This window comes from Trachemys scripta, chromosome 2, assembly GCF_013100865.1.
Source record: "Trachemys scripta elegans isolate TJP31775 chromosome 2, CAS_Tse_1.0, whole genome shotgun sequence".
Taxonomy (NCBI): Eukaryota; Metazoa; Chordata; order Testudines; family Emydidae; genus Trachemys; species Trachemys scripta.
In genome coordinates this window covers 125,684,256-125,749,387 of record NC_048299.1, presented here as the reverse complement: position 1 = coordinate 125,749,387, position 65,132 = coordinate 125,684,256, and the positions used below count along the sequence as shown (strand labels likewise).

The 65,132-nt window shown below is 46.3% G+C and overlaps 3 protein-coding genes and 1 pseudogene across 4 annotated transcripts in view; all 4 read left to right on the top strand.

Moving 5' to 3' along the window:
* The window catches only part of LOC117871581 (carboxymethylenebutenolidase homolog), a 15,067-nt gene extending 11,331 nt beyond the window's left edge, over positions 1–3,736 (top strand). Inside the window, exon 5 of the mRNA XM_034759395.1 lies at positions 3,458–3,736. Coding sequence (XP_034615286.1) covers positions 3,458–3,637 — 180 coding nt within the window. The 3' untranslated portion in view covers positions 3,638–3,736. The remainder of the gene's footprint in view (positions 1–3,457) is intronic.
* A 4,140-nt stretch (positions 3,737–7,876) lies between these two features.
* LOC117872767 (carboxymethylenebutenolidase homolog) lies at positions 7,877–30,378 on the top strand. Of its 2 annotated transcripts, none has more exons than XM_034761531.1 (6): positions 7,877–7,985; positions 16,126–16,348; positions 18,434–18,541; positions 22,065–22,207; positions 22,756–22,847; positions 29,229–30,378. In XM_034761531.1, the coding sequence occupies exons 2-6, from the start codon at positions 16,134–16,136 to the stop codon at positions 29,406–29,408; spliced, it is 738 nt and encodes a 245-aa protein (XP_034617422.1). In that variant the 5' UTR covers positions 7,877–7,985; positions 16,126–16,133; the 3' UTR covers positions 29,409–30,378. The 2 variants fall into 2 exon arrangements, with proteins under 2 accessions (XP_034617422.1, XP_034617421.1); XM_034761530.1 differs by having other exon boundaries at positions 7,877–8,068.
* Positions 30,379–34,131: 3,753 nt separating this feature from the next.
* On the top strand, positions 34,132–46,426 carry LOC117872765 (carboxymethylenebutenolidase homolog). Its single transcript, XM_034761529.1, has 6 exons — positions 34,132–34,306; positions 38,032–38,246; positions 40,998–41,105; positions 42,130–42,272; positions 43,399–43,490; positions 46,107–46,426. Exons 2-6 carry the CDS (start codon positions 38,032–38,034, stop codon positions 46,284–46,286), a joined length of 738 nt encoding a protein of 245 aa, XP_034617420.1. The 5' UTR covers positions 34,132–34,306; the 3' UTR covers positions 46,287–46,426.
* A 194-nt stretch (positions 46,427–46,620) lies between these two features.
* Positions 46,621–47,842, top strand: LOC117872766 (annotated as a pseudogene).
* The last annotated feature ends 17,290 nt before the right edge of the window (positions 47,843–65,132 follow it).

Here is a 65,132-nt window from a genome sequence, read left to right as displayed (position 1 = left end):
TGAAGCCGGTAGCGCTCGGGCAGCCCTTTCCGCGTAGCTGGGAGTGGGAGGGAGGAGGGGGCGGAGTTAGGGTGGGGTTGGGGCGGGGCTGGGAAATGGGCGGGGCCACGACCCCGTGGAGGGTCCTCTTTTTTTATTTGTTAAGTATGGTAACCCTACACAACACCACAGTTTATGCTGTAGGAATAATCCATAAGTGGGAGAGGACTGGCAGCAGGGCATTCTGAAGCCCCAATTCAGGAGTCCATCCCTATTCAGGAAAGCATTTAAACACACACTTCAGTGCTTTCCTGAATCAGGGCTTCAGAAAGGATTCCCTGGCTCTGAAACTTGCTTCTCACCTTGATTTGCAAGAGCCTGGATTTGGGTATCGATCCTGACACTCTGCAAGTCTCAGCTGTTTCCCCAGGTTTTTCCTGGGGAGCGGGAGTACTGGACTGGGGATGAGTTGGAGAGAGCAAGCTGGAGACCTTTGGGAACAATGTATAGGAGACCTATTCTTCTCAGATGTACTTGACATCTTTTCATAAGAATGTTCTTTAATCCATCTAATGTGCCTACAGCATGGAATAGATGCATCAGGAAAATCTAAATTCCATACAAAAACTGCATTAAGAGAATCTTGAGGTGTAAAATGAAACACTTACACGACAGGAAATGCCAAAATTAAGGTTGGATGAACAACTTTGTGCCCTTATCCGTATGCATTAAGACACAGGATGAAATCCATTCAAGTGTTGGTAATAACCTCAGTGGGGCCAGGTTTTCACCCACATTGTTTAATTACATGATCATTATATTATTGTTGTTTAGTAGAACTCTTGCCTTATTCGCTGGGTAGTATGGATAGTGCTCAGTGAAGGAAGAAGCTGATCTATATTTATTTTTATTTGTATTATTTAAACGTGTGGATCCATGCCTCAGATATGGTTGTCCCTGCACTGACTGAACAAAACCTTCATTCACTACGTACTGTCCAATTTCTAAGGTGAAGGACACAGTACTCTTCCCTAGCTTCATTCACTTCACAATGCTATCTCACCCACCCTGCAAACTGAATAAAGCTTGGGCCCTTAGGCCTGGTCTACACTGGGCGGTGAGGAAGATCGATCTAAGATACACAACTTCAGCTACGTGAATAACATAGCTGAAGCTAATGTACTTAGATTGACTTACAGTGGTGTTTTCACTACGGTGAGTCAACTGCTGCCGCTCCCCCGTCAACTCTGCCTGCGCCTCTCACTGAGCTGGAGTGCAGGAGTCGAAGGGAGAGTGCCCGTGGATTGATTTATCGCGTCTAGACTAGATGCGATAAATTAATCCCAGCTGGATCAATCGCTGCCCGCCGATCTGGCCGGTAGTGAAGACATATCCTTAGTATGTGATTGCATAAAGACTGCACTGTAGTGCATACACACAAGGGGGAACAATTAAGGTTGCACAGGACATATTACCCTTAATTTTTCTTCTAAGTGCTATTATTTTTCAAGGTTTATTTAATGTAGTTTTTTAAATAGAAATTCCTAGGTTCTTAAAAAAAGGAAAACAAAAAGTCCCCTAAAAGCTTCCATCATCTGTAATGTGCTGCACAGCAGTGGAACTTTCTGTCCTGCACTGTATGTGCTCTGGTGAGGCACCAAACCTAGGCTTCATTCCATACACTTCCCTATTTACATCTGAAAAAAATACATGAAAAGAATGTTCTGACTGCAAAGTAAAGGAAATTTTACAGTTGCTCATGCGACCTTAATTCAGACCCTTTGTGCACAGGAATTATGATACATTCTTTAATTACACAAACACATTATTTTGAGACCCTCCTTTCTCTTCCTTCCAACTAACAGGCCTTCCAAATTCTTCAACAAAGGAGACAACTGCCTCCTTTGCTACCCAACCCTGATTCAGCCCCAGAGCACAGTTCATTCTGTTTACTGAATGAAGCAGGGATCCTGTGGGAAAAATAGTATGTGATAATGTAGTTAGAGACTGTATCATAATGCATATGCACAAAGAGGCTGAATTAAGATAGCAAAGGGGACCTTAATTTTCTAATTTCTGAGTGGCTGGCTTTGCAACCTTAACGTTCTTTTAACATAGGATTGGGTTTTTTAATGTAATATATATAATACAAAAGGAAGCAGGACCTCTTTACAATCCTGCCTGCTTACATACTCACCTTCATAGATAATACTGCACAGGCATCTGCACAGGTCTACACATTAAAAATGAAATTCCCCTTCACATCTGGCCCATGCATGTGCATCCACACTTCCAGCTCAAGGAGACATACCCATGTTACCTCTGATCGAGCTAGTGCACTAAAAATAGAATGTAGCTGTGATTGCATGAGCAGCAGGAAGGTCTTAGATAGGATTGTACTCAAGGCAGCTAGCCCCTCCCTTTTGACAGGGGTTTGTCAAGCTGCACCATTTCTGGCCTACTCTGTGAGATTCCCAGCAAGCCAGACTGCCTAAACAGGACAGAGTCTGCGCTTTGTTTTCTCTTTGAATGCTAAGAACAATGGAATTGCCAGCAATTATGAGTTACCACATCTTTTTTCTAATCAAGCACATTTATTCTTATGGTGAAAGCATTATAGAGAAAACATAGTAAAAATAATAAAAGAATCTACATACTGCTAAAAAGCTTACCAGAGATCACCTCAACTCCAGCCTCTGGCTCTGGTAGGTATCAGTCCTTCAAAACTCACAACTGGGTTTTCCCCATGGTTACAAGTTCATAACTGTCTCAGATTCAGAGCCAGAACAACCATGAATAGTTCAGTCTTTCCTTTATACAACATGGGCTTGTGATACTGACCTCACATAACAGGTGATCCATAGACAAAGGCCTGCTCCTCAGGGTGTAACTTCAAAGGCTAGATTTTTGCATAACCAGAGGTGCAGAATTTGCATTCACCTTGCCTGAGATATTTCCCAGGAAATCCACTTCCCATGTATTGTCCGAGAAGCTCATTCTTATCTGGCACATTGTTCAGTACAGTCCTTTGATCAATCAGGCCTTATATCAGATCTCCCTCTATAGAGGTTACATACAATCCTGGCCCACAATAATACATAAACTTTGTATTTGGTACAATGAACCCCAAGGATACTAAGACTTAATTCACTAAGGTTTTTTAAGGATATGGGAGGAAATTGCCATATCTCTCAGATTTCAGAGGGATAGCTGTGTTAGTCTGTTTCAGCAAAAACAACGAGGAGTCTTGTGGCACCTTAAAGACTCTCAGAGTCATATTTCAAATATAAGTTTTCTTCTTTATTAGTAAAGAGCCTGTAAAAAGAGCTTGGGTAATAAAATCTGGCCTGAGTGTTAGATAAGTAAAGAAGATACTGATCACATCTTCCAGAAAGCCAAACAATGGACAAACTGAGAGTTGACAAGTTAAACAAAAATTAAAAACAACACAATAATGGAAGGATGCTCTGTGTTGCAGATCATCTTGCTGGAGAAGAAACTGAAACAGTACTGTCAAGTTGAATATAGAATTAAAGTTTATCCTGGACAAGTTCATGGCTTTGCAGAGTTAAAGCCAGAAGATATGAAACCTCGAGATAAACCTTACATTGAAGAAGCAAGAAAGGATATGATGAACTGGCTGAAAACATATGTTTAACAGAAATGTAAAGTCTAGTCTGTAAAACAATATAAAGTAATATATTTGGGGGATTTAAAAGTAGTAGTTGATTGAATTATATTTTACAGAAAATATAAAGGTCCTATTCCTATAACTTTGAAAAAGAAAATCTGTACTGTTTGTAGAGAATTTACAATAATTTAAAATAGTAACTTTTTCATTTGTAGTTCTTAATGTTTATAATCTGATTTCATACTGAATCATTGTTGAATGAAGAAATCATTAAGCATTAAAAACTTGTTCAAATTCAGCCTCTCTTAATATAGTTATAATCTGCTGGAAAAAGTTCTCCATTTTGTATGGGGCATATTCTTTTCATGATCATATTTTAATTACAATTAATATGAATGGAAATTGGTCATGCATTGAGATTGTGGACTCCTTTGACCTATACTATCATGACAAAAGTGACCATACATCCTAAATTCACCAGCACAGCCATGTTTTTTCTATATAATATCCCAGGAAGTTTTTTTGGGACACCTGCAATGTCCCGCTTTTTCTTTTAATAAGTCAAAACATATTTTACTAACAACTACAAAACATTTATACAAGACATATTGCTGTACTTAGTAGAATTTGCTGTTTGTGTAACAGGAAGGGGCAGTCTAGCTGAGGCTGGGTCTACACTACCCGCCTGAATCGGCGGGTAGAAATCGACCTCTCGGGGATCGATTTATTGCGTCCCGTTGGGACGCGACAATCGATCCCCGAATCGACGCTCTTACTCCACCAGAGGAGGTGGGAGTAAGCGCTGTCGACGGGAAGCCGCAGAGGTCGATTTTGCCGCCGTCCTCACAGCGGGGTAAGTCGGCTGCGATACGTCGAATTCAGCTATGCTATTCACGTAGCTGAATTTGCGTATCTTAAATCGACTCCCCCCCGTAGTGTATATGTAGCCTTAGTATGGTGAACAGAGAGCAACTGATGTGAAGAGACAAATCAAATGACTGCAGACATTGTCAAAAGGTGTTGTTCTGCAAACATGAATGACACCAGTCGAGTATTCATTATAAACTCATTCAGAACACTAAGCCACTGGAAAAAAATTCTTCCACTCTAAGAAATATGCTCATGTCATGGTTGAGTCAGAAGCTAGCACTAGTGCACATTTTTTTTTTTAATAATTATGTAAAAGTATTTTGCATGCTTAAAAATGACACCTCAAAAGTGCCTCAGTATTTGATTTTGACAATAAGTTCTCCTTAATCATTTAGATATATCAGATGTCATGTTAGCTTCACTGTTTGTTTCATGTACTGTCAAGCTCTTGCTGCCAAAGGAAAGCATGAAAACTTCCACCATTTCCTCCTTTAAGATGTTAAAATACTGAATTGCCTTAAAGTCTTAAAGAACCGCCTTAAAGACTGCCAATACTTCTTTGCTTTTTGTATCACTTTACGATAACATTTCTTCAGAAGCCAGTCCTGGGTTTACAATGGTGCCAGGCACGGCAGAAAGGGCCCATACAGGTGCCCGGACTGTGGCCCTACCCCCACTCCACCTCTTCCCCTGAGGCCCTGCCCCCACTCTGCCTCTTTCCCCTGAGGCCCCACCCTCACTCCACCTCTCCCCAGCCCCGCTCCGCCTCTTCCCCCAAGGGCCTGCCCACCGCTCGCTCCTCTCCACCCCCTCCCAACCCTGTTGCTTGCACTTAAGGCAGGGAAAAAGTGCCCTCCCATGGCCACCCCATTCCAGTGCCCCTGTTGCCAGGTGTCTGTTTTTTTACTGGAAAGTCCAGTCGATAGTCCAGTTACAGGAGTAACCGTAGCCTCCCCACCAGGAGGGTGGGAAGAGCAGCTGCTGTTGCCTGGAGGAGCTGCAGCTCAGTTGGAGAGAGAGAGAATTCACTCCCAAGGACCCTGCGTTAGCAGATAGAGGTAGGTACCAGCTTCATGTTGCCCTGGGGGATCCTATCTGTCCCCCGCCACCCCGCAGTACTTGCCCGACTCCTACCTCGCTCCTACCACCCCCTCGCCTGCCCCACTGTTCTTGCCCCTTGCCCCTTTCTCACTCCAGGGACCAAGCCAGGCAGCCCCCTGCCAGCCCAGCCCTGGGGTCCCACAGCTCTGCTGGTGCCCCTCACTCCCGCCCCACAGCCCCCTGATAGCCAGGCTCTGGGCTCCCACACAGCCCTACTGGTGCCCCTCACTCCTGACCCACAGCCCAGCCCTGGGCTCCCCGTGCCCCAAAATTAAGGAATAGTGATAGATGAAAGCAAAAACAAAACAAAACAAAAAAAACCCAACCCCCCCCAACTCACCTTTTACAGCACAGTGAGAAGAGCCTCAGACTTTTCTACTGTTGTTACTGGAAGTTGTGCATTTTATCCTCTGTGCAGATATTGAAATCTCAAGGTTTTTAACTCGAATCCAGCTCTGGTATATATACAATATATAGTTTTGTTTTATAATTATGTAGAGTTTGTTACCATGTCCAGAAGTCTTTGATTTTAGGATTCCAAAGAAATTAAACACTACACTTATTGATCAGATTAAAATATTATTTAGTAATAAATGTAATTAAGGTCTGGTTTAGAAAGTACTATGCACTGAGTGGTCAAAAATTGCATGGGGTTATGAAGGACCAAATTAGTTCATTTATGGGGAAAAGTTTCTGCATATTTATGCCTGCATTTCTTGGAAGTGGATAGTTGGTCCATGTGATTAAGTTTTCTTGTTCGTCAGAAAGAAAGTATATGGATATATAAAGGCAAAGCATACAATGGCTTCATTCACTTTGCTTAAACCTCTGGGGTGGGGAGGAAGATGGAGAGGATCAAGTGATGAGGAAGCGGGAGGAGGGAGAGTAGTGAGTGGCAGGGTCTGCGGGGGACGGACGACAACGATAGAGTGGGGGCAGGACCTCAGGGGGGTGGTGGGGGGAAGAGCTTCCAGCATTCCTGCTGTAGTGTCCCATGGAGTCCCACAAATATATTTGAGGCCGGGCCTCCAAAAGGTTAATCTAGCCCTGTAAGTAGCTCCCCCTTCATAATGAAGCAAAGCAGCTCTTACAAAATCAAATGCTAACTTGACTCTTTGAATTCAGAGTAGAAGTGGAGGATTTCTAGAGTGATCAGCAGCTGAACTCTTCTCTCAATGGGGGTAGATGAATGTCCTGTACATACACCACATTTATCAAAAAATCTTGGAAATAGTGTTACATTGAGACCAATAGACAAGCAGAGAAATGCCATCAAGTTGAATGGGACCTAGCTTTGCTCAGGCAATTAGTAGTTGTTTCTAGCATGGCTAAGTTTAGAACATTTCTGCTGCACAGGGTATTGGAGAAAGGGGTCAGGAAGCTTTTCGTCATCTGGAAAGGGGCACGGGTGTGATGTATTTGGGAAACCTTGATTTAGATGAACTACAGCTCCATCCTAATGCAGCAGCATTCCCTTCAGCATTCCCATTGACAGTCCTTTGTTCCCCAGGGCAGGAATTTTCAACACACACAAGGAGTGAAAGGAGCATGTCCCATTTACTTTCACTGGGCCTGGTGTGCCTAAATTCCTTAGGCACTTCAGAAAATCCTACCCCCATGCAGTCCCAGCAGTAACTCAGTCACATTTCCCTCTGCCTTGCCTCATTTACTGCCCACGCACCGCTGCTCCCTGCCGCTCTCACTTCTGTTTTCTAGGCTGGAAATACTGCTTCGTTTTACATCAGTGGGAGTCAGACTCATGCTCTTTCTCCTGGGTGTTGAAAATGGAGGACTACCAGTTATCTCCCAGTTAAATCATTTGGGGGTAGCCATAATCACTGAGGCAGCAGGTTGAGGGTGACAGGGCTCGCCCCCATTAGGAATGAGCATCTGCTCCGAAGACAGAGCCTAGCAGCGATAGTATGATACCTTTCCCTTGGCCGTGCCCGTGCAGGGCTGTAAACCCGCTGCACAAGGGTGTCCTTCACCTCTGACTGCCAGCGGCTGGGACTGGCTGCCCGGGGTGGCTCACTGGGTGATTGCCTGTTCGGTCATTCCCTCTGAAGCAGCTGAGCAGTCACGGTCAGACGGGATACCGGGCTAGCTGGACCTTGGTCTAGCCAATCTGGCCATTCTTACGTACAAAATCGTTCCATGCTGGGAAGCCGCTGGCCCCACCCTGCTTGGGTCCCCCTGCCCTCTCCCTCCTATTTTTCTCTGTGGTTTGGTGCCGCCTGTATCATAAGCACTGGCAAGCGCAGGCGCCGGGCAGTGGGGGCTGAGCCGAGGTGCCAGACGCCGCGGGCTGCGGAGCGAGGGAGGTGGACAGGAGCACGCAGAAAGCGCAGCGCCCTCGCTACGGAGCCAGCCGAGTCTCTCCTCCCGCCCGGCCGCTGCTGTGCTTGTGAGCCGCTCCCCGCTAGCTGCGCGAGGCGGAGGCCGGCCGCGCTTGGGGGTGGAAGGGGCGATCGGCGCCCTGAGCTCCAGGTGGGTGGCGGGGCGCAGCAGCGAGGCTCCCGCGGGGCCGGAGCCAGGGTAGGGGCAGCCACGCAGCGGCCGCTCCCCGGCGGGACTGGAGGAGAAGGGGAAGCTTCAGGCTAGCCAGGGCTTGGAACCGGCTCTTGGGAGCTGCCCCTCGCAGTGGGAAGCCTCACGTTCAAGTAGCTGTGGCTGTGAGCAGGGACACGGGCCCGATCCCGCCCGCCTGCCGCCACGCTGCGGTGATGCGCAGGCTGCGAGGGAAACGCGCGGGTCTGAAAGGAGCCCAGCTGTGATCACAAGGGCAGGCAGGAAACACAATCAGCTGCCAAGAGGGTGTTGTTGCTTTTTGTTCACACTAAAACCAAGCGGTTTGGGAGTAGTACAGGTCACCGTGCCACCCCAGGCAGCAAGTTGTGCCCTCCTCCCTCCAGCCAACCGGGTCTGGCCTGCAGGGGACCAGCGTGTCAGTGCCGGCTTATGTGACTGGGCCATGGGGCACTCAGTGCCTTGCCTGATCATCAGCCCTGCTATCCAGACAGGCTCTAGGACCACAGAGTTTGCCCTAGGACAGGGGTCGGCAACCTGTGGCACGCGGCTCGCCAGGGTAAGCACCCTGGTGGGCCGGGCCAGTTTGTTTACCTGCCGCATTGGCAGGTTCGGCCGATCGCGGCTCCCACTGGCCGTGGTTCGTCGCACCAGGTCAATGGGGGCGGCGGGAAGCCACAGCCAGCACATCCCTCGGCCCGTGTCGCTTCCCGCCGCTCCCATTGGCCTGGGACGGTGAACCGCGGCCAGTGGGAGCCGCAGTCAGCCGAACCTGCTGAAGTGGCAGGTAAACAAACTGGCCCGGCCCACCAGGGTGCTTACCCTGGTGAGCCGTGTGCCAGAGGTTGCCAACCCCTGCTCTAGGACAACAGTGTCTGTCTCTTAACAGCCCCCTGATTACCTTCGTTTTTTTAATAATGCCAGTAAAATGGGTTTCCTAAGAAAGTAGAAGGGGGGAAGTCACTGGCAAAATGTTTCTGTTGGTTTTCAAATAAGCACAAAATCCACAGAAGAAGGGAGACAGACAGCCCCCCCCCATACTGTTACCAATCCCAAGTTTAGACTGTCTTCCTGTTGGCAAGTTTTGTTAAATTATCACTTTAAAACACATCTTGGAAATATAAATACACCTCTACTTCGGTATAATGCTGTCCTCGGGAGCCAAAAAATCTTACCACGTTATAGGTGAAACCGTGTTATACTGAACTTGCTTTGATCCACCGGAGTGTGCAGCCCCGCCCCCGTGGAGCATTGCTTTACTGCGTTATATCTGAATTCGCGTTATATCGGGTCGCGTTATATCGAGGTAGAGGTGTATAGTATCTTTCCTACAGTCTGTATTCCCACAGCAGAATGACAGAGGTGGGAAGGGCTGTAACTGTGACAGCCTCCACGTTGGCCATCACTGGGGACCTCCACAGCTTAAAGCAGGAGTCTCTACAGCTTGCACTCAAGATCCAAGTTTTGTAATCGCGGGCTGTAACAAACTCCTATCCTCTGTGGATCAGGTACAGAGGCGGACACATAACTGGCACTGACCAGTAAGGTTACATAAACTAGTTTTGCAGAAGAGCTCACTGGCAGTTTTTCAATTAAGGTTGGTTGTTTTTCTAAAAGCTATGCTCTAGGATCAGGGGGTAGCCGTGTTAGTCTGTATCTACAGAAACAACAAAGAGTCTGGTGGCACCTTAAAGACTAACAGATTTATTTGGGCATAAGCTTTCGTGAGTAAAAACCTCACTTCTTCGGATGCATAGAGTGAAAGCTACAGATGCAGGCATTATATACAGACACATGGAGAGCAGGGAGTTACTTCACAGAATTATTTTGGGGGAAGTTCTATGGCCTGTGTTATACAGAAGGTCAGACTGGATGGTCACATTGGGCCCTTCTGGCCTTGTAATCTATGAATCAGTGAAACCTATTTGTGCTGTAAGGGCTAAATCCTCCTGCACACACCGAGCCTGATTGGCCAGGTTTAGTGCAGGGGACTCTCAGGGGTACTTGGGAGGAGGCAATTATCACCCCTTCCCCTCTCCCAGATTGTGAAGCAGCTACAGAGCTCCTGTGTAATGGCTGCTGTGGCCCTTGGGAAGTTGCTCCCATGTCCCAGCTCTGAAAGTGCTAATGGCTGATGGATCTGCATAGTGATTGAGCCACTGGTCCTTTTCCTTCCTGCCCCACCTCTAACCCCCAAAACCTTGTGCATGGGGACAGTCAGGGAGCTTGCAGGCAGTGTGCAAACTCCATGTACATGTTTCCCAAATTGCGTTCCTTTCCCCATACTCCATTTTTGATTCAGACAGGAGCAGGACTTGCCCGAAGGCAAGAATAAGATTTTGTTTAATGTGTTGTCACTTTGTCCTGGTTGCAACAATGAAAAACAGGAGACCAAGGCCCTGAATCACTGAAGCATTACTCCATGTCCACATCAACATTATGGTGAATCGGACTTTAGTTAAAGTTAAAAGTGCCAGTATTTCATTAAAGGCCTGCACGTAACAGCCTTGAGCTCTAACAATCACTAAACGTGAGCTCTGATGGAGCATCTGATGGGGCTTATTCTATAATGTAGGAGACCTTCTAATGATAATTCCTTTCTGTTGGTCTCGGACAATAAAGCTATCTGTTCTGTTCTGTTCTATGTAGGTTCTTATGACCACCCTCATCACTGTAGTATCTGAGTGCCTACTAGTAGTGCATTAAGCAATGTGACGAACATCTGTCATGTGTTTGTTCACTCCAGGAAATGTCCACAAGGTGGACCCACAGATTATGTACTGGCCACGAGGAGAATCTCTGAGGTAGTTAGTATAAGCCATTCAGGGCTTTAAATTTAACAACTAACCCTTTGGCTGTAATAGATAGGTAGAGTAGTGCATTGGTATAATATGGCCAGAGGGATCCTGGCAACGCTCTGCAACAAATGAAACCGCTGAATTGTGTTTAAATTTACACCAAAGCACAGTGCATTGTCGTAATCTAGTCAGCAGTTCTGTGACAAAATGTAGAATTCAGGACCCTCTTCGAAACACCACAGTTAGTGAGCATCAATGGCTTGATTGTGGCTAACAAATACAGACACAGCATGATCCTACTGTATTTTTTCACACTCATAAAAGTTTTTATTTGCAAGATCCAACATGTTAGACCAGGGTCGGCAACCTTTGAGAAGTGGTGTGCCAAGTCTTCATTAATTTAAGGTTTCGTGTGCCAGAAAAAGGTTTTGCGTGCCAGACCAGCAGCGCGGGTGGCAGATGGAGCTCAGCCCGCTGCCGGTCTGAGGTTCCGTCCACTGGCCCCTGCCAGCCAGGGTCCTGGCCGCCAGCCCCGCTCAGCCCGCTGCCGGCCCAAGTTCCTTCCATCCAGGCCGGCAGCGGGCTGAGGGGGGCCAGTGGCCGGGACCCTGGCTGGCAAGGGGCCGGTGGCCAGAACCCCAGACTGGCAGAGGGCTGAGCTGCTCATGCTGCTGCTGGTCTGGGATTCTGTAATCCAGGCCGGCATAGCGCTGAGTGGGGCCAGCGACCAGGACCCCAGCTGGCAGCAGCATGCCACTAAAAATCAGCCCGTGTGCCGCCTTTGGCATGCATGCTGCAGGTTGCCCACCCCATCCTAGACAAGCGCTTCCCAAATGCACAATGATGTTGCCTTTAGGATATTATTAGAACTTGATAAACCAGCCAGTTCTAAAAAGCAAGGTGTGAACTGTATCCTGGGGGTATTATATGCATGGTATTCATTGCCAAATACAATTTTTTTCTACCATAGAAACAAATAGAAGTAGTGGTATACCAGGCTACTTAATGGAATCCATTCTCCATAAGTCAGCATTAATTTCAGAGGGCTGGATTTATCTCATGGGAATAATTTATTTTTTGTTAGTTAAATTTATCGAACCAAATTGTACAAATTCACATTAAAATTAAGTTCACCAAACAAAAACGTAGTTAACAGAAGATACACCCTGTGCAACTCAAATACACATCAATTAAGAAACAGCATTAAATGGATGCTAGCAGCCAGTAAACTTGTTCCTCCAGTGCTTCAAAGAGCAGCAGCAGCATTCTAAATAGGCAAGAGAACCCTTGAAGTGCCTCCTATCTAGCAACTTGGAGTCTGTCTTCAGATTGTCTTGGGGATTGTAGGTTCTTCCTAACTGGTGGAAGCTGCTCCCTCTGATGTTAGTTGCATGCTCTTGCCTGTATCCCTTGTAGGCCAGTGTTCTGTGATGAGAGATTGGCTGCGGGGGAGGGGACTACTTGCTTGGAGTAGTGCCGCAGGGGAAGTAGGCTGAAGGAAGGCATGGTGGGTAACACTGGTGTGAAGAGGGAATGAGGTGAAGGAGCAGGGATAGGAGATATTCCAGATTCTAGTATTGCTGGGTCTCTATCTAACCCAACTCCATGTTGGGTGGAACAAAGGAGGTGTGGGGACGAATATAACGTGGCCACACATTCACCCTCTGCCTAAACCAGATTTCACCAAAATCCATTTACTGTTTAGTTTTATTTTTAAAGGGGTGGTGTTCATTTGAGTGGTGAGGTCTACCTTTTCCAACTGACCCAGTCAGAAGCACAGCTCAGGTTCATTTCCACAGCTGCTGAGCTTGAGGCAGTTTCCCCCAGGATTCCCAAAGGCCCTGTCTGCCCCATACTGTATGATGGTGGATTTTCAGTGGCTGTTAAGTAATAAAGAGGGGTGGCTTCTTCCATTGTTTGTGGGAAAACAAATATATAGGGGACAGGGCCAGATTAACTCTCCTGTGGGCCCAGGACTATTAGATTTTGTGGGGCCCCTGTATACAAGTCTTTTCCCTAATTTAAAACAAAACGATCACAATTATGGCATTGAGGCTATTAACGCTATGCTAAACTTGCCTTTTAATTAACATAAAGCCATTCTGTGGTAACATTTCAGTCTTAAAACATGTAGAATATAGTTGAGTTAATTCAAAATAGCCTACTTCTTATCCTAGAACAGCTGTTATATTAGTTTCTTTCTGGGAGGGAGTTTGGTGCAGGAAGAGATTCTGACCTGGGGCAAGGGTTTGGGGTGTAGGAGGCGGTGTGAGGTGCAGGCGGTGCAGCAGGGTTCCCGGCCAGTGGTGCAGCAGGGCTCAGGCAGGCTGCCTGCATGCCATGGCCCCATACTGCTCTCAGAAGTGGCCAACTGCTGCTGGCATGTCTCTGTGCGTCCCTGGGATTCCTGGCCAATGGGAGCTGTGGCGACGGTGCTGGGGGCGGGGGCAGCACGCAGAGCCACCTCTCCCCTCCGCTAGGGGCTGCAGAGACATGCCAGCAGCCGGCCGCTTCTAAGAGTGGTGTGGGGCCATGTCAATCAGGCAGCCTGCCTGAGCCCTGCTGCGCTGGGGCACCCTTTAGCCTGGGGCCCTGGGCTGCAGCCCCTAAAGCAGGGGTAGGCAACCTATGGCACACGTGCCAAAGGCAGCACGCGAGCTGATTTTCAGTGGCACTCACACTGCCCGGGTCCTGGCCACCGGTCCGGAGAGCTCTGCATTTTAATTTAAATTTTAAATGAAGCATCTTAAACATTTTAAAAACCTTATTTACTTTACAAACAACAATAGTTTAATTATATATTATAGACTTATAGAAAGAGACCTTCTAAAAATGTAAAAATGTATTACTGGCACGCAAAACCTTAAATTAGAGTGAATAAATGAAGACTCGGCACACCACTTCTGAAAGGTTGCTGACCCCTGCCCTAAAGCCCCTGTGTTAATCCAGCCCTGATAGGGGGTGTTTGGCTTTTCACATCTTTGTGCTTGAATTCCGGATTTCCCTGACATAAAGCCCGGTTCACTTTAAATTTGCCTCGGTAGCTTCAGAGAGAAATTGCCCAAGGCAGAATTGTGAGGGGAGATTCCCCCATGTTCTCCAAAGGCACCAAGGCCCCTGTGGCCCTACTGCTCCTTCCCAGCCATGTGGGCTTGGGAAAGAGAAACCCTCCTGAGAGGAGCTAACTAGAGAGAGTTGGAGGGAAACACAGAAGCTGGTGCAGCAGGGACCTTCAGTCACAGCTGATGTCATCAGACTCCTTTTTCACAAGCCTAATTTCTACTTAGTTTGTTAGATGAAAAGTGTAACAGACCTGCTGGCTCATTACTGGGTACCTAGTGCTCACCCTGGCTGAGCTGGAGGGAAAGGATCTAACCAGAAGAAGGCTCTGTAATATCTTGGGTACAGGAAAAGGAAGTAACACGCTGAGGTTCGATGGGACCAGGCACGTGAGCGGGAGTAGCAGCCTGGCTGCTGTCTGTGTGGAGGAAAGGGTGGGTGCCTTGAATGAGAGCAGGGACTGAAGGCTGGACAAGGAGCTCACAAAAGCAGGATGATACAGGGCCTCAGCCTATAGGCAGGAGATGTGAGATGGCTACACATATGGGTGGCCAGAGCATGGTATGGAGGGATCTCAATGAAACACAGTTACCCTTACAGTGGATTACCCCAGGCACAGAGCTGGGAACAGTGGGTTGAATTTTGTAGCTGTTAAAGTGAGTGCACTCATGATATTTATTTGCCCCCAGTATAGCTCTCTCCTGTTACACTTGGACTCCATGAGCATTTATGAGGACCCACTGAGGGCTACCGCCTGTTGAGCAGGGTGGCCACTCTCACATTTCCGGAATACCACATGGGGGGCATTTGTAAGAGCCAGAGGGTGCGGAGTGGCATCCCTGTCCAATACTGGACAAAACCACATTCGGTTTTGTCCCAGTACTGGACAGGGGACAAACTTCTCAAAAAGAGGACTGCCCGGTTCAGTACTGGATGAGTGGCCTCAATACAGTAACTCCTCACTTAAAGTCATCCTGGTTAATGTTGTTTCGTTGTTACGTTGCTGATCAGTTAGAGAACATGCTTGTTTAAAGTTGTGCAATGCTCCCTTATAACGTCTTTTGGCAGCCGCCTGCTTTGTCCACTGCTTGCAGAAAGAGCAACCCATTGCAGCTAGCTGGTGGGGGCTTGGAACCAGGGTGGACCGGCAGCCTCCCTATTACCTCTCCACTCCCCTAAGTTTCTTGTGCTGCAGAAGCCCAGCAAGCTATCAATTGCAGGGCAGTTCAGCTGTCCCTCCCCCCACTGCCATGTGCTGCTCCTGCCCTCTGCCTTGGAGCTGCTCCCGGGAGCCTCCTACTTGCTGTGCAGGGGGGAAAGAGAGGGGGGCTAATGTCAGGGTGTCCCCTTCCCGCCTGCTCCTGCACCCCATCTCCATGGGGGGGGGGTGACAACAACATGACAGGGCTCAGGATGGAGGGAGCTTCCTGGGAGCAGCTGCTGTCTCAACTTGCTGATCTATTTAACAAGGCAGTGTACTTAGAGTGGGGTCAGCCTACTTAAAGGGACAATGCGCATCTCTCTCACACACAGGGTGTGTGTCTCTGTCTCTGTCTGCCATGCTGTCTCCCCTCCCTCCATTCATGATGCTTTGTAGAGTGTGAGGCTACATTAACAACAATGGGTTAACCCTTGAGGGTTCAGCCAAAAGCTAATTCATCATTTAGCAGTAAGGCATTCCCTGGGAAATATCCCACCTTCTTCCACCCTCTGACTTCATCTCCTCAACCAAGTTTCACAATCATCGCTGTGTACAGTATATGCGTGTGTGTGTGTGTGTGTGTGTGTATATGTGTATATATATATATATATATATATAAAATGACTTTTGTCTGGTGAAAAACATTTCCCAGGAACCTAACCCCCCCAATTTACATTAATTCTTATGGGGAAATTGGATTTGCTTAACATCGTTTTGCTTAAAGTCGCATTTTTCAGGAACATAACAACAACGTTAAGCGAGGAGTTACTGTACCGTAGATCCTAGTGCATGGAGTGCCTATACCATATGCCTCTGAGCTGGGGCTACACAGCACAGCCTATTATCAGACATCTAGAAGGCACTGTGTACTACTACGGCAGTTGCAGTGATGTCCTGTAGTGAGGTCAGTTACAGTACTTTGAGATATATGAATCTTTGTCCTTTTAACTTCACGTCAGATTTCCAGATGGCCAATGAAGCAAGACCTTGCCCATGTGACATTGGAGACAGGTTTGAGTATGGGGGCCTTGGGCATGAAGTGCAAGTTGAGCACATCAAGGCATATGTTTGCAAACCATCTGCCAGCACGGAAAAAGCTGTGATTGTGATTCAGGATATATTTGGATGGCAACTCCCAAATACCAGATACATGGCTGATATGCTTGCAGCTAATGGATACATGTAAGCAATTATTTTTTCTTCTTTTCTTCCTAAAGAGACATTCTCACTTTCACTAGGCCCAAATTATGACCTGGTCTATGGTGTCTTCCATACACAAGGAGCAGCCTTATACTTTCAGTCTGAATGACTTATTTTAGAACAAAGAAGACAAAAGAAGAAAAAGTGGACTCTTCCTGAGAGACGCAGTATACAGTGAGCCTTCTCTGCATAGGCTGCAGCAATTGTCTGAACATAGTGGCTGCACAAGCAGAGTTCTGAGAAATGTCAAGGTGCAGTGCACTAACAGAAGCACCAACAAAGGCTGTTGAGTTTGAACATCCAACAATGTGGGTGATTAAAAAAATTAAACAGTTTTAATTGAAATTTAATTAAACAATGTTAACAAAAAGTGCATGTTCATAAAAGGTTTTGCAAATTCTCTTTAAAACAAAACATCTTTCAGTCTGAACTACATGATGGTTTTTCTTTTAATTTTTTCCAAAAAGATGTAATGGAATATATGCACACCTAGTGCATTGCATACAATCCTTCTTTCCCCTGCTCCCAGCTAGAAACAGATTGTCCCAAGCTTCTGAGGTTCATAGGCATTAAATCCAACAGTGGGGTACCAATTTCTAGCAAATCCATGTGCTGTAAACAGGCAGTTACTATGGAATTACAATCACACCTGGGGAGCTGGAACTTGAACTCTGCTCCAGAAAAGTGGGCCTCTGCCTAATTTTGTAATGTTCTGACTTTGAGTGCTGGCCGCCTTCAGTGGCTGCAGCCCATTGAGGAAAATGGAATTAAAATTAATGGCAGCAAAGGACAATTGTTAATCTCAAGAAACTGATGTCTGGTTTTGGAACTAGTGCCTATCCTATAGGCTAGTTGGGGTTTATCTAGTGGTTGAATGTGTCAATCAGCAGGACAAGAATTCTCTGCTTGAATTCTGTGTATACTCCAAAGCTTGTCCAACATTGGGTCTGTAGCTCAGTATCTCTCCATTGCCCATTAATTTCTGATAGTCTGATGTTTGCACTTCACTCGCAAGGTGGGGAGAGAGTGGAGAGCTGGCAGGCAGGCAGCTTTTGGCTCCCTCTCCAGTAAGGTAACTGGCTGAGTACACAGAGATGTGAGCAGGGTGGGCATTCAGTGTAGGATGTGACTGGTTGGACTGGCACATTACCATTTAGTGGCAGGAACACAGGAGTTTATTTTAAGCGCTCTCCACCCTTCCACTCCTCCCCCCAGAGCATCACTGGGATGGAGAGCCCTTGAGTCTGAATTTCAGGGCCCTCGTTAAGGAAAATACCCTGTGTTATCTCAACAGGCTTGCTCAGTATTCAGTATTCAGATACCCTGTGTTATCTCAACAGGCTTGCTCAGCACTCAGTATACTAGTGCAGTCCTGGGTGATAAATTCATTCTCCAAATAATAGTCTGATTTAAGTGACATTACATATAGCTCATGTTTAAATCTCATATTAAGCTTAAGAATACAGGGCCATCTTGTGGCAGCATTGTTTAAACAGAAATTCCCATTAAATTAAATGGGGACGTCTTTGTAGGCACTGATGGCATGATATTGCCCATAAAATCTGAAATGTGGACCCTCAGGATTTCAGCATTTGAGTTTGGCCATTTATTTTATTCAATTATTCCTCAGGAGGTCAGTTAATAACTATTTTATTGTTTGTATTATTGTAATACCTTCAAACCCCATCTCAGACTGGGTCCCACTATGCGAAGCATTGTAAAACACATAGTAAGAAACATCATCTTCCCCAAAGAGTTTTCAGTCTAAATACTCAAGATAGACAAAGGATTGGAAAAGGGGAGTATCCCTATCCCCATTGTCATGGCAAATGAGCTTATGTGATGTAATCATTAAAGGAATATTGCTAAGAAAATCATATTTATTTGTATATATTTTAAAAATAATTATTCATACATTTGAAGAATTATTAATAATATGTAACAGAGGGCAAAATTGAGGGGAATGAAATCACTGCCATCTCACAGATTAATGGAAACATTCCTTGGTTTAAAAGACCACTAAACCTCTCAGGATTTGATAAGTGAACTTATTGATTTTTCATACAGAGCCATCTGCCCCGACTTTTTTGTGGGAAAAGAACCTTGGAATCCTTCTGATGACTGGTCCACCTTTGGTGAATGGCTGAAAACACGAGATGCCAGAAAAACAGACAAGTAAGATTTCAGAGGGATGGATACTCCATCCCTTGTTGTGGATCAACTATTCTTTTCTTTGGTCGGAGATTGGGGTGCACCTTGCCTACCAGCCTGATGGGCCGGTTTAAATGATCCACCTTTGGCGGTGGTGGGGACCAACCTGCCTTAGGGGGGTTGAAGTTGCTCTTCCAGCAGAGAACTCTATAATTTATTGGTAGGACTTTATTATAGTCTTTTGATGTTGATGCAATAGTTGCTAAACATTGTGTCCTCCTTACAGGTCACCAGGGCTTATAAATGACCTGTGAGAGATGAAGTGAGAGAGGAGACAGCTAAAGGCAGAAGTCTCTTTCTGAGACTGACCAATTGAAACATATCATTATTTTAAGATTGTATGCCAGAGTGGTGTGGAAAGGTTTCCTTGGTTCCACCATAGTTTCTGAAAAGCTGTGCACAGCATAACTGTCTCAACTGGTTGACATCTGGATGAATCTTCACTGCCTAAGAGAGTTAGTATGTACAGTTAGAATACAATCTTTTTTTACTGTCAAGAATTTTCATATTATTTTGCAGACAAAATTGCTTGGATTTGGATTCAATTGTTTATTGCAAGGAAGAAAGAACAATAACTTGAGGGGACAGACATTGAGTCTTCTCTATTTGGGTTTCAGCTAGTATTGCTCACTGAAGTAATGGAGATGCTGAGGTGCTTCATGCTAAAACCTGTGAGTCGGACCCTTTTCCTCCTTGGCGGAGTAAGACCAATAGGAAAGTACTGGTCCATTGTCAGTTAAGATTTTCAGGGTGTCCCTGTGATAGGTGGGGTGAGGGACAGAGCTTCAGTAGCTCTGAAAGATGCTCCTGTGAGGCCACTGCTCAAGAAACTACCCTTGATATCAACTTTGCCGAGCTGTAGAGCTGTGTCCCTCTTCCCACTTTTGTGGAAAGGTAATTGAGAAGGTTGTGGTGGGGCAGCTGTGGCAGTTTCTTGATTCCTAAGTTGGCCTTGACTTCTGTCAGTCTGGACCTGGGTAAAGGGTAGAAACTGCACTGGTTGCATTAGTTGATAACCTCCTCCTAGCAATGAACAAAGATAGTGTCTGTGCCAATTTTTTAACAGTCTTTTGATGATGAGATTTTGTTGGCTTGTTTATGGGCCCTGGCAGGGTGGATGGAGCTGCTCTTGTACGGCTCTGTGCGTACCTCTAAGAGATCCCAAAGGATAGTTTTGGGGAATTGTTCCTCTGCCCCAAAGGCTCTCTCCTACAGGGTACCACAGGGTTTGTATTGTCATTTCTCTTGTACAGTGTGTACATGAGGGCTGTGGGAGGAGATATGGAGTCTGATTTATTCAGTGTGTTGATGCTTAGAGCTGCATCTCAATCACATGGTTAGAGCAATAGAACAAATTACTCCGTGACTAGAAAGGGTCTTGAATGACAGCTAGCTGGCTGCAACTCAATCCAGACAAGAGGAAAGAATGTTGGTGGCCAGTGGAAGCAGCCAGAAGAATTGGCAGGACTTGTACCAGTACCTCTCGTGGAGAGAGCATGACCACTATTTATAAAACTGATGCATGTTGGCATTGTTAGATTCTGAGCTGCTCCTGGGTGCCCAGGTACTGGCAGTAGCCAAGAGCATTTTATTCCATTTGCACCTGGCAAGACATTTCTCTCTGATGAAGGGGATATTGCCACAAATATCCATGACTTTGTCACCTCAGGATTAGATTGCTGTCGTATGCTCTACTTACGGCTACGTGGGACCGTTTGGAAGCTGAAGCTGGTGCAGAATGCTGCAGTTATTAAGTTGCATGTTGGAAGCACAATTACACCAGTACACTGCACTAGCTTCTAATAAGCTTCCAAGGGAATTCAAGGTGTTAGTTTCTACATGTCAAGCTTAAAATGGTTTTGGTCTTGGTTGCCTGCGAGACTCTTCCCCCACCCGCTCGCCCTCCCCACTCGTGCCATACTGCTACAGCTGTGATCAGCAAAGGTGCTGGAGTTGGTGTCTCTTGAGTATAAATGAGAAAAAGCCATTGGCAGGGAGCTTTCCATGAGGGTCCTTGGCCTCAGAATTCACTTTCCCCTTGTTTCCTCAGAGCCCAAATTTGTTACCCTTCTGGGCACACTTAAAAGCACATCTCTCTCTTGGGATTTTGAGAGGGGGTGAGGGTTGTCAGGGTTTTGTTAAGCAGTGCAGGGATTATGGAAGACACAATTGATCCACATCCGGCATACTCCTGGCTCACTGCTCTCATTACCCACTTGCAGGAGAGCATCATACCTCCTCTGCACAAGACAATGGCTTAGGGGAGGAGGTATTAGGCCAGGGGTAGGCAACCTATGGCATGCATGCCAAAGGCGGCACATGAGCTGATTTTTAGTGGCACTCACACTGCCCGGGTCCTGGCCACCGGTCCGGGGGGCTCTGCATTTTAATTTAATTTTAAATGAAGCTTCCTAAACATTTTAAAAACCTTATTTACTTTACATACAACAGTAGTTTAGTTATATATTCTAGACTTAGAGAAAGAGACCTTCTAAAAACGTTAAAATGTATTACTGGCATGCAAAACCTTAAATCAGAGTGAATAAATGAAGACTTAGCACACCACTTCTGAAAGGTTGCCGACCCCTGTGTTAGGCTCTGCCTGGCATTTCCTCCCTGTACCTTACATATTCTAAATGTTGGTCCCAGTTGGACAGACAAAGTGTCTGGCCCTTCACTGGAGGTTTTAGTGCTGAGGAGCTGGTGGTAGAGTCTTGTGTTGGTTTCATACATATTTTACATGCCCACGTGCAGGGGAGTCGGGATAGTGTCTGAAGTAAAGAGTTGTTTGGGTAGGGTGTAGTCTCATATGTTACATCTTCCCCCTCCCCCACAATATCAGCTCCCTTTAATACCTCTGCAGTGGTCATGTCTCCCTCTGGGCTAGCTGGTGTTGGTGGAGTACCTGATGTTTTGGAAATCCAGCTGTTAGAGCAATATGCCGACCTTTTCCAGATTTGTTACACTTCCCTTCCTGCGGTATACCAGACATTTTGTGTAAGAGCTAAATCACAGTTATTATCAACATAATAATTGTTTAGCTAATGGCATTCCCCAGAGACTGCTCTACCACTTTTTTTTAATACTTATATACAAGATAAGAATTGAGCCAACTTCACAGATCAGTTTTAATTTTTCTGCCTCTGAGGTCTGTAGTGTAATAAATTATCCTGTTTCCACACATTTGTATTTCCTTCCAATGTGTGTGATTCATGTCTTCGTCTCATTTGTCCCTTTCTGGATGAACTAATTATATTAAATACTCATCTCTTTTTGGAAACTGAGTTATGGTTGTCAACCCGCATTTTAGATTATCAGCCCCTAATCTTGGGCTCAGATATCTGTCTTTAAAAAAAAGCATATATAACTTAAAAACACAATAGGAGAAGGTGGGGACAATTTTATGTACTTTTGTATTTTCTTTTCCGATTTTCAGGAAGAGTTTCTACTATGGATTCCTTGGTTCACTTTTGTTTATATGTTGTAGGGAAGCTGATGTTGTCTTGAAGTATCTAAAGCAGCAATACAGTGCAAAGAAGATCGGTGTTGTCGGATTTTGCTGGGGTGGAATTGTCGTACATCACCTGATGATGAAATATCCTGAGTTAAAGGCAGGTGTGTCTGTCTATGGTAAGTGCAGAATGCATGGGAATGCAATTAGGCTTACTTACATATGTGTAATAATTCCAATTTAGGTGGCCAGGAGTGCTTTCTTTCATCTTGAGTTGAAAGAAGTTGTGATATTTCCTTTCAGGTATGGACCTACATTTCTCCTTATGCTCTATCCCAAAAGCTGAGGTCAGCTGAGTTAGCCTTGCTAACAGTCCCAGATTATAATTCTCTGGCTGTTTCCAATAGAATTTTCTTTCCCCATTGGTCCAAAGGAGCCCACAGGATAACTTGCAAATCTTATTAATTCAGATATTCAGTCTTTTGCTTAAGGGGTTAGTTCAAAGGGTATTTAGTCTCTTGAGTGTCTCAAAGGGTTTTTTAGCTGTGTTCTAAATTGTGTGATTTTTAAAGCTGATCTACACCTAGTGTTTGGTGCAGAAACATTTGAATAATGAAACAGAAATGAATATTGCTGAAGCAAAGAGAAACTTTTTGTTTGAATATATAGTTCATCTTGGAAGCTGTATCACTACATTTTAAGCACTTTTTTTGATTTTTTTTCCTAGGAATAATCAGGGACTCTGATGACAGATACAATTTACTGAAGCCTACATTTTTCATTTTTGGTGAAAAAGATGATGTCATTCCTCTTGACCAAGTAAGTTGCTTTTTAAATGAAACCTCTGATAAGTATTATTTTCTTTTTTGGACTTGAACCGATCCCATCAGTCTTGGAAGCTGAAACACAGAACAACCTGGTGGTAGTGCATGAGAACCAGAGAGTGAGAGACGAAAATAAAAATTGACTAGCTTTGTTTTCATTGTCTAAGCTGAGTGAAGGACTAAGAAACCAAACCAAAAACAAATCAGAAAATGGCATTTTAAAAGTTTTGTCCTTTTCCTCTCAGAATTGGTATTAGTAAAACAGGTAACAGCTTTTTCCAAAATCTCACCCTTCTCTTGAGATGTCATAGCAATTTTGATCCTTTGGAGTTGCTAAGGCTGTCACCCTGCCATAATCGGGAATGGGGCATTCTCTGAGCAGACTCGCTGGCTATGGAACTCACATCCCACCTTGGTTCACAAAAGCATGGATTTAGGCAACCCTCATGACACTGAAAGACTCAGCTGTTTTCCCAGGCTTTCCCTAGGGATGGAGGTATTGAATAGGGACTGAGATGGGGACAGCGGGATGAAGGCTGTTTGGTGATAAAGATTGGGGGCATGGTTTTTGTAGATGTATTTGACATTTGAGTTCTGTGGACCCCTACCTCATTTACTACACATAGCTTCGGTAGTGACTGATTCAGTATTCTTCCCCAGCCTCATTCACCATCAGAGCCATGTGCTGAAAGAGACTGAGGCCTTGTGGAAAAAATAGTATGTGATCATCTAATTAAAAACTATATTATGATGCATATGTTCAAGGGGCCAGAGTTACAGTTGCATGGGCAACCTTAAATCTGGCATTTCCTAGCTTTTGAGTGCTTCACTTTCAAAGCATGGTTATTTGAATGTAAGGTTGTTCGTATGGAAATAGCAAGACTTTTTTAAAAAGAAAAAGAAAATGACGTCTCGTGCAACTATTTTCTAGACAGCTGTAGCCTGTGCAGCACTATTTGGGTGCTTAATAAGGCAATGAGCCCTTGCCTCATTCCATACATTATCTTCATATATCATGTGGAAGGAGGCATGATGCCTTCAGAGCCTTGCTTGCTTCCATACACATCTATACATTATAAAGGGAATTCTGCTCATTCTGCTTCTCCAGGCATGTGCAACTCCAATAGTGGTCCTCAACCTTTCCAGACTACTGTACCCCTTTCAGGAGTCTGGTTTGTTTTGCGTACCCCCAAGTTCCACCTCACTTAAAAACAACTTGCTTACAAAATCAGACATACAAGTACAGAAGTGTCACAGCACACTATGACTGAAAATTTGCTTACTTTCTTATTTTTACCATATCATTGTAAAATAAATTGATTGCAATATAAATATCGTGCTTACATATCAGTGCGATACCTAAGCCTATTTTTCACTTGTGAGCCTTGTCCTTCTGGGAGGCAGTGACATGTCCGTTCACTCTCCCAGTCATTGCAGTGGTCCCAGATGAATTTGCATAAATTCCAACTCAAATCATGTTCTGAAAAAAAAAAAAAAAAAGCTCAGTTAGTTTAAAAATGTCCTCTCCACTTGATTTTGCCTTTATACTTTTGCAGCACGGTATGTGTTTGTTGATATTAGTGGTTTCAGGGTATCGAACGTAAGAAATCAACTGAGCTTCTCCACTAATATCTGTGGACTCATCAAGCTGAAGGGCAAATGCTTTTGCCATTTTAAGTTTCTCTACAAGTTGAGAGACGGTATCCTCAGCCATGTCTTCTATTCTGTGACACACAGTGTCATTTGATAAGGGTACTTTCTTGAGAGTATTGGCTGCTTTTTTTATCAAGCATATTTCCTACAGGTGCTACAGTGGCAGGCAGAATCAGATCATGTGCAGTTGTGTATGGCTTCTTTGCTTTTGCTACAAGAAGGGAGACAGCATATGAAGCTTTGAGTGCTTTTGTAGAAATAGTTGAAGTTTTTTTAATTTTAAGCTGGCCAGTCTGGAACTCAGAAAGCTTTCTTTGAAAATATTCTACTGGCTTACTCACATGCACAGAGTGTTTTGTCTTCAAATGTCATTGCAAATGCGCCAGCTTCATACTGTTATTTGATAGAGTTTTAGTTTATCCTATAATACAAACCAGTGTGCATGCACAAAGTACATTTTCTAAAAGCCTTCACTCAACAAAATTAAAAGTGGTTTTCATAGAACTACTGACATTTGCATTGGCGACTTAGGGATTGAGTCACTGCCAAATTTCCCATTTCTACCACCTTCTGCTGAGCTACTCAAAAAAAGTCTCAAATGTTTCTCCCCTATCTCAGCTGCACTTGCTTCATACTAAAAATTGACTGCAATGTTTTTGCCTAAAGTTTTCAGTATCATTCACTCACAAGTTGTCAGATGTGCCAAACTGCAGCCCATCGTTATAAACTTCTGTTGAGAACCCTTAGAATAAGGATCTAACAGTGGCCATACTTGGTCAGATCAATAGTCCATTTAGCCCAGTATCTTGTCTTCCAATAGGAGCCAATGCCAGATGCTTCAGAGGGAATGAATAGAACAGGCAATTATCCAGTGATCCATCTCCTATCGTCCATTCTGAGCTTCTGGAAGTCAGAAGCTAGAGACGCCCAGAGCATAGGGCTGCATCCTAAACATCTTGGCTAATAGCCATTGATGGTATCTTCCATGAACTTATCTAATTCTTTTTTTGAAGCCCATTATAATTTTGGCCTTCACAACATCCCCTGGCAATGAGTTTCATAGGTTGACTGTGTGTTGTATGAAGAAGTCCTTCCTTTTATTGTATTAAACCTGCTGCCTATTAATTTCATTGGGTGACCCCTGGTTCTTGTGTTATATGAAGGAGTAAATACCACGTCCTTATTCACTTTTTCCACACCATTCATGATTTTATAGGCCTCTATCATATCCTCCCTAAGGCGTCTCTTTTCCAAGCTGAAAAGTCCCAGTCTTTTTAATCTTTCTTCATATAGAAGTTCCATATCCTTAATCATTTTTGTTGCCCTTCTCTGTACCTTTTCCAATTCTAATATATCTTTTTTGAGATGGGATGACCAGAACGGCTCGCAGTATTCAAGGTGTGGGCGTACCATTGATTTATATAATGGCATTATGCTATTATCTGTCCCTTTCCTAATGGTTCCTAACATGCAAAATGTTATGGGGAACTATCCAAAATGACTCCAATATCTCTTTCTTGAGTGGTAACAGCTAATTTAGAGCCCATTATTTTGTATGTATAGTTGGGATTATGTTTTCAAATGTGCATTACTTTGGATTTATCAGCATTGAATTTCATCAGCCATTTTGTGGCCCAGTTACCCAATTTTGTGAGATCCCTTTGTAACTCTTAGTTAAGTCCAAAGCTGACTGCTATCTTGAGTAATTTTGTATCATCTGCAAATTTTGCCACCTCGCAGTTTACCCCTTTTTCCAGATCATTTATGAATATGTTGAAAAACACCAGTCCCAGTACAGATCCCTGGGGAAAACCAGTATTTATCTCTTTCAATTCTGAAAACTGACCATTTATTTCTAATCTTTGTTTCCTCTCTTTTAACTAGTTACTGGTCCATGAGAGGACCTTCCCTCTTATCACATGACTGCTTACTTGGCTTAAGAGCCAGGTGAGGGACTTTGTCAAACGCTTTCTGAAAGTCCAAGTACACTGTATCCACTGAATCCCCCTTGTCCACATGTTTGTTGACCTTGTCAAAGAATTCTGATAGATTGGTGAAGTATGATATCCCTCTACAAAAGCCTTGTCGACTTTTCCTCAGCAAATGGTGTTCAACTATGTGTCTGATAATTCTGTTCTTTACTAGAGTTTCAACCACTTTGCCTGGTACTGAAGTTAGGCTTACCAGCCTGTAATTGCCAGAATCGACTATGAGCGTTTTTTAAACAATTGGTGTCACATTAGTTATCTTCCAGTCATCTAGTACAGGAGCTGATTTAAGTGATAGGTTACTGTAAGGTTTCTCTGGGGCGCCCTCTTCAGTGGCAGCGGGAACTTGATGCTTGTGCCAAGTGGGGCGGTTAGTCGTCCTGGTTCGTGACTGAGCCTCTGGGCATGTGCTAGCTCTGGCTCCTGGATGGGTGCTGGGCTAAAAAGAAGTCTGTGGCTCTGGGCTCCTGGCTGAGAGCTAAGGCAATAAATAACCAAGGCCTCAGGCCTGGGCATGGGCATGGGCTGAGTAAACAGTCAATAGTTCAGGCCCCTTGAGTGTGGGCTGAGCAATAAACAGGCAATGGCTCAGGCCCCTTGGGCTAGGGGTTAGCGACCAGACGAGCGCAAAGTATGGAGCAGGGTAGGGGGACCTGGGCACACCCTGCTCCACTAGGTCCAAGCCCAGGGTCCTTGAAGTGATGGGTGATCTTGTTGCTGGGTTGGTGGGGAAATTTGAGGTCGCTGCTTCATCTCCTGGCAACACAGCAGGCCCAGTGTCTCCTTTCCCTGGCCTGCTTCTCCTACTTGTGTTTGCTTGAGTTGCTCCATGGTCTCTGGGGCCTGGTTCCCTGTCTGCATGCTGGATGTCTCTCTCTGCGTGTCTGCTCTGGATTCCTTGCCTTTTCCCCAGGCTGGCTTACGAGCATCGTTGCCTGCCGTAGCTGGTTGTGAGCTCTGTAGAAAGGACATCTGGTTCCTTCCCTCATCTAACCCCCACTGAACTGCCAGGCCCTGCCCTTATACTTCCTGTTCCAACCTCGCACTTCCTGCAAGGGGGAAGGAGCGGGGCTAGCTGTGTCCAACGGGGTGAATTAACCCCCTCGGTGCGGGAATAAGGCCACTTCACCTCATTACAGTTACATACCACACTTAGTAGTTCTGCAGCTTTCATGGATGAAAATGCTTCTGCAGCTTTAACTTTAAACATTGCTACATATCCCACCTGTAACAAATAACAATATGTGATCGTTGCATTAACCCCTCAAAGGCTATTAGACTTGTCAGTATGTTTTGTATATATGACCGTGTGCCTGCATGGGCCGCACTGAGAATGCCCACACTCAAGGCAGAGTGCAAGAAATAGGGCAGACAATCCCCCCAAATGGTGGTTTATTCTATATTTAGATTCACTAAGCCAGTAACAAAAGAGCTTCTGTAACACCACACTGGTTAACAAGAAACCAACGAAACCTTTAAGCATTCCAGCCCTTGGCTCCTATCTAGGCAAACAAGTCTAATATAGTGAGAGGTTACTGAAAACCTGATTCACTATGTGTGAGGTTCACCAATCCCAAAGGACCAGACACTTAGCCCTAGGTCAGTATGAGTCTCAGATCTTACCTAATAATCACGCTGATGCCAATTCTTTAGTAACTAAAAACTAAAGGTTTAATAATATAAACAGAAAGAAAGGAAGAAAGTTATTGATTGGTTAAAGGATAATATACATACAAGTGATTTTCACTATTTATAGTTCAGGATTATAGCAGTGATGGAACAAACTGCTAGATTATAAAAGTCTCTCTGGAATCAATTCAAAGGGTTATAGTCTAATAGGCAGTTCAGGTGTAGAGTCTGTTAGAGTTTTTCCATGAGAATTCCAGGTAATTACCTGGAGATCTTGGTCCTATGGCTTAGACCTTCCCTGCTTAATGTTTAAGCAGACCTGAGATGGCAGGATCAGGCCCAAGGCTTCTCTTTTATAGCTCACTAGCAGGTTGACAAACCTCCTCACAGAAATTGTCACAGCAGGGCCTTCCCCCGAGGAAGAATAGGCAATGCAGATGGTTTGTTGACATTTGCTTTTAAATTAATTTTCCATTTTCTATGTATACACAGGTAATATAGTTACACTATAAGACAACAGCTAGTCACTCATTATAACACAGATAATTAAGTTGAAAACAATGTAGATAATATTATTAGTTTCCTGCAGTATCTTGTATCTTTGACCTTAAGGTTAACTGAACCATTTGCATGCATAATGTCAGGCAATTAAGACATGAAAAGGAATTAGCTAATTTGGTTACATTGTTAAACTTTTAAAAGGATAGTGGTAAACACAGACAAATACACTTAGCATCTACCCTTGATTTCTATAACTACAAATGAATGGGTTAATGATTAGTACAGCTCTTTGAAGTTCACATATAAGTAAATTGTCTTGATTACAATTGTAATGTTGCCTGCTAAGTTGTTATTGGACATATACAGGTTGGCTGATCTGTCAGTGTTACAGTATAATTTTATAGAGTCCTATTTCAAAGATAGTTTCTCCTCTAGTTAAAAGAACCTGTATAAAGAGGTTGGCCTGATTGTGAGATTAGTAGAGAAGGCATCAGGGTGAGGATACATCATGTCTTTCAAGGAGTCAAATATTAGGCAAGATGAGAACTGGCAAGATACACTAGGTTAAATCAATATCACTTACAGAAGACTGTTCTGTGTTACAGGTCACCTTACTGGAGCAGAAGCTGAAACAACACTGTAAAGTTGATTACAGAGTTAAAACTTACCCTGGGCAAACTCATGGTTTTGTACATCGCAGGAGAGAAGATATTAATCCTCAAGATAAACCTTACATTGAGGAAGCAAGAAAGGACATGATCAGCTGGCTAAATAAATATATTTAACAGAAGCATACAGCCAGGCCTGCAAAACAAAACACTTAGTATACTGTGATAATCATTTGATTAAATTATATTTTTAGGGGGAAAGTATTTTCTATAATTATTTTAGGGATAAATATTTGATAAATTATATTTTAGGGAAAACACAAAGGCCATATTAATAGAAGTCTGACAAAGAACATTGCAGAGACTTTTTGACACTAAAATGAATTGTACTTTTCTTTTGTAGTTATTAACACATGATTTCAAGTTGAATTCTTTTAAATGATTCTCAGATTTAACTTAGTTTAATATTGTTATAGTGTGCTGGGAAAAGTTCTCCAAGTTCCTTGAGGTTTATCCTCTTCACATTTTTGGTCAGTTACAATTAACTGTGCATTGTGGCCCCAATTCAGCAAAGTATTTATTTAAACGTGCTTAAATCACCAATTCTTAATTTACGCACATGCTTAGATTGACTTTGCTGAATACAAACCTGAGAGATTAGACTTGTTTGACCTGTACTCTCATGGCCAATTTGGATTTCATAGATGTCATCAGTGGAGTAAATTTCCCCCCAGATTTGGGGGGTGGACAGGGCAACAGCAAGGAACTGCTTTCTCAGTTGACCCTTGGTCTTTCCTTCTCCATGAGACTCCTGGCTGCCACTTGGCCTACATTTACCCCAGGTTAGGAATTTTCAATGATAATGATAACGTAGTGCAAGTATGGGGACTTCTTACTGTGAAATTGCATACTATGGTTGCTATTAAACAAGAAACTTTTACTGTATCATCTTATCTACCTTATTGTAATTTGATACACTGTTTTCCATTTCTGGCATGTGATATCATGGTGGGGAAAAAAATATCTTAGTAAAATTAAAGGATTTTTTCCTAATGGCAGCCTTTGAGTATAAACATACAGCATCAAATAATTCTATGTTAATATTGTTGTATCATTTCAAAATAATAAAGAAAATTAACTAACTCTGTATTGTTGTTTGTTCGTTCTAGTTTTTCTTTCCTTTCCCCCTTCCTGCTTTCCAGTTTTTTCCTTTTTAAAACTCAGTGCTGCAAAGAGATCCATTTGCATGGACCGTACTTCAGTCATTTCAAGAAGAATGGACCCCCTTGCAGGATCAGTGCCTCATAGTGTGTATTTTTATTTATTATTTCTATTACAGTAGCATCTAGGGGACAAGTGAGAATAGCACAATGTAGTAGAAAGAAAGAGTCTGAAGCATGGGCCTGGTGCAAGGCCTGAGGCCTGAACCAAAGTCAGCAGAAGTTATGCTATGAGCAACAGTTAGGCCCTGTCAAAAGCAGAGGCTTGCCTACAAGCCAGTGTCGGTACAGGAACTTGGCAATTGCTAGCATTGCTAAAACACACTGAATATGTAAACACATTCCAACAGGCCAGCATAAGAACCCCGCAACCTAGCACACAATAAAATGGTTTGAGAAAAGTGATGAATAGTGATATTTTGTCTGAACCATCAGGAGTGGAAGTACACAGACAGGTGGTAAATAGGAATGTTTTGTCTGAAACATCAGGAGGAAAGTACAAGGGGAGGTAACAAACATGTCATGAAATGCATAAGGTGATGCATAAGCTGTTCATGCTAGTTGGTTTGTCTCAGTCTATAAATGTTGGAATACCTCGCCTTAACCCTTCGTCCAGCCTGGGGGCAGCGGAAAGTCCTGCCACTGACTGAGCTGCGTCCATTATCACGGGCATACATGTCTTAGCACCTGACAGACTCTACAAGGCTACTATTACCGTGCTTCGTCAACAATAAACCTGGCCAGGTGCCTTAGCTACTAAACCAAGTCTTGCGGTCATTGGGCAGTTCGATTGAGGTCTGCTGTGCCAACTGTCTGCGCAGAGCTAGGACAGCACACAAAGAACACACGCACGTTGCCAAACTCTGACGACATTGGTGACCCCCGACTACTGAAATGGTATTGTGCTATTTACGCTTCATATTTAGACAGACACTCCCTGCCCCAAAGGGTATGTCTCCACTACAGCTGGCAGTGTGCCTCCCAGCCCAGGTAGATAGACATGCACTAGATCTATTCAAGCTAGAGCACTAAAAATAGCAGTGTGGCTGTTGTGGCACAGGTGGCAGCATGAGCTAGCCACCCGAACTTGGACCTAGGGGGTTGGGTAGGCTTGTACTTGGGTGGCTAGTCTGATCTTCTGCCTGTGCCACAACATCCACTGATATTTTTAGCATGCTAGCTCAAGCAGAGCTGGGGTGTTTCTGTCTACCCAGGCTGGGAGGCATGCTCCCAGTTGCAGTGGAGACGCACCCAAAGAGTTTACAGTCCAAATAAACAAGGCAGACAAAGGATAGGTGAAAGGGCTATAAGTATATGTGATAGGAACCCTGAGGTGAAACCTAGGACTTTGGGACTACTGTGCCCTTTTTCTCACTATTCTGGGTTGTCTCTCACAATGCCTTGCTGGTGGCAAGCAGCAAACTCCTCCAGGTGCTGTTACCACTCAGTACCAGTGTTCCCTCTAATTTTTCCCATCATGTGCGGAATTAATTTTGTTATATGCACCAATATGGAGGTGATGTGTGACACATCACTTCCATATTGATGCACATAACAAAATTCATGTGGTGGGGCTGGGGCGGAGGGGTTTGAAGTGTGGGAGGGGGCTCAGGGCTCGGGCTGAGGGTTGGAGTGCAGAGGTATGAGGGCTCCAGCTGGGGATGAGAGGTTTGGGGAGCAGGCTTCCCCGGGGCTATGGCAGGGAGCGAGGACTCCTCCCACCCCTCTCTCCCCACAGCAGCACCTGGGGCTGCAGGATAGGTGCCCCTCCCCTGGCTGCGGTAGGTCCAGGGCTGGGGTTAGGTCCAGGGGAGGGGTGCCCCTCCCCCAGCCGTGGCAGGTACCGTCCGGGCACATTCCCGCAGCTCCTCTATGGCACGTAATAGGCTGCTGCATGGCTGCGCAGCTTATAGGGAACTTAGCTCAGTACACCTGCATGTGGAGCCCCATGCCCAGTTAAATTGCATGAATGCTCCCAGAGCCACTCATGAATCACACAGAGAAAGGCACCAGACAAATCCCCCCCTAGCTCCCAGCCTTGTACCTCAGGAATACACCATCTTGCACTGCTCAAGACCCTTTCTTGAGCAATGCAAGTTCATTAATTGGTTCACCACTTCATAATGGAAAGTGGATATACATCAGCCTTTGTAAACCAGAGCAGATTTACCAAGTATTTCGGGCAAGCTAACTAAATATTAAAATAAGTTTATTGATTACAAAAGATAAATTTTAAGTGATAGGCAAAAAAGTCAGAGTGGTTACCAAAATAAAATATAAGCATAGAGTCTAAACTCTCAACCCTATTAGATAGGGTAACCTCTAGATTACGCAGTTTTTCTCACCCCACCTGATACTGCCGTTTGGTTACAGTCTTTCATATAAAGCTTTTCTCTCTTAGCATGGGGATCAGTCTCTTCAGCTCCAGCATTCTTGTTGCCTTCAGCATAGGTGGGAGAGAAGAGAAAGGACGAAGTCTGTGCCCCCTGTGTTCTGTTTTATATGTTTAGTCCATGTGCTTGGAGAACATATGTCAAGGAATGTCTAGTGGGCATTGCTGAGTCACCAGGAAAGGATAAGCAACTCCTCTGGTGTGGCCTTGTGTACGTGAATTATTGAATTGTAACTCCCTAGCTGGACAATGGCTGTTGATGGTTGTTCGACACCCACTCAGGCATTGGTTACCCTCCGGTTATTATTTTTGGGGTGCTAGTATCTGGGCGCTTTCCAAACCCACAGCATATTTTAGTGGCAACCATACAACACAATTATCATAACTTCATATGCTTTAATGATATACACATTTAGATGGAACAGTGGGTTTCTGCAATTCATAACCTTTCCCATGATACCTCACTTGCCATGCTTTATATGCAATATCACAATTATATACAAATGATGAATATGGGGGTTACAGGGTGCTCCCCCAGGGTGTAGAGTGTCACAATATCTTTCTTTCAGGCCCTATTTTCTTTCATCCTAATTGGAAAGGCAGGGAGTGGGGGGGGGGGCTTGAAAAGAAACCAAGTCAGAGATTGCATGAGGTAGGGGCCTTGGAAGCAAGGAGGAGTTTGAGTTTGATGTGCTACCACCATTGAGAAAAGCCAGTGAAGTTGGTAAGAGAACCTACCTCCTCAGTTGCCCCTCCCCTGTTTGCTCAGAGGCATTCTCTACTTACTGCTGGTGTGTGCCAGGGGACCCTTCCCACTGTGAGGATTGTGACCCTCTCCCCAAGTCTTCAGATAATGCTCACTGCCTTTTCATACATGGGAAATGGTACAATCTACGTATAGTGTCATGGTACATCTGTATGTGGTACAGTGAGGATTGATGGGCACGACTCCCACACATTTTTATCCAGGAGGGAAATAGATATATCTCTATTAGTCTTATTTTGCCTTCAGTTACTCTAGTGTAAATCAGGAGTATCTCTCCTCAATTCAACAATGATACCAAAGTAAATAAAAGAAAAATCAGGCCGTATATTTAGAGAAATGGTGTATGGATTGTACACTGTATTACAAAACATGTCAATCTTGTGACTAAGCCAAAAAATAAACCTAGAACCAGCACAGCCTTTGTTTAAAATGAAATGGTAAAATAACTGAATACACACCCGGTTAAGTCTTGCAGATAAAAATGTGATTCATTAACTAAGATCTGGCAATACAAGTTCAGGGTCAGGACAAATGTGAAACAACTTGTCAGGACTTGTTCAGTCTTCCTGAACAGCCTCATTCCTTCTTCCTGAAGTTGGACAGCTTTAAATAAATTACCCTCAAAGAAAAGAATTGCTGTATTTTTAAACAGCAACAGAACTGAATCAACTGCTCAGCCAAGCACAAGACACCAAAGGTTAGTATTTAATCTACAATTTTAGGTGGAGGGAAAAGTTCCAAAGTACATATGATTTACTGTTTTAAAAACAAACTCAGAGGGCTACAACACCATGATACAGGGAAATGAAATGGAGATTGAGATATTTCAGATGAAAAAAAAGTTTTGTGTAGGCTTTGCTCTAATTTCTTTTCACTTTGAGTTGCTTTATATATATCTAATACATTGTATGTGGGGTAAGTTGTTTTTCAGAAAACACTATGGAACATGGGCAACTTTTTCAGTGATTCAGGCCAAACAAACCAAAGAAATCCTGAATTGATTTCAGTCCTCACAATCTCATTCTGTAACCCTCCCCCCGCTCCAGATGTAGATAGATGTAGGGGTGGTAGGGGTGTGTGATTTAGTATGTTGGTCTCCTGTCACACTTAGGATATGCTTTCCCTAGGCTAAAAGGTGTTTTTGACGTGTCACTAAGTCATTGTTAAAACCCTGGTGTTGAGCTGTGGAAAAGGACTTCAGGGGCCGAGCTCTTTTTCATGGGCACACCCATCCTGCCTAGCATGATGAGAGTGCTTGCCCAAATGATCACTTTGGCTGCTGTGGGATCCCCAGTCTCTTTGTTATTGGGGCAGGAGTAATAAAGGGTTGTTATCCTGGTTATATGAATCAAGGACAGTAGAACTATACTTGGCATTTTATGACTGAGGGACTCACCCTCAACTAAGCAACACTTGCTAGGCAGAGGACATGGGTTCCACAGCCCAGTGAGTTGAGGAGTAGTAGCGTTGTTGTGGTGTTTAATATGGGTGCCTGTCTGAGGGCCCTAAACACCACTTTGACCCTTCTTCTCTCCACTGTGTAATAACAGAGCTAATTTATATTCAAGTAAGAGTTTTGTTACATGCTGTGGAGCTGAAATCACTGATACCTAGGTTTACGCATTAAACCTACTCTGAGCTAGTGGTTCTGAAGTAAGAAGGCTATCCAGGTGCATTAGCCATGAGGCTCCCCTACTAAGAGATGAAATCACTGAGAGCTGTGTTGGTTGGTTGTGGGGGCTGAAGACATATTGGTGAGTGGCTAGAGGAGAGGTGTGGATGGCTGGTAGAGAGGCATGGCTAGTGGGACTGCTAGCGGAGAGGCATGGCTGGCTGGTGGAGAGGCACAGCTAGCGGAAAGGACTGGAGCAGAACCCCACAGAGAGGCATGGCTGTTGAGGGCCCAAGTAGCAGAGAGTGTAAGGTGCCTCCATACCTCCCTCCCTTTCACCCATGCTGGGAGGTGAGCTCTGCAGATGAACTTCTGAACTCTGGGGCTGCACTGACCAAGGACAGCATCAGTGAGTTGCGTGACTTTTGGGTTGCTGGACTTAAGACCCTGAGGGGAAAAGGACACTGCCCAACTTACTTGAGGTGGATCTTTTGCTCACGGTTTGTGTTATGAATCCTGTTTCTGGTGTTTCTCCAACATAATGCCACATTGTTTCCCTCAGTTATTAAAAGGCTTTTGCTACACTCAGACTCTGTGCTTGTTAGAGGGGAAGTATTGCCTCTTAGAGGCACCCAGGGGGCGGTACGTAATTGTCCCAGGTCACTGGGCAGGGGCTCAAACCGGTTTTGCATTATGTTATTGAAAAGTAACCCCTAGATACTCAACCCGACCCTTGTTGCTGCCAACTCTGACAGGCAGAAGGGCAGTACTGGGTTTACAATGGCATCACTGGTGCCATGGCGCCAGGCCCAGGCTCCAAAGGGGCCCCAGCCTGGCCCGCTCTGCTTGGGCTGCAGTCCAAGGCCCCGCCAGCTCTTCTCCGCCCCCCGCCTCTGTCTCGCACCCAGTGGCAGCCAAGCTTCCCTCTCCCCCACCTCTTCTCTGCCTCCTCCCCCAGCGTGCTGCGTTCCCACTCCTCCCCTCCCTCCCAGTGCTTCCCCCGCCACCGAACTGCTGTTTGCCAGCGCTCCGGGAGGGAGGGGGAGGAGTGCAGTCACAGCGTGCTCGGGGGAGGAGGCGGAGAAGAGGCGGGGGCAGGTGGTGGAATTGGGGCAGGACGGAGCAAAGATGGGGTCCCCGCACTCTCTCTACCCATACCCCCCCTGCCGTGAGCAGAAGGGCATGTTTCTGATTGAGAGTTGAGTTAATCCAATGAATTTCTCCATTTGAAAAGCTGATGTGAATCAAACAACATACCACTGATACTTCTTACTAAGTTTTGAAGTGGTCTATCAGAGTACAAGTCCTGTGCCTTCTCACCATCCAAAGACAGAACAAATGCTGTGTTTTTTGCTCTTGGAACTGTTCACTGCTTGTGGTTTGTGTTACTGGAATTTGAAGTCCATAGGTACAAAACCTCTTGGGTCATACCAATTTGTGTAAATCATCTGGTCATATGGGTATGCAGACTTTTTTGTCCTCAGTTTTGCATTTGGACAGACAACTATTTAGACCATCCTATACCAGGGCCTGGTCAGCAACCTGCCTCCACAGGATGGTTTCCATGAGCATACTTAGTGTAGTCAACTTTACACATCTACTTTTATGTACCAGGCGGTATGTTCTTTGTCAGTGCTCTTATGCCTTTGCAACATGTCCATTTTAAAGTTCATACTGAATTTTATGTAAAATCTCTCCACATTGTTTAATAGTTTGTAAACTATTCAGTCCACACTGCAATGATTTATATGGATCACTTGAAACATTCTGCAGCAATATAAAGTCATTTGATTCATTTGGTTGGTCAGACACTAGTAGACTGTAGCCATTAACTTAATGAAATAGTAAGACAAAACAGCTGTATAAACCTCTGTATCAGCTCTGTTCTCTTTACTCTCTTTGAGTCACTTGTATATGCTGACCTCTCTCTGTATAATAGCTAATTAGCAGTTAACCAGGCCTTGTGGTCACTTCATTCTTATAATATTTTTGTTCACCTTAAAGATTTTCACTTCACACGAGCTTTATACCATACCGGCAGAATGTATCACTTTTATAATACGTAAAAAGTTTGTGAAATATTTGTTAGGTATGTTCTTATTGATCACATTCCATATATAAAATAAACACCTTTCTTCAAAGTACCTGTAACACCTGGGGTTGACGTTGCTTTAGCAGTGTAACTTCTTTAAACTGAAAGGGCCCGTTACAGAATGTTTTAGATAGCTTTAAGTCTTGCCATAAAAATGTCTTACGTTTAATCAAAACTATGAATGTATCTTTACTTGCACATAAAAGGTTATTCACTTCCAAAGCACTGTGTCACATATCAAAACTTTAAAACTACTAGACTAATCTATACTATGAGTTACTGAGTACATCACAGAAAAGAAGGAAAAAAACGTATTACATCACAACAGCAGTTTGTGATGATCTTATCTAGGGCGATATTATTCTTAATTTTGTTCATTGTTTTATTATTTGTATTAACAAGCACCTAGGAACCCTAGTCATGGACCAGGACTCCATTAACCTAGGTGCTGTGCAAACACAAATCAAAAAGCTGGTTCCCTGCCCCCAAGTACATATATGCTAAGTAACCAAATTAAAGCTCTCTGTGAAATACAGCAAAAACTCTGCTGTTTGACAAGTATTAGAAGTTCATGCCTAAAATCAATGATATGCCTAACGTTATTAATAGATTCCATATTTTACGGTGCCATTACCACATTGCATTCGGACATTTTTTGTGTGTGTACTTAAATATTAATAGTTTAATATCTTTAGTCCTTTCCATGTTTGTATCCCAGATGGCCAATGAAGCAAGACCTTGCCCATGTGACATTGGAGACAGGTTTGAGTATGGGGACCTTGGGCATGAAGTGCAAGTTGAGCACATCAAGGCGTATGTTTGCAAACCATCTGCCAGCACGGAAAAAGCTGTGATTGTGATTCAAGATATATTTGGATGGCAACTCCCAAATACCAGATACATGGCTGATATGCTTGCAGCTAATGGATACATGTAAGCAATCTTAATGTTTTCTTCCTAAAGAGACATTGTCAAAGTTGCTAGGCCAAAAATGTTATCGACTTTTTTTAAAAACCACACACGTATGAAGAATTTCAAAGACTTTGCTAGCATGTGTTTTTTCTAAAGACATATGTCATAATTTTAAAACAGTGCAAGTAGCTGATCACTAGTGAGTAACCTTACAATTAGGGCTGTCGATTAATTGCAGTTATCTCACGCGATGAACTCAAAAAAATTAATGGCAATTAAATAAATTCATTGCGATTAATCGCAGTTTTAATCGCACTGTTAAACAGTAGAATACCAATTGAAATATATTACGTTTGATGTTTTTCTACATTTTTAAATATATTGATTTCAATTACAACACAGTATACAAAATTGACAGTGCTCACTTTATATTATTTTTACTACAAATATTTGCACTGTAAAAATGGCAAACAAAAGAAATAGTATTTTTCAGTTTACCTCATACAAGTACTGTAGTGCAATCTCTTTATCAGTGGTGGGCAACCTGCAGCCTGTCAGGGTAATCCGCTGGTGGGCTGCCAAACAGTTAATTTACATTTGCACAGCCGCCCGGAGCTCCAAGTGGCTGCTGTTCGCCATTCCTGGCCAATGGGTGCTACGGGAAGTGGTGCAGGCTGCAGGGACGTGCCGGCTGCCGCTTCCTGCGGTTCCCATTGGCTGGGAAGGATGAACCGCGGCCACTGGGAGCTGCGGGCAGCCATGCAAATGTAAGCAAACTGTCTGGCAGCCCACCAGCAGACTACCCTGACAGGCTGCATGTGGCCCGTGGGCTGCAGGTTGCCCACCACCGCTCTTTATCATGTAAATGCAACTTACAAATTAGATTTTTTTTGTTACATAACTGCATTCAAAAACAAAACAATGTAAAACTTTAGAGCCTATAAGTCCACTTAGTCCTACTTCTTGTTCAGCCAATCGTTAAGACAAACAAGTTTGTTTACATTTACCAGAGATAATGCTGTCAGCTTCTTATTTACAATGTCACCTGAAAGTGAGAACAGGCATTTGCATGGCACTTTTGTAGCCATTATTGCAAGGTATTTACATGCCAGATATGCTAAACATTCATATGCTCCTTCATGCTTCGGCCACCGTTCCAGAGGACATACTTCCATGCTGATGACGCTCGTTACAAAAATAATGCATTAAATACATTTGTAACTAAACTCCTTTGGGGGAGAATTGTATGTCTTCTACTCTGTTTTACCTGCATTTGCCATATATTTCATGTTATAGCAGTCTCGGATGATGTCCCAGCACATGTTGTTCATTTTAAGAATACTTTCATTGCAGATTTGACAAAACACAAAAAAGGTACCAATGCGAGATTTTTAAAGATAGCTACATCACTCGACCCAAGGTTTTAGAGTCTGAAGTGCCTTCCAAAATCTGAGAGGGATAAGATGTAGAGCATACTTTCAAAAGTCTTAAAAGAACATCACTCTGATGTGGAAACTACAGAACCCGAACCACCAAAAAAGAAAATCAACCTTTCTGCTGATGGCATCTGACTCAGATGATGAAAATGAACATGCATCAGTCCACACTGCTTTGGATGGTTATCGAGCAGAACTCGTTATCAGCACGGATGCATGTCCTCTGGAATGGTGGTTGAAGCATGAAGAGATATATGACTCTTTAGTGCATCTGGCACATAAGTATCTTGTAATACCAGCTACAATAGTGCCATGTGAATGCCTGTTCTCACAAACTTGTTTGAGCGATTGGCTGAACAAGAAGTAGGACTGAGTAAACTTGTAGGCTCTAAAGTTTTACATTGTTTTATTTTTGAATGCAATTATTTTTGTACATAATTCTACACGTGTAAGTTCAACTTTCATGATAAAGAGATTGCACTATAGTACCTGTATTAGGTGAATTGAAAAATACTATTTCTTTTGTTTTTTACAGTGCAAATATTTATAATAAAAATAAATATAAAGTGAGCACTGTACACTTTGGATTCTGTGTTGTAATTGAAATAATATATTTGAAAATGTAGAAAATATCCAAAACTATTTAAATAAATGGGATTATATTATTGTTTAACAGTGCGATTAATCACGATTAATTTTTTAATCGCCTGACAGCCCTACTTACAATAATTAGCCAGTGTGTAGATGCATAAAGAAGGAAAGAAGAAAAGCAAAAACAAACATCTGATTTTTCAAGTTTCTGAGATATTATTTAAAATATCTGTAGTGTCTTTTAAACAGCCTTGTACTTGTTGGTCCTAATTAGTATTACTTATAATGGCAAAAGTCCTAGAGAAAAAAAATAAAATTTTGCCTGAGTATGAAGTGCTGACTCAGGCCCTGTAAGAGTACTGTATTCAGAAATATAATAAAAACATTGACTCATTCTCACAATATTAGGTTAACATTACTTCAAGCTCAAATTTATATTCTTGGGAATTGTAGAATATCTGCAAAACTGATAATCAGTTCTTAGGGTATTTTAATAACAGCTGATAGCTCATCAGAGTCCTTAATTAACAAAGTCTAATAGGTCAAAGTAAACTGCCATGCTCTGGAAGTTCTCTCAAATCATTTTATTAGATTTAGACAAGTAATGGGAACAGATTTGTATAATAATTGTGTGTGATCATCATGGAATAAATAGAATGAATGCACATTAAAATACACAGACTGTCCCATAATTATTCCTTATTGCTATTCTATGGACCTAAAATTGTTTTACTTTTTCATATAGAGCCATCTGCCCAGACTTCTTTGTGGGACAAAAACCTTGGGAACCTTCTGATGACTGGTCCACCTTTAATGACTGGCTGAAAACTCGAGATGCCAGCAAGGTAGACAGGTAAGATGTATATTTAGTAGACTGCATGTGTACATAGCTCTCATTGATAGGAGATTTGCCCTAGTAAGGACTCCAGGATCAAGTCCTAAAACATGATGGACCAGATGCAGCTTGGAGTAAGAAAGCACAAATCCCATGGAAATCTGTGGGTCAAATTAGTAGTTATGTAAATGGTGGAGTCAATGGCAAAGTAGTGACATTTAGCAGGTATGCTAAACAACTATAATTTATACATGTCAGGAGTGGAGATGGAGCCATCGAAGGAAAGGAGGCGGGGAAGCCTATCAAAAGGCGGCAAGATAAGTTAAAGTAGGAGAAGCCTGCTTTAACTTAGGTCACACTGCCCCCATGGTTCCTAGGGTCACCAAAGACTACCAAGCTAGTGTAACTTACATTTGTATTGCACACCCATGAAGTCCCAGATCAGCGTAAGTTACACTACTCTGTCACTCTACTAGTCACTTAAACTTGTTTTTTTACCATTTACACCTATTACTTCACTGCTGAATTTCATTCAGCATTTTCAAAATGTATTGACTTCATGCAATGTTTACTTCCCTTGAAACAGTTCAAGCTATCATTTTTAATAATGTGATCATAAATGATGTTCTCTGGAATGGGTTGCACTTAAATTTTATTAATGTTAATTGATAAGATAAGAAATCTGGTCCTTTGTCCAACTGTATTTGTGTATATAGAATCAATTAAAATTCTAACCACTAATACATGTAAAGTAAAAGATTGTTCTGATTGCACCTCATTACACATTCAGTATGTTATTCGTGCATTATGCTGTTTTATTCTCTAGGATGAACTAATTCCATTCAATATTCATGTATTTCATATAGTTGCCAACTCATGTTTCAAAACTGCAGTTTAAATTCTGGAGTTGTTGTGTTCCAAGAACATACTAAAAACCTAAACAAAATTAGAATGACTATTTTATAAACCAATTGTATTTTCTTTCCAGTTTTCCAGGGAGTGCTATTAGATTCCTTAATTCACCTTTCTTTACATGTGTTAGGGAAGCTGATGTTGTCTTGAGGTATCTAAAGGAGCAATGCAATGCAAAGAAGATCGGTGTCATTGGATTTTGCTGGGGTGGAACGGCTGTACATCACTTGATGCTGAAAAATCCTGAATTAAAAACTGGGGTGGCCATATATGGTAAGTTTAAAATGCATGTAAACTTGAGCTGACTCACATACATAAATATAGCATGTAGTTTAACTATTACTGTATATGATCCATAGCAATTTAATTTATGTGCTATGGATTATGGGGAAAGTTGGGACAACTTCCTGGGGGCCTTAAAAGGTCATTTTGCTGCTTTGATTTGTTGGTCAGCCAAGTTAATTAATTATTTCCATATGATTATTTTTGTTGCTCTGTGGTCATCACTTGTGAATGTACGTCTAATTAATTGTCAGAGCATGTAGAGCTTTTTCTGTGGATTTTTTATTGTTCTTTAAATGTAAATAAATAGTAAAATACAAATACAATATAGATTGCCTAGTGATTTGTATTAATATTTCTGAATATATTTAAATTGAAATCATACATGTATATATAATTATGAACGCTTATATGCATCTTTGTAGCCCTAGATCTATGAAGCTTTCATAACAGAAAAAAACGTGAAATCAACTTTGTATAGTCTGCTACAGCATGCTGATTCTTATACCATTTCTAACTGATGATAAAGGCACATCACATTCAGCACAACTGTGTCTCAACCATTTGGTCTGTGTCAACACTAGATCTGCAGGCTTTTTCAGTGAGGCAAAATGCCAGGCATGCACTCAAGGCTTAATGTAATACATACAATTTTCACAAAAGATTGATCCAAGCCATGAAGTATGGATTTTGAACAGGACCTGAATCAGATGTTCCCACAGATCTTTGGGTTCAGGGTTGCAGTGTATGTCTACCCTGGCAAAAGTCAGGTCAGTAATTCCCCACCACTACAGCTCCAGCAGGGGTATCAATGATGGAAGTTGTAGGTTAGCCATCCAACTCAAGGTTAGACAACACGGTGGTAAAACTGCTTGTCTACAACACAGACTTGTCCATTGTTGTTACTAGTGGAACTGCACTGATGGGGAAATATGTGTATGTTTTTTTTGCCAGTGCAGGTCCAGGTAGACCAGTTATAGAGCTGGGCCAAGACACTGGATGTGGAGCCTCACTTCCCCAGCATTGGAAGAGAGGAAGTTCAGATCCCATGTCTCCATCTGTAACTTTCATGTTTTGATCTAGGGTTAAACATTTTAAATGTATTTAATTTTTCTAGGAGTAATTAAGTACTTTGAGGATAGATACAGTTTGCTCCACCCCACATTCTTCATTTTTGGTGAAAATGATGATTACATCCCTCTTGAACAAGTAAGTTCACCTTCAAAAACATTTATATCCTCATTGCTTTTTAAACATTTATTTCATAAGATAACATTTTGTTCGGAGAAATTAGAAAATTAATTAGTATCTTTCTTGCCTCTTAAAAAGGGTATAGAAATGCTTGTTATTGTTCTCACAAATTATTTAAAGGCATACTGTCAATGTTTCGCATCTCTAAATATAGATTTTATAAAATAAGGGGGTCATGGTAGGAGAGAGGTGAGTAGCCGTAGACGGAGTCTAAAGGAAGGCATTCAGCAGGCTCAGGAGATGAAACCCTTCTTAATCAAAATGCCAGAGCAAACAGTCAACATTAGGGCAACACCCTGAATTGGTGCAACTGGGGTCAACAGTTGCAGAGGGACAGCTCATTCCTAGGCTTTCCCTCTTCTTCCTGCTGACCATTCCTAGGCTCTCCATCCCACGAAGGCCAAGAGAGCCACTCCTCTTCACTAGGCTTTCAAACAGTTTCTGAACTCCAATCAGAGAGCAAAAAGCCCTGCAACCAGCTGGGGTCAGATCCTCCTCTGGTGTAAGTCAGAATAGCTCTGATGAGGCTGTACTGATTTATATCACTTGAGGATCTGGTCTCCAGGTTCTCTGTTTACCTCAGGGAAATCCATCCTCCATCAGGGCAGCTAGCTCTCTGTACCCTTCTTCATTTTTATTCCCTATTCCCCTCCAAGTCATTCCCTCCTGCTGGAGCTCCCTCCCTTCAGGGGAGATATTTCTGGCAATTTTGCAGTTTTCCCCTGGAAGGGAAAACTAACTACTGTAGTCTCATTGACAAAGCTGAGAGATGTGTGGAAAGAAAACAGAGGGGCTGATTATGAACCCTGTAGCCAGGCAGAGTGGCCTCCCTCCAAGCCTGAGCTCCAGGGACCACTACACTCCCCTTGGCAGGCAAAGCTAGGCCAACCCCACCCCCTTGTACCTGAAGCAGAGGGGAGTGGCAGGAAGTATAGAAGGAGGGCCCTGCAGCTCAGTTCGTCTGGAGCCATGGAAGGAGGCAGATGTTTCCAACCAGCTGCAGAACTCCGGAGCTGAATCAACACTGTGCTGCACCCTACCCAGGGCCAGCTCTAACTTTTTTGCTGCCCCAAGCAGCAAAAAAAGCACCGCCCCGCCGAGCCCCCCCGCCAAGCGCCGCTGGAACCCCCCCCCCCGCCCCGCCCCCCGCCCCGCCCCCCCCGCCATGCGCCACGCCCCCGGAGCCCGCCCCCCCCAGCGCTGCGCACTGCGCCGCCCCCCCGCCGCGCACCGTGCCGCCGGAGCACCTCCCCCCCGCGGAATGCCACGCCGCGCTGCCCCCCACCACCCCAAGATTGGCTGCCCCTTACCAGGTGCCTCCCCAAGCATGTGCTTGGTTGCCTGGAGCCAGCCCTGACCCTACCCCCAGAGGAGACCAACCCCTGATAGGAGTTTCCAGGACTGCTGTCAGCCCTGTATCCCGAGATGATGGCATACCCTTGAACTACAGAGCCCTGCACCTGGACTGGGGTAGGAAGTATCCCAGAGAAACTAGACTTTAGTCCGTTTTTGTTGCTGGAGCATGAGTAAGCATGTTTCAGTTGGATCCCATTGACTCAGTGGCAGAACCCTCCACCACTGTTAGATTTCTGGGCTGGGTCCCAGTAGAGTGGGGTGGGCCCAGGTCCTCCTACCCATGGCTGCCAGCCCCACCCTGTTCATCATCTGAAGGCGTTGTTAGTAACTAGACTAGGATGGCCAGACAAGAAGTGTGAAAAATCAGGACGGGGTGAGGGGGTAATAGGAGCCTATATAAGAAAAAGACCCAAAAATCGGGACTGTCCTTATAACATCAGGCCATCTGGTCACCCTAAACTAGACAGATCTGGATTCCATGTAGGCTAACGTTCAAGGCTTAAGCTTGGCTCTGGTTCAACAACACTAAAATACTGCAAGCTTTTCTTGTAACATTTCAGATCCATCGGAACCAGAACACTTATATAGGCACAGTGCTCAGTATTTTCCAGATCAAAATATAGATTTGGGGTTTTTTAAAGTGTATAGAACCATAGTAGGAAGGAACTGAGTAGCCTCTGCAGGAGCCAAAAGGAAGGCATGTTGCAGGCTTGCATCCACTTTTGTTTTTTTCCATTAAAAATCATAGGAGCAGGTTAGAATCACAAGCTTTGAATCTGTGCAACTTCCATCCGCCCAAACACAAATTCAAAGCAATTCTAGTTTTGTCCCATTTCTCGGTCCAGTCTCCACTACTTACTACTTTCTGTAGTGCTTGCTACCAACTGGACTACTCATGGTAGTAAGCCCCACATCAGGAAACAAGTGTTTTTATCTTTGCAGAGACCTTTAAAGATGCTATTCCACTTACCTATACATTTTGTGTAATTTTGTACAGTCATAGTTCAATGATGGTTTCTCCTCTTACTAGAAGAAGAAAGCCCATAAAAATACAATTGGGGTAACAAATCTAGACTGGCCCAAGTGTGATATTACTAAAGAAGGCACTGAGATGAGGACACATCACATCTTTCAGGAAACTAAATAATGGGCAAGCTGAAAAGTGGTAAAAATAACAGGTTAAATCAATGTCACTAATGGAAGGATGTTCTGTTACAGGTCACCCTACTGGAGCAGAAACTAAAACAACACTGTAAAGTTGATTACAAAGTTAAAATTTACCCTGGACAAACTCATGGTTTTGTACATCGCAAGAGAGAAGATATGAACCCTCAAGATAAACCTTACATTGAAGAAGCAAGAAAGGACATGCTCAACTGGCTAAATAAATACCTTTAACAAAAAGTATACGGCTAGACTGTAAAACAGAATCCAGTAATTTGTTAGGCAGACTTTAGAGCACATTGTAATTTTATTTTTGGAAAAAATAAAAATATTTAAAATTTAATTAGAAGATTAAAAAAGATAAATAGTTGTTTATTTACTTTTCAGCAGTAACACTTTCTAACAATTATTTGTATTTTTGAACGTCCTTTAATAAGTGGATGCCAAAATATTTTCAAGTGTATAACACCTTAAATTTAGAAAAAAGTTTTGAAATCTGACCTACATATCTTAAGATTGTAACAATGTGCTTTGAGATATACCCCTATCTAAGGGGTTAATATATCCCTTGATATTTATGAGCAATTGTAATAAAAGCTAATGACAGTTATGTGGCTGCACTAAGAAAATATTTCCTCTACAGCCATCCTGCAGTACCTTGGGCTGTGGTGTCGTCAGCTCTACGCTAGACAGGGTTATGCTTGGACATTATTTAGATGGGAGGCTTCCGAGGAAAGTGGCATCAGTGACTCAGCAGTTAGTACCACTCCTGGTGAAGCAAACGTTTACTAATTCTCCAATGCCAGCATGGTGTTAGGGCTGCTGTGCTGCTGAGGCTATTGTCTTTCTGATAAGATGTTTAATCAACAAAAACATTGTGTCAATGTAATATTAATATTGTACACTGAACCTGTAGTATAGTATAAAGACACATACAATAAATGTTAAGCAGTGACGGTTTGTGTGTGAGGGGGACAAGATGAATTCCAGAGGAGTTGGATCTCAGCTTAAGGATAGCATCCCAATTGCTGAGTTTTCAGCTAGTGGAACATTTGGAGGTCATGAACTTTTGCCCAGCCATCCTTTGGAACTGTCAGAAAAAAATTTTCAGCTAAACCAAGATAAAATGAATTTATCGATTGAGAAATATTCAAGGACTCAATGCACCTCTAAAGCTGCAAATGGAATTCAAAGCAGCTCTAACGTCTTCTGTTTCTGCATAGCTCAAATATAGCGCTGGATACACTGAGAGGAAATGATGAATGCATTGGTTTTGAGGATATTCTTAGTGACCCATCGCAGAGTGAAGTTATGGGAGAACCCCATGTGATGGTGGAATGCAAGCTTGGTTTATTGTAACACAAATGTAGTCCGAACCTACTGTTCATGAAAACATTTATTGTATGTGTCTTTATACTATAGGTTCAGTGTACAATATTAATGTTACATTGACACAATGTTTTTGTTAACTTACCCACAGGAGAGCTCTTGCCTTACTTGATGAATAGGCACATTAAATGTTTAAAGTCTATTATGATTTATTCTCTGCTTACTGTCAATATAAATGTCCTACAACTGGGTATTTTAAAAATGTTTAATCAAGTCCCTTGTCCCATGAACTTGTTGCAAGATCTAGGGAAACGATGAAAAAAGGTGGTGATGTGATGGTGTCCCCAGGGTGCAACCTGGAACTGGGGTACTGCCGAGCCCTCTGTCCCACCAATCTGGGCTCCCTCTCACCCTGTGATGCTGTGACAAGCTGTAAACCTTTGGCAGGTACTGCACTTACACAAACAACAAGGAGTCTGGTGGCACCTTAAAGACTAACAGATTTATTTGGGCATAAGCTTTCGTGAGTAAAAACCTCACTTCTTCGGATGCATAGAGTGAAAGTCACAGATGCAGGCATTATATACTGACACATGGAGAGCAGGGAGTTACTTCACAAGTGGAGAACCAGTGTTGACAGGGCCAATTCAATCAGGGTGGATGTAGTCCACTCCCAATANGAGTGGCTGGCTCACTACAGAAGCAGCTTTTCCTCTCCTGGAATTGACACCTCCTCATCTATTATTGGGAGTGGACTACATCCACCCTGATTGAATTGGCCCTGTCAACACTGGTTCTCCACTTGTGAAGTAACTCCCTGCTCTCCATGTGTCAGTATATAATGCCTGCATCTGTGACTTTCACTCTATGCATCCGAAGAAGTGAGGTTTTTACTCACGAAAGCTTATGCCCAAATAAATCTGTTAGTCTTTAAGGTGCCACCAGACTCCTTGTTGTTTTTGTAGATACAGACTAACACGGCTACCCCCGATACTTGCACTTACACAAATATCCACAGGCAGGGACACACCCAACTGAGTTACATGAATGCTTCTCCCAGCCACTCAAACTAACAAACAATAGAGAGGCTCCAGACAGTCCCCCACAGTTCTCCAGCCTAGGACCCCAGAGCTGTACCATCTTGCCCTAGTCAGAAGCCTGACCACTGTAAATTTATTACCTAAACTGCACTCCCCCTCCCCCCTTCACTGTGGAGAGGACATACATAAGCCTTTGTAACTGAGCTGAGATTTCGCAAGCACTTAAAAAAACCCCAAAAAAACAAAACAAAAAAAACCCCACCACACACAGGTTCAGGTAGAGTATAAAGCAGATCTATTAACTACAGAAAGCTAGATTTTAAGTGGAAGGCATGGAAGATCAGAGATTGTTCATTTATCTTTTATTTTCTTTGGTAACTATCTAAATCTTAAGTCATATTTCATTTGACAATATTTAGCATTTTTCTCATCCAACTGGATGTTACAGTTCTTAATACACAGGATTCCCCTTAAGCCTGGGCCAGTCTCCTCAGATGATCTTTGTCTTCTTGGCATTCCAGTTGTTTCCAGCATAGGTGCAGGGAGGAGAAAAAGGCAAAAACATGCTGCAATATGTCCTAGTGAGCTTTGAGTCACAGTGATTGAGTAAACGCCCACTGTGTGGACTTGGGCAACTGTCATTGAATTGTAAATCCCTTGATTACAACTCTCCTGCTGATTAATGTTTGCGGAGCACCCTCCTGGGTGGGGTCCTTTGTATGTCACTAGTAAACATACAGCATCTTTCAGTAACAACCATACAGCAAAATCTCATAACTTTACACACACTAATGATATAGTTATTTGGACAGAACAATGGTTTTCAACTGATCATGACCTTTCATATGAAACCTTATATGGCATGCTTTGTTTGAAATATTACAATCACATATGAATAATGAATATGGGGATTACAGAGTGCGATTTTGAGGTACGGGTATGTCACAGTTGATTTAACCATGTATTTACCTTAGTTTGCTAACATGTCTGAAAACTACCTTATCTTATAGTGCCTTATCCACACTAAAATTTTGCCATGTGTTAGTTACCATGTGGTAGGAAAAAAAACCTTTTCCAGTGAAGACCAGGCCTAAGTGATATGTCCAATTCCAACCTGGAGCATTCTATTTTGCCTACACAAATTCCCCCTATAATTTCAGTAGGAGAAGCTATATTTTACTTACTTTGTTTATTTTTTTTAAAAGGAGAGTATCCTGTTGTATTGTTTTACTAGCGGTGTTAAATGGCTGTCACATTCCTTCTTAGTGGTAGGGATGGAACATTTCCTATATGCAGTTTAGATAGAAGTCAAAAGTCAAGAAGGCAGGAAACCTGTGGAAAAAATAGCATATGATCATAATGTTGTATTATAGTTCATATGCACAAAAGGAGGCCAATTAATGTTTCACATGCAAATTAAACTGCCATTTCCTAATTGTTGAGTGCTTGACTTTGTAAGTTTAACTTTCTTTTTGTGTAGTTTTTTGTGTTAGTTTATATTCTGTTAAAGCAACATTATTGAATGCCTGTAGTCTCACACATAGCATCTTTCTGCCTCCCTGGTACCCAAATTATGTCTGCTAGCATCACATATACATGATGGGGTAGGTTTGCGTTGTCAATTTTAATTCAGATAATCTATTTGTAGACCAAGTTCCTGATACCCATTCTGTCTAGGTACTCATTAAGGCCCACATCAATCATAGAGCCTCACATACATTAATAAACATCCCTGTTAAGAAAAACTATGGCACAGCTAGAAACTGAACCCCAGCTCTCATGCATCTTACTATAGTGCCATAACCATTGTGACAAAGTTCCTCCTCTATCTTGGTGGGTCCTGTGCTTATTGGCAGATTTTCTTACCTCAGAGATTCACCATGTGAGTTGAGGAACATCCCAGAGACCTTCCCCTCTGGAAGAACCCACAGTCCAAGTCAATTGGGAGGTTTGGGGGGAACCCAGGCCCACCCTCTACTCCAGGTTCCAGCCCAGGGCCCTGTGGACTGCAGCTGTCTATAGTGCCTCCTGTAACAGCTGCATAACAGCTACAACTCCTTGGGCTACTTCCCCATGGCCTCCTCCAAACACCTTCCTTACTCTCACCACGGGACCTTCCTCCTGGTATCTGATAACACTTGTGCTCCTCAGTCCTCCAGCAGCACACCCTCAACTCCTTGCACCTCCTAGCTCCTCACACTCCCACCACAAACTGAACTGAGCTCCTTTTTTTAAAACCCAGGTGTCCTGATTAGCCTGCCTTAATTGATTCTAGAAGCTTCTACTTAATTGGCTCCAGGTGTCCTAATTAGCCTGCCTACCTTAACCGGTTCCTGATTACTCTAGTGCAGCTCCTGCTCTGGTCACTCAGGGAACAGACAACTGTTCAGCCAGTGACCAGCATGTTTGCCTTTGAACAGACTCCTGTACCTCACTGGCCTGGAGGGAGGAAGGTAGAGAGCTACTCCTCCTGCTTCTAGGTCCTGGGTTTTCCCTACAACTGCTGTCTGTTGCTGCTGCTCCAGCTACTCCCCTGGCTGGACTAACCCCACCCCCCTGCATCTCTACTACCTGCTTGCTGGCTGCTAGACCCCCCCCCCCTTGGTTGTTGCTGCTCCAGTTACAGCCCCTTGGGGGGGTGGTTGCTGGCCCACTCCCTGGAGGAGGGGAGGGAGGGAGCTAGCCATTGCTCCTGCTGCTGAGGACACCACCACCATTGACCACCACCTGAGAGGAATCCTTCCTGCTGGCCACCAGACTGCCGCCTGAAGCTGCTGTGTTTGCTGCTGGGAGCTGCTGAAGCCCCGAGGAGGAGGAGAAGGAGAAGAGGACCATTTGCCAGTAGAGGAGCGTGTAAGAACATACCACCGTGGAGGGGGTTCCTTGGTGCAACAAGAGGAGCCGGAAACCTTCCCTGAGTCAGTGACTGACCGCTAGCCCTTGATAGCCCCTCCCATCCACCCTCCCCTTTTTTGGTGCCCTCCTCCCCTGCCTACAGCCTAGCGGGGAGGAGTGGTCGACCTGGTTCCACTTTCCCTACCTCCCCTCCAGTGTTTGCTCTCCCCCCATCCTCATTATGGCAGGGGATGAGGAGAGCGAGACCCTTTGGGCAGACCCTGCTGCCCCTCCTCCACCCGCCCCACCATCATCCCCCCTAGCCTCTACCTCAACCACCTGCTACTACGGTGACCAGATGTCCTGATTTTATAGGGACAGTCCCGATTTTTGGGTCTTTTCTTATATAGGCTCCTATTACCCCCCACCCCCGTCCCGATTTTTCACATTTGCTGTCTGGTCACCCTACCTGCTACCATCCCTGCTGGAACGCTGGCAGCGGTGGGTAACGAGGTGACCTCCGCTGCTGCCTCGCCCCCTCCAACTCTGGGGGAGTCCCCCCAGCTGGCAGGAAGGGCCAGGGCACGAAGAAGGGTAAAGGCCCCGCTAAAAAAGCCAGGCCCTCCATTGCAGGGGGTGTCCCCACTGCCGTGGCCCCGCAACAGGCCGCGGCGTCCCTCCCTGCTGTTCCCTCCACCGGCTCTATGGGTGTCCCACCCCCAACTCCCAGGGCATACGCCCAGGTGGCGGCGGCCCCCCCGCCTGCCACTACGTTATCTCCCCCATCCACCACCTCTGCTACCATCTATAGTGGCCGGCGCCCCTTCCCCACCTTGACCAGGAAGCACGGCGTCCGTTGCCTTCTGGTACCTGCCTCGCCCCACGTGGAGACCTACGTGCGGGCATTGGCGAGGGTGGTGGGGCCCACGGCCATTGTGGCAGCCTCCAAGATGTACGGCAAGGTTGTCTTCTTCCTAGCATCGGAGGCCGCCGCCCAAGAGGCAGTGGAGAAGGGCCTGGCGGTGGGGGGTGTGTACGTCCCCCTGGAACCGCTAGAAGACCTGGGCGCCTGATTGGTCCTGACTTCTGTCCCTCCCTTCCTTCCAAATGCCGCCCTGTTACCCACCCTCTCTACCCTGGGGAGGCCGATCTCTGTGGTCAGCCCTCTCCCACTGGGCTGCAAAGACCCCGCCCTCCGTCATGTCCTCTCGTTCCGCCGGCAGGTACAGTTACAACTACCGCCGGCGGTACGTGACGGTGAGGCGCTCGAGGGGTCCTTCTTGGTCCCCTACCAGGGGGCCCGCTACCGGGTGCATTATTCAACGGGGGAGGCCCGGTGCTACCTCTGCCGGGCGATAGGACACGTCCGGAGGGACTGCCCTTTGGCCTGGCACGGAGGGACATCCTGGACCGCCAAGCCCTGGCAGGGCGCCGGCCCCGTCATCGCCGGCGCCCCTAGCTGCCCGGCGCCCGAAGCCGCCCCTCCTCCTTTCCAGCCCACCAACACTCCCGCTCGGGCCCAAGGGGTATCTCCCCCAGTGCGCCTAGACGAGCGAGAGGGCCCCGCCTGCGATCTGGCAGGGCCTGTGGAGGAGGGTGAGGTAGGGATATCGCCGGGCATAGAAGAGAGCATGCCCCAGAGAGAATCCTCCCTCCTACATGCTGCCCCACCATTGCCTCCCCGAGTCCCTAAGCCTTCACTCTTGCTCCCTGACCCAACTCCTGTTAGCCAGTCCCCGGATGATGCCAAGGAGGGCTGGCCCTTAGTACAGGGGAAGCGGGTCAAGCGGAAGGCTCGAGCTCCGCTCCTTCCATCTGATGCGGTAGCCCCCCGGAAGACCAGGAAGGGGGGAACCGATGCTGAGCCTTCCGCTTTGCCCCCGGGTGGGTTTTGTCCACCATTGCCGGCTAGGGAAGACGTGGCAGCATCGGAGGAAATCACTACCCCTCCTCTGGTGTTCCTTCCTATGGAAACCCCTGATGGAGCCCCTCTCGCCCCCTTACAATCTGAAGCCCCTGCACGCACCAAGGCGAGCGTCACTTTGGGTGCAGGAGGGGAGAGCCCTGGGGTGGTGGAAGGTGATCTCCCTTCCATTTATGAGGAGATCGAGGCCCTGGGTCTGACCCCTCTGCCAGCGGGCCTCGATCTGAGCGACCTCGCCTCGGCCCCCCCTTCCCCGTATTCCGTCCCCTTACCTACTGCTTCCACTCCCACCTCCGAGGAGCCCCTGGACTCTTCCACCATCCCAGCTGCAGATGGCACCCCACTAGCGGCCGCCGAACCTCTTGAGGCGACGGCCAGTGCCACGCAACCGGAACCCGAGTCACCAGGGGACTCCCTCATGGCTGAGGGACAGCCGACCTCCTTTCCGGGTGGGGGCCCCATCGTTGATTCTCCACCTACGGATGCCGTGGCCTTACCATCTGCCTTGGAGCATGAGTCCGGCATCGCCGACGGCCCACCTCCCTCCCTCTCTGCAAATCCCTGAGCCCCTTTGTGGGGTGCCCCCCCCCCCCACCCAGTAGCCTGGCTGCTGAGGCCCCCAATCCCACTATCGCCCCTTCCCCTGTCCCTATTCCTGACTCCGACCCTGCCCCTGTCACCGACCCCGTCCCTGTCCCCTCCACTTCCCATGATGCTATTGCCACCCCTGGGGTTGTCTCCTTCCATATCCCAGAGAATGACCCCCAAGGAGCGGCCTTTGTTTTTCCCTGTCCCGACCCACCAGGGGCTGCTGTTTTCCCTCCGCCGCCCCCCATTGAGCCAGGGTCTGAGGCGGGCCACATGGCACCAGCCCATCGGACGCCACGTCGAGGGTCTGCCCCCTGCTTGCCCGTCTCGGTGGGCCACGGGGCTGTGACAGGGGCCCCGCTGGGGGATAGCCATAGATCAATAACCCCACCCCCCCATATGCTGAGAGAGGAGCTACGGGAGTTCCTTGAGGACGTCCGTGGCTCCCGCAACAAGGTACAGCTTGCACTCCAGCGATGGGGGGGATTTCCATCAGATCCTCCGGGCCGCGAGGGCCCTCATGGGGGAGGGTAAGAGGACTGGGAGGCAGGCCGCCGCGGCCTACCAACGGGTCCGCCTCTTCCGTGACTCCTTAATCGCTTATGGGGTAGGTCACGGATTGTTGCGCGGCCCGACGGAGGCCGTGGGTGTCTCTGCTAGCGAGGATCCCCCCCCGCCCTCCTCATGGCACCGATCATCTTCGCAACATTAAACACCCGGGGCTGTAGAATGGGTCTCCGCAGGAGCCAGGTGCTCTCCTTCCTTCGGGACGGGGGGTACTCTGTGATTTTCCTGCAGGAGACCCATACGGATCCGGCCGCTGAAGCTAGCTGGCGGCTGGAGTGGGGGGACAGGGTCTATTTTAGCCACCTCACAGTTCGTACGGCTGGAGTGGCAACCCTGTTCTCTCCCGACCTACGGCCTGAGGTGCTGGGGGTCACCGAGGCTGTGCCGGGCCGCCTGCTGCACCTCCGGGTCCGCATGGAAGGGCTTGTAGTTAATCTCGTCAATGTTTACGCCCCGACATTGGGCCCGGAGAGGTTGTGTTTTTATCAGCAGGCGTCCGCCTTCCTCGGCACCTTGGATCCTCACGAGTGCCTGGTCCTGGGCGGGGACGTTAACGCCACCCTTGAGGAACGGGACCGCTCGAGGACCGAGCAGCACCAGGCCGCCACGGACGTCCTCCGGGAGATTGTCGAACATCACTCCCTGGTGGACGTCTGGCGCGACCACCACTCGGATGATGTTTCGACATTCACTTTTGTCCGGGTGGAGGTCCATCGGTCGTACCACTCCCGGTTGGACCGCATCTATATGTAACGCTTCCATCTTTCCCGGGCCCACTCCTCCAGGGTCCGGCCGGCCCCTTTTTCAGATCACCATCTAGCCACCGTGACAGCCTCTCTCTGCGCGGAGAGGCCGGGGCCGGCCTATTGGCACTTTAATAATAGCTTGTTGGAGGATGTGGGCTTCGTGGTGTCCTTCCGGGAGTTCTGGCTAGCCTGGCGAGGGCAGCGGCGTGCCTTTCCCTCGGCGCGGTGGTGGTGGGATCTGGGGAAGGTGCGCGCCCGGCTCTTCTGCCGTGACTGCACCCGGGGCGCTAGCCGACGGAGGGATGTGGCGATAGGGCAGTTGGAACGGGAGGTCTTAGAGCTGGAGAGGCGTCTGGCCGCCAGCCCCGGTGATCCATCCCTCTGTGGAGCGTGCTGGGAGAAGCGGGAAGAGCTGCGGACCCTCGAGGACCATCGGGCCCGAGGTGCCTTTGTTCGATCCCGCATCCGCCTCCTTCGGGAGATGGATCGCAGTTCCCGCTTCTTCTACGCCCTGGAGAAAAAGAGGAGGGCTAAGAAGCACGTTACCTGCCTTCTAGCAGAGGACAGCACCCCCATCACGGATCCGGCAGAAATGTGCGGGAGGGCCAGGGCCTTCTACGCAGGCCTTTTCTCCCCGGCTCCGACCGATCCTAACGCTTGCAGAATGCTCTGGGATGAACTCCCGACGGTCAGCGCGGGCGACTGAGACCGGCTGGAGCTGCCTCTCACTCTGGCCGAGTTCTCGGAAGCCCTCCGCCGCATGCCCACCAATAAATCTCTGGGCATGGACGGGCTGACGGTGGAGTTCTACCGCGTGTTCTGGGACGTCCTCGGCCCGGACCTTGTCACCATCTGGGCCGAGTCCTTGCATGGCGGGGTCCTCCCTCTTTCGTGCAGGCGAGCCGTGCTCACCTTATTGCCGAAGAAGGGGGTCCTCCGCAATTTACGGAATTGGTGTCCCATCTCGCTCCTCAGCACGGACTATAAAATTGTAGCGAAGGCCATCTCGCTTCGGCTAGGGTCCGTGCTGGCGGACGTGATCCACCCAGACCAGACCTACACCGTCCCGGGCCGCACCATCTTCGACAACTTGTATCTGGTCCGGGACCTCTTGGAACTCGGGTGTAGGGATGGTCTGTCGTTCGCCCTCCTGTCCCTGGATCAGGAGAAGGCGTTCAACAGGGTGGACCACGGGTATCTCCTGGGTACTCTGCGAGCGTTTGGCTTCGGGCCCCAGTTTGTGGGTTTTCTCCAGGTGCTGTACGCCTCCGCAGAGTGTTTGGTCAGGCTCAACTGGACCCTGACCGAACCGGTCAGCTTCGGGCGAGGAGTACGTCAAGGGTGCCCCCTCTCAGGCCAGCTGTATGCTCTGGCGATCGAGCCCTTCCTCTGTCTCCTCCGTAGGAGGTTGGCAGGGTTGGTGCTGCGGGAGCCGGAGCTGCGGCTGGTCCTGTCGGCGTACTCCTCGTGGTCCAGGACCCGGGTGACTTGGTGCGGGTGGAGGCTTGCCAGACCATCTATTCGGTGGCCTCCTCCGCCCGGGTCAACTGGGTCAAGAGCTCTGGCCTGGTGGTAGGGGACGGGTGGCAGGCGAGCTCCCTCCCACCCGCGCTTCAGGCCATCCAGTGGAGCGCGGGTCCGCTGCTCTATCTCGGTGTTTACCTTTTTGCCACGCATCTGTCTCCGCCAGAGAACTGGCTAGGTTTAGAGGGCAGAGTGTCGGAGCGGCTCCGGAAATGGACAGGACTGCTCCGGTGTCTCTCCCTTCGAGGGAGAGCACTGGTGCTCAATCAACTAGTCCTGTCCGTGCTCTGGTACCAGCTCAACACCCTGGTCCTGGCCCCGGGCTTCCTGACCACCCTCCGGACATTGATTCTGGAGTTCTTTTGGTCAGGACTGCACTGGGTCTCTGCGGGGGTTCACTATCTACCCCTGGAGGAGGGAGGGCAGGGCCTGAAGTGTCTGCACGCTCAGGTCCACGTCTTCTGCCTCCAGGCCCTGCAGAGGCTCCTTTATGGTGCAGGTAGTACGGCATGGAGCGTATTGGCGCATGCCTTCCTGCGCCGCTTCCGAGGGCTCCGATATGCAGGGCCGGCTTTAGGCCGATTCAGCCGATTCGGCTGAATTGGGCCCCGCGCCAAGAGGGCCCCGCGCTGCAGCTGTCCGCCCCGCCCCCAGCTCACTTCCCCCTCCTCCCCTCCCCTGCACGCCCCGCCCCCTCCCCTGCTTTCCGCGAATCAGAGATTCGCGGGAAGTCTGAGATGAAGCAGGGGCGGGCCAGCAGCACGAGGTAAGCTGGGGTGGGGGTGGTGGGGGCGGGAGAAGGGCTCCGGGGAGGCACGGCCCGTTCCATTCCCGCAGGCCCCAGTGGCTCTGGCCCGGCTTGGCTCCAGCCCGGCCCCCGGGGCCCGGCTCTGGCCTGGCCCGGCCCGTTCCCCGCGGCTCGGGTGTCCCCCCCCCGGCGCGGCTTGCGCGGCTCGGATCCCCCCCCACGCAGCCCCCGCGGCGCGGCTCGGGTCCCCCGTCCCCCCCGCGGCACGGCGTGTCTCCCCCGCGGTGCGGCTCCCCCGTCTCCCCCGCGGCACGGCTCCCCCGTTCCCGCCCCCCCCCCCACCCGGGCCGGGGTACCGGGGGGGGGCCGGGAGAGCGCCGGGGCGGGGAAGGGTGTAGATCCCGGCGGGCGCCCGCTCATTAAANCCCCCCCCTGCGGCGCGGCTCGGGTCCCCCCCCCCGCGGCGCGGCTCGGGTCCTGGGGGCGGGGCTTGCAGCAAGCCGGCCCTGCCGATATGACTGGCAGCTCTTTTGTCTCCATCCGAGAGGTCTTCTGCGAGACCTCTCCGGGCTGCCAGTCTTCTACCAGGACCTCCTCCAGACCTGGAAACTGTTCTCAGGGACCAGGTCCGTGGCGGCCACCGTGGGGGCAGATGTCCTCGCGGAGCCCCTGCTACACAACCCCCAGCTCCGTGCGCAGGTGGCAGAGTCCCCCATGGTGCGCCAGAGGTTGGTCCTAGCAGAAGTCACCGAAGTCGGAGACCTCCTGGACTACAACCGGGGAGACTGGCTGGATCCCCTGACGCTCGCTCAGCGCATGGGGGTCTCCAGACCTCGTACTCCCCGGCGCGTACTTCAGGAGGTGAGGTCCGCTTTGCCGCCCACTGCTCGGGACTATCTCGACCGGGTCCTGCGAGAGGGCACGCCCCACCCACCTTCCACTCTGAGCCCTCAAGACTTTTTCATCAGACCCCTGCCCCGTGGACCCAACCAGCCCCCTCCCCGTCCATTCGCCATGAGCCGGCTGCACCATCTGCAGTCGGTTCTGTTCCGGACCGTGCCAAGAAAACATCTATATACGCTTGTGCTTCGTGTTCTTCATGTCCTCACCCTCGTGTCCCGCCCCAATACGAAGTGGCGGGACCTTCTGCCACCTCTGGAGGGTGAGGAGCCCTGGTGGGCCAGCCTTTATTCTGCTCTGATCCCGAAGCCCACCGGGGACATCAGTTGGCGGCTCCTTCATGGAGCCGTGAGCATGGGCGTGTACTTGGCGCGGTTTACCCAGACACCTGCCCCTTTTGCGGCGTGAGGGAAACCCTGGCACATGTTTACCTAGAGTGCGCCAGACTGCAGCCCCTATTCCGGCTCCTCAAAGATATTTTGTTTCGATTTTGGTTGCACTTTTCCCCTCACCTTCTTATTTATGCACTCCCTATCCGTCGCCCCATGAAGTCACGGGACCTCCTGGTCAACCTCCTCCTGGCCCTAGCAAAACCGGCCATCTATAAAACCAGGGAGAGGAGGTTGGCCAATGGAGTCTCCTGTGACTGTGGGGCCTATTTCCGGTCCTCCGTTCATTCACGTATCTGGGCAGAGTTCCTCTGGGCGGCGTCCACTGGCTCCCTTGACGCCTTCGCGGAGCAGTGGGCGCTGTCTGGGGTTCTCTGCTCGCTGTCCCCATCAGGTTCCCTTCTTTTGACCCTTTGACCTCACTCCTGTCCCTGTTCTTTTATTAGTTGTCCCCTGTAATATTTTGGTCTCCAGGCCCTGTGGACCCCTCCCTTAGGCTGGGGGAGATCCTTTAGCAGTGGGCGGGCTTCGCCCACCCACATCCTGAATCCCAATAGGACCAGACTCCTGTACCCCATTGGTCTGGGTCTGTCACACCATCTTTCAGGAAATTATTTCAAAATTGGTTCCGGAGATCGGCTTTAAAAGTGTTGCCTTTTCACTTCATTATGTTTCCCTTTGTCCATGCTCAATGAGGTAGGGTAAGCAGAAGAATTATCAGATTAGTTATTGTAAATAATATGTCCACTAAAGTAGCCCTGCTTTTATCTTTCAGTTATCAGGGAACAGGCTGTGATTTTTTATTTATTTATTTATTTATTTACAGATTTATTATTGATTTGTAAGCTTCCAAATTGGGCCAGGAGAGCATGTGCTTCCCACCAGAATATGTGAATGTTTTCTTACAGGGCACCTGTTGTGCATCCTAGTTCCAGTGCATTTTCTGTGCTAGAGCTGCCACACTTCCTGTATATTCTGCATGCAGTCTTTGGTTTCTTGTGACACACTTCCTGCTGGGAAGCAGAAATAAAGGAGTCCAGCTCATGGCAATCACAGACTGCAGCTAGAGAACTTCAGGAAGTTTTGTTACCTTACTTCTGTACATAGTGTCTCTTCTCAATAAAGGGTTTATTTTGACACCAGTCTGCTCACCAGTAAGATACTACATGCTCCCTGCTGTCGGCTTGGTTTTCTGGACAGGTCTCTCAGGCCTCTCCTGGCTGCTTGGGAGGCACCTACTATAGGAGCTTCTCTTTGCAAAGGAAGAGGTTTGGGTTGTGGTGCAAGCAGCCATCCATATCCCTTTAAATACCTTTGTCAAGGCTGATTTTCCACTCTGGCACTTCAAGTGCAGAAGGTGGGGGGGCCCACAAGGATTCTAAACATTAATACTGGCCACTCCAGGTTTGTATTAAACTCCCAAGGTTACAGCTTTTCTCTGACCTTGGATGGGTAGATGCTGCCACCACCCAAAAAAAAAACCCCTTTGAACCCAGGAAGGCACACTTGGGAATTCCTCCCTGTGGGGTACCCTCAAACCCTTTCACCTCCACTCTGGGGAAGAGCTGAGAAAGAAAACAAAGGAAATCAGCTGTTGCCACTAGCTAATGAAACAACATATGCACAAACCTCTCATGGCACAAAAACCAATCCTGTTCTTAAAAAAGGTAAATTTTATAAAAAACAAACAAACGTCTGCAACTTAGGCTATTGCTAGATTTTAAAAGAGCAAATATAATAATTAATCATCAAGAATGGTTTTCTTGAGGTCCAGCTTAATCATTACAAGCAAAACAAAAACATTTGGGGGTTAGTACAGAGGAGTCCACAAGCCTTACAGAAATAAGAGATAAATCTTTCTAGACATTTCCTGTTCTACTTACATATCTAGGGTTTCAAATTGAGTAGTTCCTAGGTATGATCTGGTGACTTTCATACCTGGTTCACAGCTTTTTACAACATAGCTCCAGCCCTGTCTCTGCTCCATCCCCTTTCTCCGGAGAACAACAACAGCCAGACAAAGAGAGAGGTTTTTCCCAATTTTAAAAAGTTCTAGCCCTCCCATTGGCTCTTTTGGTCAGGTGCCCACACCCTTCCTTTTACTTTTGGGCTTTTTTAACCCTTTAGCAAGCAAGTAGAGAACAGCTACTAACAGGGATTTTATAGCTAACTGGCTGGCTGGGTACCCATAAAAGGGAGCTACCCTCCTCTCTTTCATTTATCACAACCTCGCTCAAAGACTGCCTTTAAGGAACTCTCACAGATAAAGAAGGGTAGCCAAGCAAAGTCCATTCATGTTCATCTGGCAGCTGCATTGGCCTGTCTCAGATGCGCGGGACACCTGTCTCTCTGCAGCATTTGTTGGCATGTTCATGTGCGGTGTGATACATTTGTAAAAGCCCCATTAAATAGGCCTTCCTGACCTGGGATGTTAACATGACCCCAACTAAGCTAATAGAAGCAGCTGCGTGCACCTGTGACTTCAGCTTGTAGAGTGAGTAAATCTATTTCCCTCATGGACTGTTGTTTTCCAGAATCTGGATGGGAAGGTCTTGATGGTGTAATTTACTTCCATGGATAGTTCCATGGACTTCCAAGCTACACATAGACTTAAGTGTTTGTAGGATAAGGCTTTGGCCTTTAATATTTCTCCTTGGTGTGGCATCTGCAACCAGATTGCAAAGATTGTTTATTCCAATGGTCTGATATTTTTCAGACTCCTGGTCGGACTGGGTCCCCTTTGTGGGACAGTCAGCCAGTGAAGGCAGAAGTATTTATCCCCAGATATTCCAATATGCACTTGAAATAAAAGGTCAAGGCAACTTTCAGTAAGTACTAATCTTTGGTGAGTGTTTGTCTCCATACAACAGGATAATTTATTGTATTGTGAGTTCTGTTGTTCAATATATCCAGGCATAGGTGTGAGGGTTTTGGACACAGCCTCTCCCATCATTTCTGGGCTTAGGCTAGATTTATGTTGTTCACTAACAACATCTGCTGATTTCTCAGTAGCCCCACTGCTTGGGTTTCCCTTGGCATTAGGGCATTGGCTTGGAGAGAAAGCTGACCTGCACATCTCTTGGGTTAGGAATTTCAGTGACATTTCTCACTGTAGTGTTTATGTTCCTCACAGACTGTGGGATATTTCTCTCCCTCAACACTTCTGTGAGGAAGGAAATGCTATCCCCATTTTACAGGCAGGAAGAGAGACACAGATTAAGTGACCCACTGAATGTCATAACAGAAAGCAGTGGCATGGAAATGAAAATTTTCTCCTGTACTCAAGCCCAGTGCCTTAACATAGGGCCAGCTTCCCTCCCCCCTCCATACGCTGGAGGAATAAGGAGCTATTTTAAATGTAGTGATGTCTATATTGCTGGACAGCTATAACTGAGCGGTCACCTCCTCTTCATATACTGATTCTGTTTTAAATGGAAGAAATTTTGAAGATTTTACTCATTCCTCATGCAAAATCTCCATGGATTTGTTAATGAAGCCCTAATTTTATGTGCATGACAAGTTTATGAACAGCCACAAATTATTGGGCTTGATGCAGGAATTACAGGTGAAGTTGTATAACCTGTTCTATGCAGGAGGTCAGATTAGATCAGTGGTCTGGGATCAAACATTACCCCAAAGAGCCATAGTAGTGTGAATTCATTGTTTCATTTACTGTAGTATCAGCGTAGGGACCGAGACATGGGCAGTCATGCCTAATGGTTAGAGTCAGGAGCCGGGCAGAGTCAAGTGCCATGCCAAGGGTCAGAGCGAGAGCCAGAGTCAGGAGTCAAGCCAAGAGTTTGAAGCCAGAGCCAGCGCCAGGGGCAGGGTGTGTTAGGATATAGATATTTAAGCCTGTTTGGCCTATACTTTAAGAATTTAAGTGTATTCTTATTACTTAGCTAGTTATAGATATACACAAACAATTACAGAACCTGGAGCCAGGCAGGAAAGCAGGAACCAGGAACAGATGGGGATAGAGATAAGGAGGCCAGGAACAGGCAGGGAGGAAGGGCTTAGGAGTCAGGCAAGAAGGCGGGGTCCATAGTAGCAGCCAGCCAAGGATTCCTCCAGTTCAGGGGTTCCCAAACTTGGTTCACAGCTTGTTCAGGGTAAGCCCCTGTTGGGCCACGAGACACTTTCTTTACCTGAGCATCTGCAGGTACAGCCACTGGGAGCTGCGAGCGGCCGTACCTGCTGACGCTCAGGTAAACAAAGCGTCTCATGGCCCACCAGGGGCTTACCCTGAACAAGCCATGAATCAAGTTTGGGAACTCCTGCTCTAGTTGCTCAGACAACTTCCTGTGCCTCTTTCTGGTGTAACCAGAGCTTTCCAGCCAATTGGTGGGGCTGGATGTCTTCCCCAATCAGGAGCTTTGTGGGCAGGGCCCTTGGCAAGCTAGAGCATCACTGGCCCCTTCTCCAGTCATTCATGTGAACTGCTGGGTGGTAGCTGTGGTCTGAGCACTTCGTGCGGCTCTGAGGGGCCAGCGCCAATGCCTGGGAGCCCGCACAACCAGCACTTCCCAGAAATGCCCAAATGGCGTCAATTTCTCGCTCGTTTCTCATCCTTTCCACAGGCTGAACCCACCTGCATCAGTGCAGGGGGGATTTCCACAGGGGGTAGCAGCAGCTTCAGGAACAGACTGAAGCAGTTCTTGGACCAGGCCAACAGGGACAAAAAGATACCCTCTCCCTCCAAAAAAGGAAGCAGCCTATGTCTCCTCTTCCTCTGCACCTCCACCTCCAAAATGATGCTGGTGGAGCTGGGAGGGGGAGGGAGAAAAGAGCTGGGGGGGCTGGACAAAGAGGGAAGATGTCCAAGTGGGTTTGACACCTGCAGCTGCAGAGCTGACATTTCTCAGCAGAGAAGGGAGATGGGAAGAAGGAGCTGGGCTGGGCTGTGAGCAGGGACAGGATGATGAAGAGTCATAGTCCCCCTCCAGTCCCTCCCTTTGAAGTGCCACTGTCCCCTAATTCCCCTCCAGTTCCAGTGTCACGTTGCAGGCACGCTGCTGCTGCCCACCAATTCCCTTTCCTTAATTTTCCTGCTGCCACCTCTCCTTTCCTAAGTGCTCTGGTGTCAATACTTCCCCAGTGCCTCAATTAATGTGATTCCATCTCCCAGTCCCTGCTGTGCCTGCCTCCTGACTCCCCTGTGTTCCCACACCTCTCCTGGTACTACTGCTCTGAGTCCATCCTCCAGTTGCCTTGTTGCCCCGGGTGCAGCTTCCCTGGTGTTACTGCCCCAGTGCCTCCCTCCCAATTCCACTGATGCATCCTGGTCCCACTACCCAACCTGGTCCCACTCCCAATCCCCCAGCTCATGTGCTGGCTCCCAACCTCCAGCTCTCCATAGTACTCCTGGCTTCAACACCCACATGCATTTGCTCCCTCCCTTCCCGTTTCTCCATAGGTGCTCTTTTATCTTGATCTCATCATGTGCTCCTGCCCCAAACTCCACCTCCCTGCTGCTCCAGGCACCCAACATTCTTGTTGGTCCTGCCCCCTTGCTGCTCTGCCTGTCTGCCCCAAACACTTTGCTTCCCCAGACTCTCCCTTGGACTTTAGCTCTCCCAGAAGTAATGGGGCATGCCTAGCTCCATCCACAGAAAATAAAGATGGGGAACCAAGAGGGAGGATTTTCTTCAACACACCAAAACCAGAAATAGCCAGAAGGGCTGTTCCTTGGGGAATTGCTGATTTGGGTTAGAATCTCACAGCAGATTGTATCCCAGCTCTTTCTAAAAAACCAAAAACAAACCCCTGATTCACATGGGGTTATTTATTGCGTCAGTTTGGATAGTCACTTTCCATTAAGTAAAAGCTATTAAAACTTAATTTTGTCACCTCTGAATTTGTTCTTTACCCTAGATTTAATTTTTTCCTTTCTTTATCTGTCTTACTATGTTTTCCTCTGTTCTTTTCAGTCTGTTTTTCCCTCTGTATGATTTTTCAATATCATGTAATAGTGGTTTTTCTTCTTCTCCTCCCCTCTGTCTTTTCCCTGTTATGTTCTCTTCTTCCTTCCCCAAGTTTTCAGAGTCTTACTCTGTCTCTCTCTCTCTCTCTCTCTCTTGGCCCTGTCTAAACTAGGATTTAAGAGTGTGATGTTAGAGCAAGTTATTTAGCCTGATCTAAATAACACCTTTCTAAACTTCTAGTCAAGACAAAGGTTTGGTTTACACTTGGAAGTTAAGTTGATATGGCTCCATTAGTCAGCGGTGTGAAAAACCCACCACCCTCACTGTAGCTATGTTGACCTAACCCACAGTGTAGATGCAGCTACCTTGCTGGAAGGATGCTTCTGTTGACCTAGCTACCAGCATGCAGGGAGGTGGTGTTTCTGTACTTCTGTTGCTGTACGCTGTGTCTCCACTATGGAGTTATGCCAGCATAGCTACAGTGCTGTGGTTATGCTGACAGAGCTACGGTGTTGAGGTTATGCTGGCATAGTCTCTGGCCTGGTCTACACTACGACTTTAATTTG

Coding starts and splice junctions, on each gene's coding strand:
- LOC117872767 (XM_034761531.1), top strand. CDS start 16,134: ATGGCCAATGAAGCAAGACCTTGCCCATGTGACATTGGAGACAGGTTT. Junction 16,349..18,433: donor CTTGCAGCTAATGGATACAT/GTAAGCAATTAT, acceptor TTTTTCATACAG/AGCCATCTGCCCCGACTTTT. Junction 22,848..29,228: donor ATGTCATTCCTCTTGACCAA/GTAAGTTGCTTT, acceptor TCTGTGTTACAG/GTCACCTTACTGGAGCAGAA.
- LOC117872765 (XM_034761529.1), top strand. CDS start 38,032: ATGGCCAATGAAGCAAGACCTTGCCCATGTGACATTGGAGACAGGTTT. Junction 38,247..40,997: donor CTTGCAGCTAATGGATACAT/GTAAGCAATCTT, acceptor TTTTTCATATAG/AGCCATCTGCCCAGACTTCT. Junction 42,273..43,398: donor AACTGGGGTGGCCATATATG/GTAAGTTTAAAA, acceptor TAATTTTTCTAG/GAGTAATTAAGTACTTTGAG.